Raw genomic sequence first — 59,236 nt, 5'->3', positions numbered from 1 at the left:
TTGGAATAAACAACACTTACATTTTAATACAATTACAAAAACTGGAATATTACATCACCTTCTGTTACTCGAACTTCCTTTCTTATTACGTTATATTGCAAGCCGTTCAGTTCATCATCAATATTTCCTCATTGGTTGCCCGCCACTCGTGACTCGCCGGCTCGCCACCTCGCTATCCTCATACAGTTTTCCTCTTCTTCCCTTTGCTTCACGAGATCGAAGCACCAAAACCCCATATTCATGATATTCTGTGGCTCAAACCTGTGGCGAGCAAGGTTCAAGTTCGCTCAGCGATCAAGTTTTTTGATTTGAATTTAATTTGAATTTAAAATTATGGGTGCGTTAGCACTAAGGCTATTTTGCACCCGTCACATTATACGGGGTCCAGCCCCTTATCGTTACAAATAACAACTCTATCGTTGCAACTAAAATCATAAAATATTAAAATGTTCTGACTTTCGTTAAAAGCTGAGGCTGTAAAGGGGCACTCAGCACACATAAGGACAAAAAAACAGGACAATACAAACAAAATTATACTGACCATGGGGCCAGTCGCCAGAGCCTCGTTAGTCTTCAGTCCAGGGTGTACTAACGTGGAAGTGAGGTTGACATTTGGGTGTACTACGTGGAAGATCACCCCTTACACCCCTCAGCGATGAAGTGAGCAGCGCTCGCGGAAGGAACGCCTATTTGGCTACAATTTGTGCTACAATTGGATCCAGAAGCGCGTAGACACAATATTGAAGTGTTTTTTTTTTAATTTTTAAAATACAACTTCTTATGTAATTTTTCACAAGCATACCCAACTTGATAAAATATTTTTTTGGTGGAGGCCCTTCTCAGTTGCCCATAGGTTAATCCGGCCCTGTCTCTCTGCCTCCAGGGTCCAAGTTCATCGATTCAGGCACAAATTATTTACATAAATGTGAACTGAGAAGTTCTGGGGTCTGAACGCCTGTTACACCTAGTTACGGCTATTGCACAAAAAAAAACTGTTAATATCTTTGTTTATTGATGATTTATTACTTCATTTTAGAGTGGGGTCACCGAGAAGGAGCAAGATGTGAGTTTCCACTGAATCAGAGCTGTACTACTTTCACCCATGGATTGGGAGGGGGCTTGTGAAACTAACAATAAATCGTCGCTTAATATTAGAGTAAATAACGATCATCCTCTTTTTCTTGACGTCTCGAATATACAGATTGCCTTGCCCCCCCCCCCCCTTCCCGACCCCGTCATCACCGACATGTAGCCAGAGAATCTAATCCAATCACCCATACCAGCACCCCTCACGATCATTTATTGTGGGCTCCCATCAAGTATTGAGCACAGGACCACTCGCACCTAGGGCGGGAGTAAATATAAGGTACATGACAACAAGAATAGAGAAAAAGCAGAATGAAATATGTAAGGCGGAAGTCACTACTGAGCACGATTTATAAAGCAATCAAAGACAAGGCTCATGCCAAAGAATGTCACGTTTAAGTAACTGCTGACGGAAGCTACGCAGAACACTGAAGCTACAATCTACAAAACAAACAACCTGCTGACATAGTGCCCTGATATCGTACTCAACGATGCAAACTGTATGTTGAAATCAAGTAGCTTGGTTAAAAGAAAAGAACAAGACCAGATCCTTCGAGATAATAATTGATTTGGAAAGAAGAAAAAAGAAACGAAGATTGATTTTCTGCGGAATTCCTCAGTGGCATGCGGGTATAATACCTTTAACAAGGTACATGTCTCAGGAGTAGACAAATACAGGGCCATGACACCTGACAATTTCCACCTGGCTCCTGATTTTTCGAATTCAGTTTTAACATTTATTTTGTAATAATTTGAGTTCGCTTATAGAAATTCCATTGCCTCTTTTTTTTTTTTAATATAACGAGTACAGCATGTGTGTTTTAATTCTTACATGGGCGTCCGAAAGGGGGGCAAGGGGGGCCGTGCCGCCCCTGGAAAACGGAAGTCAACCAAAAATTACATATTTCACACATATAATTTAATATCAGCCACAATAATGTGTGTTAATTATTGCACGAACATGATAAATTCAAATTTAAGCAATGTTTTTTGAGGGATGAACACTATTATTGGGGAAAGTATGCCATGTTGGCCCCCCTGGAAAAATACCTTTCTTGCCCCTCCCTGGAAAAAATCCTGCGGATGTCCATGAATGCTTATGTGTTTTCTGAATCACGAGTATCATTAAATAAGAATAATATACATGCCAATATAATTCTTTTCACTGTTGCTAGTCAAATTTTAAAATCTGCAAATCTGCAACGTGATCAAGAAAGTGTGGAGCTCTAAATCCACACCCTCTATATGGCGTGGTGCAAAGCACAGGGGAGCACTTTACTATACTTTTTTTTATCATTTCGCTCTTCCCATACAGCACAAATCTTCCAGGGATATCCATTGGTTATCCACAATGTCCAGATCAGATCCATGGATATCCATTGGACGTCTTAGGATATACAGAAATGGACATCTAAAACTCGACAAATTCTTGATATCTAATACACAGCCTAAACGTGTAGAACTGGTTGTAAGAAACATTGTCCAATCCAGAATATCCAATACGTCGCCAGATCTCTTCCAAAACTGAATATCCAAAACACATTCCATTTTGGATATCCAAAACATATCCAGATCTTGTCCAAAACTGGATATCCGAAATGCATACAATTCTGGATGTCTAATACATGTCTAGAACTGATCCAGAACTTGTTATCCAACAATGAACATAAATAGGATATGTTTCAAATATTAGAAATTTTTAGGGGTGTGCGGGATCCCGAAAAATCGTCCCAATTCCGGCTTCGCCAAAATGAATTCCCGACTTTTCGGCTTCCCGAGCAGTCGGGAAATACCGAATGGTCATTTTTAAAAGTAGTCAATTCTCGACGATTTCTGCATGGAACTTATCGAAAATTGTTCGTTTTTGTACCAGAAATGCGAGATGTAAAAATGACGTGTAGAATTGGAGATTTCCAGAGCTTCGGGAAATTTTGAACATTTCCCATCCAAAATTTTCTGGCTTTGTCGGGAAATTGCGAATGTTTCCCATCTAGAATGTCGGGATATAAAAAAATTCCCGTCTCGGCCCAAAACATTATGTCCCGTACACCCCTAGAAAATTATCATAGTATTCCCGTTGTGTATAGCTACTATTTTATACTTTATCTTGCAATAGAAACAATAATTGCATTGAAGCATTAGCGTTTCTAAACTCATTTACTTGTTATATTTAGTGATTAATATTTTTCTTTTAGAATCAGAAAATTTCGATTTAGTCTTACTAAACGTTAGAATTCAGTCGACACTAAAATCGAGTAAATCCTACTTAGCTCAACCGGGACAACCCGTTCCATATATATATATATATATATATATATATATATATATATATATATATATATAGCATAGACAGTAGATATAACATCATTTTCAGTTCGTGTGTTTTACACCTGAGGCCTGAGTGAATCAGAAGCTTGTGACTGTTTTCCTTGTTGGTGAGCGTCTTGTTATTTGCTACTTTCAGCGATTGAAACATTTTAAAATCTTAGAATCAGAAACGCTACAATACAATGCATACAAGGATCGGGCCAATGCTCGCTTATAGCATCACAAACCTCTAAGGCATATACCCAGATAGGACATAAGCTTGCGGAAAGCTTACGATAGCAAGCTTGAAGTAATTATGTGGTACTTAGCGTTGGTGGGTACATTTTAAAAAAATACAGGGTGTCCGGCTTAGACCTTTAACATTACAAAGAGCATAATTTTGCAGAGAAACCCAATTTTATTACCAAAATTTACATTTTGGTAGAAAAACTCATGCATTTTTTTGTCCCACCACCAGCACTTCACACAACCTCGATATGAGCCCCCCATCCCCTGTGGCACGGCAGATGTCGAACCAATATTCCAATTCCGTCCAGGTATTCACTAGCATTTGAGGGGTCACATTGTTAATCGCCTGACGAATTCTGTTACGCAGATCTTCCAAGTTCTCGACGGGCATACTGTAGACTTGGTCCTTGATGAACCCCCAAAAGAAAAAGTCTAGGGGGGAAATACGGTGAGCGCGGAGGCCAAGCAGGTGGTTTAGATTCTCTTCCTATCCATCTTCTGGGAAAATGCTCACCGAAAAATTCTCGTACAATGATAGCAAAATGTGCCGGGTCTCCGTGTTGTTGGAAAATGGTTTCTGGAGGCATTTGAGCACAGCGTAATGCTGAATCATGTCTAAATAATTTGTTCCTCTCACTGTTTCTTCAGCAAAGAAGAACGGCCTATTATCCTCTCTTTCATTAACCCACGCCATACATTAACTTTTGGAGAGTCTCTCATAATTTCACGAAACTAATGAGGATTGTCACTTCTCCAAATACGGCAATTTTGCTTGTTCACTTTGCCACACGTGTGGAATGCAGCTTCATCAGAAAAGCACACCTTGTCCAGAAAAGCATTGTTGTTGTCAATTTCGGTTAACATTTTGCCCGAAGACGTCTGTCTTTTAGGTTTATCATCAGGATAATTTCGTTGATCTAACTGGATCTTGTACGCCCGTAGACGTAACCTTTTGTGCTCAACGTCATGGATAGTAGATCGAGGAATGTTGAGCTCTAAACTTGCACGTCTTATTGATTTTCTTGGACTTCTTGTGAATGCAGTGCAAATCACTTGAATGTTTTCCTCTGATACCTTCCACTTCGCGTACTTCCCGCGCACCGACACAACACTTCCAGTTTCTGTTGTTTATCCCACTTAACAATACTCACATATAACTTGACAAGTTTAAAAACAAGACGCTGCAATCCATTGTTTGCGCACCTCGCATCACATTTCCCCACCCCATTGTCTGCGGCGACGTTCGTTCGCAGTGTTGCAAACCTAGAGGGAGCGGAATCGTCTGAGAATTTTCAACGAAATTTGAATGTGAAAGGCATGAATGAATTAGTATCCCCTCACCTACGCTACCTATTGATTACGCTAAATTCTAAATACATTTTGATATTTTCCCTTTAAACCTTAAATGAATTAAGTTATATTAGGGATATTTCTTACTAGCATAAGAAATGTAGGAAATAAAATGATAGAAAAATGAAAAATATATAAACGATAGAACTGAGCTCTCCTTCTAAATGTTTCCTTCTTCAGTTTCACTCTCCCACTCATCCGAATCTGTGTCTACCGATAAATCTGTGTCCGTGTCTGAATCGGCTTCACCAAGTCTAATTATCAGTTCATCTACACGCTCGTCCTTAAGTCCATCTCTTTCAAAGTAAGAACCTTCAATTTTTTTTCACGTGTTCACAACATTTAATCCATTTCTGTACAGAATAGCTATTCACTAAATAATTTTCCCAGCAATTCTTTCTTTGCGTCCAGTGAATCCGAAATGAATTCCCTTGCCTTACCCTTGATTTCCCCCCCACACAAGTTCAATGGGATATAAGTCTGCGTGGTAGGGCGGAAGTCGTATTATGGTGTGCCCCGCGTTTCTAAATTTCGTGTCAATCGCATACTGTTTCGCATAAGGTACACTTTGAATTTTTAAGTACAATTGCGTTTTGTTCATTGTCCACAATGCTTTCACTCTATTCTCCGCATCAATTTCAGTTTCGTTTGCAGGTTTGTCTGTCGCTGAGAGCCACTGTACCATGAAAATCGTTTGTCATATTTGTTTTAGCTTAATTTTGCTGAGTTGGCACCACTGGTACTATCAACGCCAGACCAGTGAGTAGAAGAGTGGTGGGGAGGATGACGTAATAGGAAGTGCTCGGCAGCGATCTGCGCATATCGGGACTTAACTTGTCAGGCTTAGGAAGGAACATTGTCGTGACGTTGAAGATTGAATTCACGCCGAAAAGCACGTTGAACAAGCTTCACAGATTTGTTTCCTGCCGGTGAAAGAAAGCAGAACACTTTCTGCTGAACCGTCCACTCCGCCATCTTGGCATTTTTGCGTTACACGCGCATGCGCGTCATGTCAACTCGAAGTATTGGTGATTCTCGCAAATGGCTACAGTTGCCCGTCCCATACAAACAATAAGTTTTATTTGAAGTTGAATGTAACTAAAGTTATACTGTTTTGTAATGTTAAAGGTCTAGGCCGGACACCCTGTATAACAATAGACACACCCATTTAATATAACAATAGAGATACTCATTAGACGTAAACAGTAATGACAAAATGAAATAAAAACCGAAATACAGTGTTATGAGGTGATATGTGGATACATTATGAATTTGATGATATCTGCAGCAACTAGGGTAGATGGCACTCGCAAAATGTATAATAGAAACTTAAGTTTTCGTAACACAAATAATGGTATATTTGATTATAAATATAATGAAAAATTGTATTTTAATACCCTTAGAAAGATGTGTGAACATTAAGCTACAAGGATGAACTTTCCAACCTGCTCATTATCAGTGCGCAGTTACAGATCGGTTAGTACATTGAACTATCCAACTTGACTAGTGCCCTATTTTAAGGAGGAGCAAGAACATTAACAACAAACATTGGTGGTTGACTGTTGATTGTATCCTTTCATATTGAAACAATATCCAAAGTACGTACAAAAAAGTCTCAATCAAAGCATAATGTCCAGATTACGTCCCCCTTGATGTCCAAAACCCGACACAAATATCCAAAAGATATCCAGTGGACATATTTTGGACATTTGTGTGCTGTCTTGTTTTGGTAAATGCACAATGAGCCGTTCGTTCGTTGCCGCCACAACGGGCTGCGGGAGGCGACCATTCACCGAACTTCACTGAGAGGTTGTACTGTTAGGGCTGGGGCGAGAGGGGGGGGGGTAGCCCCATCATTTACGGTGGTTAAGTAGGGCCCCACTTCCCGACCCACCTCCGACTCGAAACTACCTTAAGATTTTTACGTCTTCAGTTCGCCAAGGCAGCAAAAGGGGTCTCACACGATCCTTAAATCGCATCTTTAAAAGTGGCGGCAGCACAAATACGGTATACCACTTCGCAAGTTTAGATGCTAATAACTGCTGAAGATTTGGGAAAATAATGTTTTATCTTAAGAGAATAAGAGAATAGCATTGGCACTGTTGAAAAATTTAGCACATGTAACCCGTGGCAGTGAATGTGAGCATATACGAGGGTCACTATTTATATTTTGAGCCTAACAATGAAAAAACAGGAATTTGGCATTGAAAAATGCTTTATTGTTTTTCGAAGTATTCTCCTTTATGGTCAATACACTTTTGCATTCGTTCGAACCATTTGTCAAAGCAGCTTTTCCAATCTTCTTGAGACACCTCCATAATATGGTTTTTGAACGCATCAACGGCGTCTTCCGCCGACGAAAATCGTTGTCCACGCAATTACAGCGCCTAGAATAACGTAGTGTGGAAAACGGCATGCTTCTGCGCTCTCAGGCTGGTTCCACTCGAAAATGATCCGCTAGAGGCGCTGGTGTTGACCCCGGTGCTTGGTGTTCGACTGCTTATAACTGAAGTAAATGGAGTTTTCGCTGCAACGTCTGATTCTTTTACGTGAAGCATTTCTATGAATGTAATAATTGCTGTGATATTTGGTACAGTGGTCGCGAAGATATTAACGAACATTCTAGACAGTCGACCACGTCCTGTTATCGTCATACTTTCGTTAATAATACGGGAGAAAAAATACGCGTGGAATGTTCTTGGCAACTAAATTTTTGTGTATGAATTAGGTTCATTATTATTATCAGCATCATCATTTCTTTTAAAGATATACACACTGAAGCATTTGTATTTTTGATATTTACTGTCTCTTTTCTTCTGATTTAAACTAATCGCGGTGATGATGATAATGATGATTGCATGAAACGACAAGGGGAACCCCACAAAACTTTCTTAGTGCCATCGACATGAGTGTAAGGCAACTTTCAAACCAATGGGACAAGCAACACGGGATGTTCACACTGTCACACTAGTGACACACACTTCCAGACTTTAAAATAGCATTCATTGCATATGAGGGTCCAAACAGAAAAGGACACGTTCATATGGCGTATTCGCGTGCTACTTGTTACTTCGGTCGGAAAGCTCCTTAAAGGAAGGATGCTGAGACCGAAGCGACGCGCTACAGGGGGAGTTCCCAACTAAGTGACAAACGACATGGTGCCTTCAGTCTATTAGCAAGCGTTGCTTGCGAACAACAGATAGGCGACACGATAAACCTCACATTACAACAACAGATCTAGGGGACACGATAAGCCACACGTGTCGCTTTGTCGCTTCTGCATCGCTCAAACTGGGCCATTTCCTCAATAGCTTGCAACATGTTGCCGTGGTTTGTTGTTCGCGCATACGCGATGCAATGAGTGTCTTGCTTTAGTGAGATTGCGCACCAAAGCGACAAGCGGCACGCGACACTTATCGCTTGAGGATTTCACCAACCGAACGCTGGCCTGTGCTTCCCGTTATGCCGCTATGATGTGAAATGTTGCTCTTGATTGGCTCCTTTCCAAGCAACATGTGTCACTTCGGTATGAAAGTTGCCTTGGACCGAATGACCCGTGTTGCTTTGGTGTGAAATCCTCGTATCGTTTGTTGCGTGTCGCTTTGGTGTAAAATCTCCTTGAGGAAACGGTGAAGTCAGAGCTTTTGTCCCTACGGTTCGAAAGGCTGCATTGATTTCCGACTGCTCGCTTTCAAACGACATTTGTGGTTTGTCGCCTCGGTATGAAATATCTCTCAGGATACTATTTATATTCTAATAACATAGAAAAATAAACTCTAATACACAATCCAAGACCTGACGTCCGGAAACACATTGCGATGTTTCTTCTTGTGTTACGCATGCTATTTATTTATTAATTTTATTTTACTTTTCTTTCCAAATTAATGCCATTTCGTGACTGCAAATCACTCCACAAATATAACTGTTTCCATCAATTCACTTACCGCCTTTCTAGAGAAACAAATCTACACAATATATTCCAAAAACTAACTAAGCCGCATTACTTTCATAACAAAATTAGCACCTGGGTCGATCGTACTGCCATCTACTTGTCATCGTTTCGGGGAACCAGTTTCTTGGGTCGTTTTCCACACTACGTTATTCAAGGCGCTGTAACGCAATTTATTCTTGACATTCGGGAACAAAAAGAAGTCATTGGGTGCCAAATCAGGACTGCAAGGGATGACCCATCAATTCGATTATTTGACTGTTCATAAAGTCAGTTGTTAGACGAGATGTGTGACAGCTGGCATTGTCTTGATGAAGAATGATCCGACGGCGTTTGTTTGTTTTCCGTATTTGACCGAAGACCTCTGGCAAACAAATTGTTGTGTACCATTCAGAGTTGACCGTTCTACGTTCCTCTAAAGGCACAGTTGCCACATGACCAGTTTTCCCAAAAAAACAGGCGACCATTTGTTTCGATGTGCTTCGAGCGCGAACAACTTTTGTTGGATTGGGTTCATCTTGAAACACCCATACAGTCGACTGATGTTTACGTTGCGGCTCATATGCATATATCCATGTTTCGTCACCTGTTACAATCTTATATACGTCTTTTCAAGCACCACGATTGTATTTATTGAGCATTTGTTTGCACCAATTGACGCGAGCGTCTTTTTGAGTTTTTGTCAAATTGTGTGGGATCCAACGAGAACATACCTTTCTCACAGCTAAATGATCATGTAATATTTTATATATGCTGGTGGAACTAATGCCTATGGTTGCCTCAATCTCACAGTATGTCACATGACGATCTTGCAGTATTAGGTTTTGCACAGCATCAATGTTTTCTTGAACAACAACTGATTTTGGACGACCTTCGCGAATCTCGTCGGTGAGCGAATGGCGGCCATGATTAAATTCGTTATACCAGCGTTTCACAGTGGCAAAGGATGGAGCTTCATCGCCAAATGTGGAAGTAAGTTGATCGATGCACTCTTGTCTTGATAATCCACGTCGAAAATCGTAAAAAATCATCGCACGAAAATGTTCACGAGTTAATTCCATTTTATTGTTGTCGCGCAATCTCCAAGGCAACATAAACAATACAAATCAAGCTATTGACAAAACATTTGAAGTACGTTATGGTCAATAATGCCAGACGATTCCGTGCACACGTCAAATCGCGCCTAACTTCAATCAGTGTTGCCAAGGCTCAAAATATAAATAGTGACCCTCGTAACATATGTTGATATAGGCTACCACTTTACGGACACACTAGCGTAAAGTTGCATTATCCATATATTACGATAGAAGTTGTATATTCTAATGAAACCCTTCTCATACGGTTTTGAAATATATTCTCCAATACCAACTAGTCAATTACATTACACAAACTTCACAACATTCAAATCAAAGTATAAAAAATTGTGGTGTTTACATTAACATTAAGTTACCACATTATATTTATATTTCATTGAAAACTTCTTTGCTCCTAAATTACTTATTGTGAAATTTACTTTGAAGTCCATCAAGAACTAATTACAATTCATAACTTACATATGATTACAACACTAGCAGATTAATCTACTGCGATGCTACACACAGCACAGTCTCGTATTCGTTACAGCCAGCCAACAAACCAGAGAGTTTATAAGTATATACGTATGTGGCTGTTCAGTGTTTATTTTACTTCAAAATAAAATAGTATTCCCGTTCTCTTGTGAAAGTGAAATAACAGTAACTCAGTAGGAAATTTAGACATACGAACTATTTATTTAAAACAATAATAATTAGTAGACTCTTCACTCAACAAATAAAATATTCACCCCAATCATTAAGGCCGGCTTTAGACGAAAGCATTTCCTTTAGCATTTCCATTTTTGCTAGCATAAATGCTATGTAAAAGCTTCCAAAAAGCTTATAGCAGATAGTACTTTGCAAGCAAGCATTTCATGTAACTTTTCGGCTAGCTTTTGCGATTACAATGTATAACATATACAGCATGAAAGGCACGTCGAGTTACACCATCTATGTTGAGCAGGGGCGCCGACTTATCAAAATTATTGGGGGGGCTCTGATCACTGAAATAAATGAATAAATGACTCACTCCCTCTCTTTTAAAAAAATAAAAATTACGTCTTCGTATAGCAGTTTTTAAGCAGCTATTATATTCCTCATGCAAATGAAATGTAACATGAAAAACGTGTCTGCTCATTTGTTTTTTAGATAACAATTAACATTTTTATTTAAAAGTAGGCTATGTATTTACATTAAGAGACCAACACCATAGTTTTATGCCGGCCTCGGTAGTTGAGCGTGTTGGGTGGTCGGCTCAACTCGCTTTGATCCGGAGGTCTCGGGTTCGAGTCCCGGCGAGGGCATGGGTGTGTTTTAATGTCCGCAACAGACTTGTAAAGAAATGACATGTGATGGGGCAAAGAACCTTAGTGTTGACGTACCCATAAAATAGCGAATATTTAAATATTTAACAGTTTCATTTAATTATTTACATAAATGCTAACACAAATCGCAGGAAAATAGTTTTACTTTTTTGTTCTTGCTACAATATTTTACTTCTTAAATTTAATTTTGCAATAATAAATAAACACATAGCATGCCGTGCTTTAGCAATAATGCCTTTGATCATAGCCGTTCCCGCTTTCGCAATACAGTATTTTCATAGGCCTAAGCTTTCCTTGCGTAGTTTACTGAAAGCCAGTGTTAAATAAACTCAAAGACTTTAGAATTATTTTCCCGTTATTCTTTGGACTAGAGGAAGAGATTTCGAGGATAACTAAATATCGTACATATCAATATTGCCTGAAAGTCGTGTTTACGACCTCAAATTGTTCAAATTTCACTAAACAACATGCTGGTATAATTGTCATATCACCTGGTTATTTTGAAACTCTTTTTAGTAAAAATGTTAACAAAACTTATAATTATATACTTAGTATATTGTAATAAGTAGGGCTCGGAAGTTAAGGAAAAATCCTTTTTTTCCCCCTAGAGTCCGAAGATGAGACCCAACATAAAATATGTTCATTTTGGGTCATTGTAGGCCAGAAAAAGGTGGGTTTTATTTGTCCTTTTTTGGCTTTTTCGGCGTTTTTTGGCTTATTGGTCCTTTTTTAGCCTTTTTTTAGGTCTTAACGGCTTTTTTTTTTGCAACTTCACCTTCTTTCGAGTACGCTTTAACTGCCCATTCTCAATTTGAGTCATCATCAGTTCATCACCTCTTAAACATCTTTTCTGTAGTAAAGAAATAAGAAAAAATAAATAAATAAATATATTTGAACCATCCCTGAAACTAGAGATAAACATTTTTGGACGACTGAAGCAGGTACGGTACAAGGTCCTTTAACTGTAACTTGTCTGGAAGGTCGCGCGGTAATTGGCAACTTTCTCTTGTTTTGAAGCTTTCAGTTTTTTCGCACTGTGTGTTCCATACCGCCAGAATTTTTTTCCCATTAAATATGTAATTAAAACTGAAGATATTAATTAATTTGGATCACATTTATACATCTTTTTTCCATTTTTAGGTTTGTAACATAACCAATCAAAAGCGACCTCTAGATCACGAGTGCAGTTGTAATGGCGGCCGTGTGAGATGTAAACAATGTACCAGGTGGTTATAATTAAAGTGACGGTGTTCAGAGTGGTACAGCACGGGCTGTAATGAGAGTAGCAGTCTGAAACTTCGCAGATATGCTAATGAAGCAATGCGCTTGCGAATTATGCAACAAAAAAAATAGTTCCAATTCTCGCCATCAGGGTGAAAAATGGCGCTGTAAGCAGTCAAAACGTGGAATTTTCCGTAACTCTGACGTCAAAGCCGGTGACATTGCCTAACCATTGTGTGAGCTCCCTGGTTGTTGTTGGTGACGCTTGTTGCTTTTTCCTTTAGTAATGTTCATGTAATTCGAATAGTGAAATTGTAGCGATATTTTATTACAAATAGTATTGTTTTCTGTGATTTATAGTGTTTTTCCTGTAACTATACCAAGTTTTGACTGCTTACAGCGCCATTTTTTACCCTGGTGGCGAGAATTGGAACCATGTTGGTGTAGGACACCAAAATTTCCACCTTGTAGCCAAAGTCATATATATAATCTGACTGCTATGAGGTTACTACCCTTGCCTCAACTTCCTGTAGAAACCAGAGATTCAAACCTTTTGTTGCAAATGACCCTTCTCTTACACATGGAATCAAAGACTCCGCCGAAAGGTCAACAGTAGGGGAGGGAGGGGGTGTCGAGGGACACATGGAGTTCTCCAACAACTGATAATGTTCTGAGATTTAAAATTTCTTCCTGCTTCAGCTTCAGAGTTCTAGCAAGCACTTCGTCTCGGGTTGCTGCGGTCACTGTGCATATGTTGTCCTATTTTTGCGACAATTTTTACATAAGAATCAATTAACTTGGACCTGGCAAAAATAAATCATACTAAAGCCTATGATTTATTCGTGGATGCAGAAATCTCTAGCTGTGGCTCGTGATGCATACAAACGCACGCACGCGGCCACACACACACACGTGGTCTGCCCTCATCGATCAATTGGGGGATCGCCTGAAGATAAACTTCAAGTTACGCCTGAATGTATGTAGACTAATCTTGAAAATTTTGGGACGCAAAGAAGAAAATAGGGGTGAGTGTGGCAGAACCGGGAGATCGGGTCAAACCGGGTACCTTTCTTTTTGCTTGATTATCGCTGCTTGCTTGCTGGTGACGAAATATATACTTGCGGCCAAGTAGGTAAATACAGTGCGTCCATTTCGATCTTCAGCCGAGAGATCGGGAGAAGCGTGGCGGGCGGCGCTGACGGAGATGCCGACATTTGCGGCCTGTAATACCCGCTTATTTTTATGGACATATGCAGACATTTATATAAATATTGCAAAACGAGTACTAACCTGTGTTATAATTTATCATCTGTAATTCATTAAAGTTCTGCCCTTATATACACAAATAAATACGCTTTAGAAACGATGTTAAGAGCCACAGATAATAAAACATTTTAATCATAATTTTGACCAGTAACGTCCTGCTTAAGTTTATATCCTTGAAAGAGTTTTGTGGCGATGGGAATCGTTTGGAGGTTTCGAATGTGCAACACTATATCAAGATTACGCTGCAGACGAAACCGTTAAAAGTCAATGGTTTTCGTGAGCTTCCTTGCAATCCGAAATTTCCGAGCTCGAGTTTTTTTGTTCCTTCGCGACTAGATGAAGACAGAGCTGTGACTATAGTGGAGAGGAATGTAAACCAAGAGCGTGTTAATTTCGTACTGTGCGCAAGAGTGTTATTCTTGGTTACTTGCAGTTACTTGTTTGTGTTATTGCAGTGTGTATGTGTGTTGTGTCAGTGAGACGATTGGAATGCCAGCCGCAAGGTTCACGTTAGAACAAAGAATTTTTATGAATGACACTTACGTGAAAACAGACTCGTGTCGAGACGTGTGTAGGTAATTTGTTCAGAAATTCCCAGGCGTTTCACCTCCACATAGAGATACGGTTAGACATCTTGTCCTTAAATTACGAGAAACTGGATAGTTAAATTTTAAAACACCTAAGCAAAAACGACGGATTCTAACCGAAGCAAAACTCGATGATATTGGTGCAGCGTTAGAACGTTCTCCAAACAAACCTCTACGCCGTGTTTCAAAAGAGGTGGGCGTGTCAAAATCATCGGCACATACAGCTACTAAGCTACTAAAATTAAAACCGTAATCTTATAACGCAGGTTAGTGCTCGTTTTGCAATATTTATATAAATGTCTGCATATGTCCAGAAAAATAAGCGGGCATTACAGGCCGGAAATGTCGGCATCTCCGTCAGCGCCGCCCGCCACGCTTCTCTCGATCTCTCGGCTGAAGATCGAAATGGACGCACGGTACTTGTTCCATTTCCACATCAGAGGAGTGACATGTATGGAATTACGTCTTAAATTATATATAAACAGAAATGAGATTTTCTGGAGGCCTGAACCCACCCAGATACAGCCGTCTTTTACACATCCATCAATATAGAGTTTGTAAAGTAGTAACATGGAATGTAGTTTTTCTTTCCCCGAGTAGGCTTTCGCCCCCCCCTAATCAGAGAGGTGCGCAAGCCTAATCAGAACAAACCTGCAAACTGTGATATTGTGGTGCGAAGGGCTTATGAGATCCTCTAGCTTCGGGGGAGGGGAAATCTGACTGTATTACGGCGGACTACGAACACGTCACATACACTGCGGAATTTTTAGCTATTCTTGTTGCCACAGAACATTTCGTGATAGTGACAGATTGAAATGAAACAACGTTCTCACAGCTATGTAGTAGCTGACTGTCCTTGACAAGCTGTGCAGCAAACACGATTGTGTTTACGTGCAACAACATGAACGCTGCGAGATTGTGCATTTACTTTCCTTGCATTGCGACAAGGAGGATAGAATATAAGAGATGGAAAATGATAGAGAACTAATCAATAGAAAAGGAGTAGGTATCGCAGAACGTTGTCACTTCAACAAGTTGCTGAGACTCGCTTACCACGAAGTTTGCATCAACTTAGATAAAACGCTAACGAACTTATGGGTTCAGGTAAGATGCAAAGTTTGTCTGTTTGGATCTTTCGAAAAATAGTCCTTCCCCGATGGTGTAGCGTCGTCGCCTTGTGATCAAGGGGTTCTGGGTTTGATACCCGGTGCAGATGTTAAACGTAGCCACGTGGGTTAAAACGTAATTCTGTCTCCTCTGGCGCGGTCATTATAAATTACATTGTACACTGCAACTACAACTGAAAACTGTTTAGTGAAAAAAGCTAAAGCATTCCCCTGCACATTGCGACAAGTCACGAAAGTTCGAGGGAGGCAGGTGCCCCACACATTCATGATGGCGGTCATAGTGGAGGTGACGTCCCCCGTGGTAGGTCTATCGTAGGTTCGATTCCCACCACCTGCAAATATAAATTTGTTCCCCTGAATACGGGAGAAGATACCCTCTCTCAAACCTTAGTGTTATAATATGTATAGTTTAAAAAAAGCGCTTGACAATGGATAATGTTTAATTAACATTGCATGCTCAAAATAAAGAATTTCATGTCCGACTGTAAGATTCAGACAAATTGTAATAATACCTTGCGTTTTGCAGGAATGAAAAAGTGGAGAAGATGGCTGCCGTTATATTTATTAATTGGATCGGCTCAGTCCTGTGGACAAAGACCTAACATCATAGCAATCATTGCAGATGATCTGGTAAGTGTGTTTTCCAGCTTTGAGAGATGTTAGAAATGTATTTAAGCATCGGTCATATTCAATTGTAGCATTCACTCCACAAATGTAATAAATGCAAAAACGTTCAAATGGGTTTATTAATACAAGTTGAAATTTTCCACTGTTTGAATTTAAATTTAAATCATTTATTCCTTAGTCCGAAGTACAGGTGTCCTACAAAAGTCACAATATAAACATTGTTACAATTAATAAATAACTAATTTATATATTTCGTATTACTACCATAGAACAACAAGCATAGTTGAAGGTTAAAACCAAGAACTGTGTGAGGCTGATAAAAATTGCTTAATGCACTTCTTTTCATTCACATGTGTGACGTTCAGTATATTTAATTTAATTCATAAACTGGGTCTGTAACATCATCAATTTTAATCATAAACATTAACATTCATAATTATCTTTTGTTTATTATCCACTGAATTTTGACGCTGTAGTGAATTTACCCTGTTTCATACAAAATAATATTTTTCACTTCATGATTTCATTCTATAACTGCACGAATAGTACATATTCAGTGGCGGCGATTGGGGGTGGGGGGGCAGTTGCCCATCCCTACGTTTTGCCACTTTTGCCTCCCTAGTTTTGGAACCCTATCGCCGCCACTGTATATATATTATAATTTTTGGTTTTTATGTAGAATTTTGTTTAGAGTATGTTTTCAGATTTTTGGACATATTTAACTACGTCAAAACAATCCAAGACGTCAGGAAGAATCAGATTAGTTGCTTAATTGAAAGCAACGTGGTTCTATAAACACGTAAATAACCGTACGAAAATAATTATTTTAAACTATCCTGTCCTAATGCCTCGTCGTTGCTTGGAACTTTCATCATCCTCAAAATGCTTCATCTTTCTTAAAAGTGCATATTGTTTATTAACGGCAGTTAAAACCATATACTCCGAATTTCAAAGTGCAAATACTTCATTTAAGTGAGAAATTCCGTTACATGGACAACGTGCTTGAAATAACAAACGAATCATTATATTACAGGGGTTTAATGATGTCAGTTTTCATGGATCAGATCAAATACCAACGCCTAATATTGATGCCTTATGCTATCGAGGAATAATCTTGAATAGCCATTATTCTCAGCCTCTTTGTACTCCTTCCAGAGCGGCTTTTTTAACTGGGAAATATCCAATACGATATGGTACGTAGATCTATGTATTGCCGAATATTTGTTCACACACACACTTAACTTAATTAATGTTATAAATTAATGTTGTAAGTAATTTGTTTTAGATTTCCAGTTACAGTGATTTCAAACCAGTCCACAGTGGTCCAAAATGCCTCAAAACCTGGCCAAAAATAGAAAAATGCATCAAATATACAACTTTTGTCAAAAAAGTTCCAGGATTGAGCTCGTAAAAAATAATTTATTCAACTTAGGAACTAATGGTCCTAGGTCTTGTCAAAATAGTTCCCTCGGCTATCTATACACAGCTGCCACCGTTTCTGGAGGTCATGGAAGCAAGCAGAGAAAGCTTCATCCGAGACACTTCTCAGCACATCTGTCGCAAAACTGTTTGGATTGCTACAATATCTTCATGACACTTCCCTTTCAGCGGATTTTTCACATGGGGGAAACAAAACAAAAAAGAATCACACGGCGACAGTTCGGGTGAATATAGGGGATGTGGTAAAGCAGGGATACCATGCTTAGCCAGATTTTCCTGGACTGATAAAGCAATATGGGGCCTTGCATTGTCGTGCAATAAGAACCACTGCCAAGATGCCGACAAATCAATACGAAAGTTTTGATTTATCGTTTATCCTTTAGGCAGAGTTCATGGTCATTAAACCTTTAGAATAAAAGAATGTGATCAACATTGTCTTTGGATCGTATTGCACTGAATCTCTGCCCTCCCAAAACCTTTTGTGCCAATCAAAGACACGGCTTCTCGATAATTCGTTGTCACATATACTTGCTGTATCAAATTCCATGTTTCACTAGAGGTTTTCCTAGCTTAACAGAAAACTTAATGTTAACTCTCTGCTCAGAATCCACGTCCATCACGTCACTCGAGTAACTTTCAACTAAATGTACCAACAAGCCGAACAGTGGGTTGCAAAGCACAGCCCTGCCACCTAGTGAGTTTACATGGAAACACTTCCAAGGCCATGTTTATTCAGAACACATATCAGGTAGCTGAATATCACCCATTTCTTGTGTTTCAATATCATAGGTAAAGAATAAAAAATCAGTCCTGGAACTTTTCTGACAAAGGTTGTATGTTTTATTATTATCTAGAAAGATAAAATGAAATGAAGAATGTGCAGTTTGCATCAAAATTCAACATTCAAATCTCTAAATCAAAATCAGTGCTTGTATCATTATCGGTTTTATATTCAAGTTCTTCATCTACTCGTAGAAGTGCAACTACCCCAGATGGCAGCCTCGCTTTCTTCTATTTTGCGATGAACTTTTCTCGAAGAAAGTTTCAAGAAATCGATGGAATGTATCAGGGATTGTTGCTTCCTTATTTTCTTGGAGAGCGGAGGGTAAGGGATGACCTTTTCGGAAAGCACACAAATGTCAACTTCTCTTCCACCTAGCATATCCTGGACTGCATTTTACACACACACTAACGAGGCTCTGGCGCCTGGACACACGGCCAGTGTAATCATGTTGTGTTGTCCACATGTGTTTCTTGATTATATCCCCTACCATTTCATCACCATTCATTTTCATCTCCACGATTAGCCAACAGTGGCAGAAAAGCGAAGTAAAATAAATGCCACGTTCTATTTGACACGAGCCAGCTTAGCTCAGGGTAGAAACAAAATATACCTAGGGCTATTAGGATTGAGTAATAACGTTTTTACTTGAAAGAAAACACAAGGTTTACTCACTACAAAAGGTCTAAACCGAAAATATATTCTGGAAAAACATTTATACAATTTATATGCTGAATAGTATTCTTTTTATTAATAAGTTTATCCTTCCTTCTACGTTGTAATGATTCTATGTATTATGCTGCTTCTTCTCACATTCCACAGGCTTCTACTTTAGGATTTTTACGATTCTGAAAGGCTTCTTCTTCTTTCAATCAATCATTGGAAATTCTTCTTCTATTATGAAAGGCTTCTTCTCCTTTCAATCAATATTTGGAAATTTCTTCTTCTATTGTGAAAGGCTTCTTCTTCTTTCAATCAATCATTGGAAACTTCTTCTACTATTGTGAAAGGCTTGTTATTCTTTCAATCAATCATTGGAAACTTCTTCTTCTATTGTGGAAGGCTTCTTCTTCTTTCAATCAATCATTGGAAACTTCTTCTTCTATTGTGAAAGGCTTCTTCTTCTTTCAATCAATCATTGGAAACTTCTTCCTACAACATTGAAAGGCTTCTTCTTCTTTCAATCAATATTTGGAAACTTCTTATAAGCAATCATTGGAAACTTCTTCATCCAATATTGAAAGGTTTCTTCTTCTTTCAATCAATCATTGGAAACTTCTTCTTATAATCAATCATTGGAAACTACTTCTTCTTAATTTCTATTTACAATCAATCATTGGAAAATTTCTGTTATGGGCATATAACTTGCCATCATGTTATCTTTATATTATCTCCTAAAGATGAGTCTCTTATCTTTCTTTTCTTCTTGGGTCTTCATCATTGCTTCCTTTACTATTGTCATAAATGCCCTGTGCTGACGTCGATTCTTCTATAGCTACAAGCTTAACCCTCCTCCTCTCTCCTTGATATGCGATATTGGAGGCCTAGCGGATCTCGGCTAATGACAGGAGGTTGAATCGTCTGTCCGCCTTCTTGTCTTCGACGTTCCAAAATGAATTCACGTACTCTTTTGCCAGCTCTCTTCCCTCTTTTCTTTGGCGTAACGACCTAGTCAAAGAACTTTACTCGAAAAAGAAAATTTTAGGAGCGTCTGATCTTAGAACTAGCGCCGCATCCTAGGCCAAACCAAAGGGAATAGACCACGGATCGCTAACATGAAGCGCTCACACTGGCCCAGTGCTACTAACAGAAAGCGCAACCAGAAAGTGTCCCCTGATTTGGAGTCCTTGCGTCCATGCAATGTAGTTGTAGATGGAAAAGAAGAGATTTAAAATTCTCTGCCCCCGTCCCTCCTTTCCACCGGGGTACGCTGGGTTTATTGTTTCACACCGACCGCACCTGTACATAAAATACTTGGAAGGTTCAAAGAAAACTGGAAACGGAAGCAGCGAATTCCTACGGGGATAATTGCACGTTACTCTTGATTTGCCTGGACGTGGCTACGACTCTTATCTGCAAATCCTGTCACTTACTTCTTGCTGGTACCGAAAACTTGAGTCCATGTTCATATAACTAGTGCAAGAATATTTCTCCATTTTTTTTTCAAAACGAAACATAAGTTGGAAAAAATATAGCGCCCGGCCGGGGTGGGCAAAAATACTATCTTGCCCACCACCCCTATTTGATGAGTGAGGGGCACCTCCCTACCCCCCCCCCCCCCCTGTTCCGACGTCCCTGCCTCTGCAGGACACTAGAACAGACTGCCCCCCGAAATCCAACCTTCCTCCTCAATTGTAACATTCAAAAGACAATTAAAATCATACATGCTAAACAATTGGACCTAAAGTTCAAATCACCAACCCTGAGATCTTCTGTAAACAAAACCACGTGCATGCAGAAAGCATTGCAAACTCATAGAAGTAAAATAATCCACACGAAAATCCAGGGTTTTTACAGGATTCATTACCTAAGGTAAAACAACGGCCAATTTGTACGTATAGTATGGAATACGCTGCCGCAAATGACGTCTCACTTTAAACCCAATGCTCTTTCATTTGTACTTATTGCTTCACCTTTATGGTTAAGTCTTTGCACCAGTAATCATTTCTCATAAATTTGGCTTCTTTCTTGCATGCGAATTGAATATATTTTACTTGCATTTTTTAAGACAAAATGATATAACATGGTAATGTATATTTCTAAGGTTTGATATAGATACGAATGTATTTGAAATTTGTTTGTAGATTTTATGTAAATTGTATCTTATGTAAATAAATATATAATGGGCATAAACAACCATATTTAATGCTGTAAGTCCAATAAATATATTGATGATGATGATCAAAACAGGACAAAGAAAGTTCGTAAATTTATTGCGGTTGGAAACTTTGACAAGCATCCTAATAACGATATTTGTTCCACCAAATATAGCGCACTTCGTAAAATAACTTGGTGACATGGCAAGGCAAGATATGTGTGAACATTTTGTAGAAATATGCATTGTAACTTTCAATGAGCTTAGAGATTTGTGTACATAATGATATTTTATAACATTGGTTATTTTCTAAAAATAATCATATGAACAGCAAGGAAGTAGTGCAACTTTCAACATGGCGAGTTCTATGCGGTAGTCGGCGGTCATGAAACAGCTGACGCGGAGTGATACATCGAATCGGTGAGACGGTTTGTTTACAGGTCTCAGGGTTGGTGATTTACACTTTAGATTAAATTCCCAGAAAGCAATGCGTTATATAGAAACTGTAGTCCTTTTGGTAAATTTTAATTTTCAGTTATTTTTTCATTGTGTTAGTAAAAATAATGGGCAATGTAATTAATGGTTAATTCACGACTTGACTGCTCGTATTCAAACTATTTTGTTTTCATTTTATTTTCATTCTATTTTCATTACTTTATTTTACTTTTATTACTTTATTTTTTCATTTTTCAATTGTATACAATTAACTGTAAAGAAACAATTGACACCTGTAATTAATGGTTAAGTGGAAGAGAGGACATTAGTGCCTTAAGTTCGCCATGTAAACAAAGTCGTTAATAAATATATAAATATCTGTAACTCAGATACTTTGTAAATAAGTAATTTGTAACTGAATTACAGTTACACTTCTCAATTAACGAGTAACGAAATACTCTCTCTCTCTCTCTCTCTCTTCCTCCCCTTCTTCTCCTCTTTTCACCCGGACCCCATGGCGGAGTGGTTAGCACATCGCGCTATGACGCTAAGGGTCCCGGGTTCGAGTCCCGGCATGGATGTTTGTGAGTGTCCATTCATCAAGTCATCACTCATTCTCATCTACGCAAATTAACCAAAAGTGGCACAAAAGGCGAAGTAAAATAAAGCAAATCACTCCTCTTTTCGCTAATATATTTCCTCCGTTTACACTCTTTTACTCCCCCTCTCTCTTTTCCTCTCTCTCTCTCTCTCTCTCTCTCTCTCTCTCTCTCTCAGTTTGTCTTTTATCTCTCGCTTCCTTTTTCTCTCTATATTCTTCTCTTCCTCTTGTGTGTTATTTTACTTTCTCTCTATCTCTCTATTTTACCTTTATTGCTTTTCTCATCCTCACGATTCAAACAATAAAAGAACGACTTATTTTTCCACAAGAAACGTTCATAATTTCTTACCTCTAACATTCTTTACAATTCACCTGAGTAATTATTTAACAAATTAAATACTTTTCTTTTCTCGATTGTAGGTCTCCAGCACAGCGTTATACAAAACTCTGAGCCACATGGCCTTCCTCTTGATGAAGTATTGCTGCCTCAGTACCTGAATCAACTTAACTATGCCTCTCACATTGTGGGGAAATGGCATCTAGGTTTTTATGAATATGCCTACACTCCCCTGTTTAGAGGCTTCTTAACACACTTTGGATACTACAATGGCATGCAAGATTATTACAATCACACTGCGCAGGCACCAGTAAGTGAACCTTTCGTTCTTTCATTGTTGCCACAAGTGTTCGAATTGAAAAGGGGGAGGGAACAGGGAATGCCTCCATTCTGGATTTTGTTTCCCTCCTTACCTCTACACATGTAAATTCGGGGGTGGGTCTCCCCTCAGACAACAGATGTTCGTTTTTGATTATCAGCAAATTTCAGTATACTTAATTTTGAAATTGTTCTACTATTGGCATGTCAAATCTTTGTGAAAGCAGCTAAAATTCTAGAATTGTAAGTTATACTTATAAAAAAAACTTTTTAAAATTAAAAAAAATAGGCTTTCAGGAGATCAAGATCCCGCCACCCAAAGTACCTCAAGGGGAGGCAAGCGATTCAAACTAAAGAAATAAGTAAACGAAGATTTTTTTTTACAAAATTTATGGATTTATACTGTTAGTATCTGGATATTTTGGAATCCACAGTTATGCTTTAATGTTTTGCACATGTACACTATATAACCTCGTTATTTACATGACACAAAAATAATTTAAGAAAAACTGTTGTGTATCCAAAATATTCAATGCGTAATACATAAATTTTATGAGAAATAGAGCTTTGTGAACCATCTTTTTAAAATTGCAACGTTGAAACATGTTTTTTTTGCTAACACAGAAGTGGCTTGAAAGGTTTTGAACGTTGGAGATTTTACAAATATGCACCTGTATACAGTTGCTATATACATAAAAATTCGGTTCTGGTAATAAGTACAACTTTTATTTTAATGCGGTAATATATTATGTAATTGAATTCTAAAGATGCAATTAACTTAGGTTTGCCAGAGATAGGTACATTCACTTGTCACTTGTTGGGGAGGAATCCTCTTCTTCCTCTGGCAAAAATACAAGTATTAGTTTTTTCTTATACTGTACTTCTCGAAATGAAGGAGTGACATCCGTCAGTTAAGAAAGTTTTCATAAGGCATCCTCCAGCTGGGATAAATTGCATGATCATCACCCTCCTATTTTTCATTATCTCCTTTTTGATCCATTCCCCACCTATATCCTGGGCAGTGGCGAAGCATGACATTTTTACGTAGTCATCGCAAGACTTGTAAAAGTCAGGGTCGATCTTTCCAACCTGAAAGAGGGGGGGGCACAATTTCTCCGCAGTAAACGCCAAGGTCATTGCCTATTCGACGTAATAGCTCACTGCAGTACCATAGACCTTACGACTACAAAAAGCAAATTATGCTATTCATACGATGATAATTTAGCCCGACCCTGTGGCCGAGTGGTTAGCACATCGCGCTGCGACGCCAAGGGTCCCGGGTTCGAATCCCGGTCGGGCTTGGTTGTTTGTGAATGTCCATTCATCAATTTCATCACTCATCCTCATGTTCGCAAATTAGCCAAGAGGCACAAAACGCGAAGTAAAATAAACTAAATCAAATCAAAAAATCAAATCAAAATAATTTAGCAGTGTAATTTATGCTATTACTGGGACACAAAAAGTATGACCCCCCCCCCCTCAGACTGGTTTTGGCTACACTTAAAACTAGGTCAAGATGCTTATATAAGCTTATTGCCTACAGTGTCTAATCCAAGACTTTAGTAAAAAGCCCTTGGGGATTGCCTGTAAAAAGTATGACCCCCCTCAGATAGGTTTGGCTACACTTACAAAAGCTGCATCTGCCAGATTGTTGTCCATAGGATCGTAAAAAATATGCCCCTCTTGGCATTGGTTTGGCTACACTTAAAACTAAGCCAAGATGCTCATATGAGCTTATTGCCTTTAGTGTAATACTCTGTCAAGTGTGCTTAAATACTTGACAGTCAGTTCAGAGTATTAATATGTTAACCCGAATATTTTATTTGGGCACCAGGCTCAACTTGTTTATCTAGTACTACGACAATGCATTATGCAGAAGCTTTCTAGAATTGCTCTGTGACTCTTTCGTTTCTTATATCATAAACATATGATTTCGGACCTATAAGAATAACACTGCATATGGTGTCGGCAGGTGGTGTATCATGGAATTCACAGATTATTTTAATGTTTGTCCTGTCATTAACTACAACCTGCTTGCGTTTTGAGGTGTTGATTACAAACATCGGTCTCTGTGATTTGAATTCATCGGGTGAGTAATACATGTCAGTATTGCCAGTAGTGACTCTTTTGTATTCTGTGTAGGCCTCGTATAATTTAAGAAAATCACCCTTGGACATGTCTAAATTATAATTTTCTCTAGGAAACACCTCGTTTCTGCCGTTTTTAAGATATATGTTCTTGATATTTCAGTTGTCGAACTTACTTGAATTTTGTTGCTGGTTGTTGTCTCGACCAGTCTGAAACAGCACCACCACAAAATCTGGCATGTCATATTGTATACTAGAAAATGAATGCGTAGCATCGAATTCGTAATAGCTACCAGTGGCAGGCTTCTGGACGCATTGATATGTATAAAATTGTAAAGGCACCTGTGGATTTTTTAGTATATCTGATTTGTATTTAAGAGCATAACTGGATTCGTATTCAACAACCGGGATTCTTAGCTCCATAGTCTGAATAAGACATTTGCCTTCGTCAGGTAGGGTATTACGTAGAGCTGCCCCAGTAGAATTTAATGTACTGTACCTCATCAAAGCATTATTATCATTGGCGGCTCTTCGAAATGTGATTCTTAAACCACCCTTCCACATAATGTCTTTGTAATCTGAGAAGAATCCTGGTAACAGGCGCATCGGAAACAGTACAGTGTGGCTCTTGGTTAATATTTTATCGCCAGCCTTAAATCCACCGATTTTGTAGTACGAGGCCTCGGTCTTGGATAAATTCAGTGTGGCCAAAGCTGTAGAGGTAATACCAGGATAGTCTACTCTGTTTATGACAACACCATGCTTTCGGATCTCGATTTGAGAAAACAGATGCGGTACGAAATTGTCTACCAGTCTTATATTTGAGTTAACCGGATACTCTGTGTCGTCGAGCTTGACAACATCAAATTTGATATATAGGTCTGCTCTGTGGGGGTGTATAAAGCCATCCCCTACGTCAAGGTCAACCTCAATCTCTGTGTTGGGTTGATTCAAATTGGCAAATGTCCTACGGATAGAACGACTGTAGCTCGTAGCTTTCGATATGCTCCATTTTTTAGTATGTATTTTATTTATATATTAATCTCTATGATGGCGGTTGTTGTGGCTCCGGCAAAATCAGCTAATTCTTCTTTTTCGTTAGTGACCACCAACTCAATGTAGTCGATTCTATTATGGCACACTGGAAAATATAATGTTGGTGATGAAGTGTAGATGATTGGCTCCATAAATTCAGAGTTAGGTTTGAATGTTGCGATGATGCCAGTTTGTTTGTGAGTGCCTATGCCATCTGATTTGGTGATCATACCCTCGGCCACATTACAATGAATATTCAGAGTCTCTATGGCCAAGAATTTAGGTATATTAACAGCAGTGTGTTTAATGGCTGGTTCAGGTTTTGTGTTGTTCTGGAAGCCTAATAGCTCTGCTATAGTACCCAGATCCACTGTCTCTGTAGCAGACACAATCTCTACTCTGTGAGTGACAGAATTTTGAGTTAAGACAACACCACTAGGTAACTGAGCATTTAAAGTAGATATATTATACTGCCCTGGAGTGATGACAATTTTTTGATCCCCAACTGTGATTGTGTTGTTATGGTGTGTAATATTAGGGATCAAGTACATGCCATAGAATGCTCTAAGAGCTCTTGATTTCGGATACATAATATCATCATGTAGTTTGAGTTTTAAGATTGAATTCTGGCTGGTCAGATCGAATATGCCCATGATGTTTTAGATACCACAGGGTCTTTTGATAATCTTCAATTGATAGTTTATTTTTTTGGGACAGATATCTAAGAACAGATAAACACAGATGTCCACGATTAATATCTTCAAAATTTTGAATACGATCGTCATTGTAATACAGATTATGAGATTTTAGATATTTTACTACATTATTAGGAGGAATCCCCCCAAACCAATCGAATACAAACGCCTCGTTGTTTGAATATTTAAGATAGCAGATCCAGTGTATGCCTTGATTTTTGTAGCTATCCAAATTGACTATGCCACACTCTTTTTTGAGCGGTTGTTCTGGTAAAGAATCATGTACACACCTCTAAAATTTTTGATGCTCAGTGGTTCGATTAAAGCTTCAATATCTTGGTTGGTAAGCGGCGCTTGTTTTTTTAAACTTATTTATGACTCTTTTAAGACCTTTGCCTTGTTTTTCTATGGCCAGATTATGGCGCTTTTGTTCAGCTAATTCGGCCTTATTCTTCTCGGCATCTATTACGGTTTTTGCTATGGCAGCCGATCCCCCTGCTAAGCTACCAACTGCACCGAATGCTGCTAAGATAGCCGGAATACTAAATATAAAGCCACCTACATGTGATTTTTTTCTGGATTGCTGTATTTTTTTTTAATTGGGGGGTACTATGTAACAACTTCATACCATGGCCTTTGGCAAGACAAGAGCTTTTCTTTTTGGGCTGCTTTCTGGTTAGAAGACTATCGATAGTACCAAGAGATTTAAGACCTGCATAAGGTATCTGATACATATCACCCTTGGCCTTCATCGTCGGTTTATTATATACATATTCTGGGATTACATAGCTTAATTAAGTGGTTTAAATTTAAGTCGTAACACTTATTGCTGGGCCAGTTTATTTAATCTGTTACAACCCCCACCCTAGTTTTTGTTTGGTGTTCATAGCTATGGTGGTCCCTAATGCTGCTATTTTTTCACCCAAAGAAGCATCTCTGTTTACTAATCTACCGAATGCAGCATCTTCTAATTTTCTGTCTGCCACATGTCGCTTGTCAAGATCGGTATGCGTGTTGTATGCTATGTCATGGTCTCTACAAGCAGCGTCTAGGGGATTAACACCAGGGTCCCCTCTGTTTAGTCTATGGTCTTGTTTGGTACCGGGACCACAATACTGATAGCCTGGTATGTGTAGCTCAAATGGCAGCTTGTTTATGATGTCATTAACCAGCCCCCGACCCTCAGAGATATTCCAAAATTTAGGCGGTAGAGTATTAATAATTTTTATAAGATAACCAATCCCCTTAGTGTCGTTGACTATAAAATTAGACAATTTGGTGGGTATCATATCCATAATTCCGACTTTTTCGTTGTAAAAGTTGTGGTTACCGGCATTTTATTCGCCAGCTATGACCAGCAGCCTATCTACTAGTTTTCTTACATCGTCAACCCAGACAAATTCTTTAGGGAAGGTGCTGTACTGTTTGATTCCGCTACCTGTCTTAATTTGTGTCCATATGGGCTTGATTAAGTTATTGTATTTTGCTCCACTGCTAGACTTGACTCTTTTTTGTGTAGGGTCATTGTTTTGGTACAGGGCATCCGATTTTATTAGTATTTCTTTGTAGTACTCATAATCTTGATCTGTATAGTTGTCAGGCCGTTTACAAGTCATCAGTTCCCACAATCCAGGTGTTCCAGGATACGTAACAAAAGCCCCTCTTTCTCCAAGATTTGATTCTGAATATGCAATCAGATCATCACCCATAAACGTAACTCTAAAATTGCCAATTTTATGTATGATGCCACCGTCAAGCTCTGTGTCAGCGTATAAACCGAAGACCTCGTCTTTGTTGTCTTTAGGTGTGCTTAAATATTTTTGAGCAAGAAGGCCCAATTCAATAGGATCCTGACTAGCTTCGATTCTTTGAGGACGAACAGGACTAGGTGTATGAATACTAGAAAGGGGGGTGATTGGATAATCTAATATGTTCCGAGCAGCTACAGGCACAACCTCTGTGATCAAATTTTGGTTCTGCTCTGTAACAGTTTTGATATTTTTACCCAGTTCACTAATAGCATCAATAATAGGCTGTTCTGTGCGCTTGTGTTGTTCATAAAAACCTCGGTTCTCTGATTTCCATCCCTTGAATCGTTTTACAAGATAGTCTCTTAATTTAAGATCGTCAACGATTGGTCGTTTCATGCCTGTTTATATACGTCTCTACGTCTAGAAAATCATTGATTTTACTCCTATATTTACCACTATTGGGCTTCCTTGTCATATCGATTGTGACAAACCCGTAGTTGTCCAGGTTCCAGCACCTACCACAAAACTTAGAAAAATCGTTGTAGCTTAAGTCTGCACCTACATACTCGTCATGTATGTGTTTGAGGTTAGTATAATCTTGACGAAACGCACATATGAAATTGCAGTTGTCTCGTAGCAGCTGTTTCGGTATTTTAGAAAAGGTCTGCGCCAGGTAGAAGCAATCTATCTCTTTGTGCCGCCCCTGTGTAAAAAAATTTCGAACCTCGTTTTGATTATCTAATATAATGTCATCAAACACAACAACAGAGTTATCGAGACAGTCATCGAGTGGCTTAACATCTGATTCAAAAGTGGCTATATTCAGTCCATCGTATAGCTTCATCAGCTGCTGATATTTTAATTGTTCTAAGCTCTTAGAAAAGACGTACAAGTGCCTGTCTTTCCAGTCTAACCAGTTAGGTGCCAGTAAAAAATTATCAACCAGTAGCGTAGTCTTACCGCAACCCGACGGCCCAACAATAAGACAACGAATATTATCAGGTAGCAGATTGCCATTTTTCTTAGTCTGCTGTTCGGGCTCTGGTAGTCGCTTTATAACATCCCAGGTGTTCATAGTATCACTTTGTCTGCTTTGATCCAGCTGTTTTCTGGATGACCTAGCCATTTGACCAGTAGCTTGTTGCCTTTTTTGCGGATGACGTTTTCTATGAGGTATGTGTCGGGCTGTTTAGTTTTGCTGAGTTCTTCTTCATAGAATCGGCCTTTGAGTATTTCGTTGTGATGGTCTTTTATTATATATGTGTTACGGGGGTCCCAGGTATAACTTGAACCACTGTAAATAATTCAGTGCTCCAGTTTCTAGTAAAGCCTCTTTCGAATATTGTTTATATTTACTAATCCTTACTTGATCACCTACCTTGTATTTAGGACTTCTGGTTGTTGGCTGATATCTCGGATAGTAAACAGTGTTGATCAATTGCTGCTCGTCAGATTTGGTTACGTCAGATGGCTTTTTATTAATTATGGTGTGGACCGAGTTGTTATACTGATCTAGAAGTTCTGGTATCATAGCAACCCATTTATAGTTACCTTGAAGCATAAATTGCTCATACATATGACTTTTTAGGGTCCTGTTGAATCTTTCTACAATAGAGGCTTTGAGATCGCTGTAACTTGAGTAATGTCGTATTGACTGGCTCTTAACAAATTGTTGAAAAAACTAATTATAGAATTCTTTACCGTTATCTGTTTGTAGATAGCGCGGAAATCTGCCACTCTGATTGATGATTGTCCTAAAAGCTTCTGTAACACTTGCTCCAGCCTTGGATTTGAGTGACACAGCCCAGGCATATTTCGAAAATGTATCTATGACAGTAAGTAGATACTTGTAGCCCTTGTTGATCTTGTGTACTTGATCTGTCCACTTGCCATCTCAACCAAGTCAGCCTGCCACAGATCGTCTATGCCTTTTGTGACCACTGGCAGTCGCTTATAGTTAGGTCTGGCTGGTTTGTGTAGCTCGTCAACTATGGTTTGTCTAGACATAGTACGTAAACAAGAAAATTGCAACTATGGGGTGTTCAGCAGCTGATACTACAGGATTTTCGAAATACAGCTTATCCCCTATTTGTATGTCAAACTCCAAAGAACCATCATCTTCAGCATAGGCTGTTTCTAGTATATCGGTGTCTGTAAAATCCTCCAACTCCACACTGGTGATTTTTGGTATGTTGTCAGCATTTGCTACTGATAAGGTAGGGTAGTGGTGTGCCTGTGGTTGTAACCAGTATTTGATCTTCACCGGTTTAAGTGTGCCCGTTACGAAGAACTGGTAATAAAATTGTGCAGGGGACAACATATACAGTTTGCCACCTGGTGTAAACGGTGATTCGTATTCTTTGTTGGGGACACTGTACAATTCAAGGATTACTGTGTGCTTAAGATTCTCGATTAGGCCAGTTATTTCTTTTTCTGCTGTAAGCAATCTACTTATTACAGATTCAAGATGCTCGTTGATAGTCCTAACAATCTCGTCGTGGCCTGGTTTGATTCGTATGTCCACAGCAAGTTTCTTGTATTGTTGCACAATCTCTTGAAGCTGCGTGACAAAAACAGACAGAGCATTTGCTTGGTTGGATTCCATGGCCCCTAGCTGTTGCTTGATGTTGGCTACAATTTCCTGTAGATTTTCAACAGCCGATTTTGAACTTTGGGCTGTAAGATCATGGACTTGGGTTCTGATATCCTCAAACAGGGCATGCAGTTCGTTAATATGCTGATTGGTTGGAAGAGTAGCCACTGTCTGAGTAAGCTGTTTGATCTCTTTCTGAATATTCTTGATGTCTTCAGATTTCAATATGCGATGTACGGCTCTTTTAAATTTTTAAGTTCCTGTGATATAGGCAGATTGGCCACCGTATTCTGCAGAGACTGAAGGGCCAATTTTACATCATTTAATTCACTAGCGTCAGCCACACTATGCATAGCACTAGAGCATCCGAAGATGGTAGGTTGTTCATAAAATTTTCTAGTGTCTCAATTTTTCTTTGACCTCGGCTATGGCATTGTTTAAGGGGTCCAGATTAGGTATCTGTAGTGATTGAATCTGTTCTTTTAAAGTAGAAATCACTAGATCAAAATCATCTTGGGACTTTATGCTTTTGACAATTGTTTGGAGCTGTGTCTGGACACTACCAATCTGCTCTTCTAGTTGCTGTTTTAGTTGCTCAGAGTTGGTAGCGTGAGTCTTAAATTTGGCTTAAAGAGCTGCTATGGCCTCCTCTAAACTCTAAAAAGTATCTAGTGTAGCCAAGTCAGTGTATTTCTGAAGCAGCAATTTAAGTTCTGAGTCGATTTTAAGAAGAGGGTCCATGCATTGTGATTGTAAATTGGTAATCTCGAGTTGAAAACTTGTAGAGCTTGTAAATCGCTTCTTAATTTTTTGACTCTGACGTCAAGCATCAGAATCTCGTCGCTGTGATCTTCGCGCCTTGTATGGCCAAATATATCGTTAGCGGTTATTTATTATAGAGTATCTGATTCTTAATTCTATAAAAAGAGGTATAAGCTTGTCGTAGTGTCCCAGGACCTCAATATATAAACAGTCACCGGCAGAGACGGTATATACAGTGCCAGAAACCATGTTTGAGTGCTTAATTCTGTAAATATTTCTGTCTACTGAAACCTTGACTTTGCCCTCGGGGGTTGTAATAAATTGTAATTGACCACCTACAGGTAACTGGTAGTGGTTTAAGTTATTGTTAAATATGTACAATGTTTTACCTGTATTAACATCAACATCTGTAAGTTTAGATAGCATAGATTGTATATCAGGAGAGGATGCTGGTGTTGTCAGGTCCATAATAGCCTGTTTTTTGAACCTAAATAAGTTCATTGGCATGATTATTTAATGCAAACCATGCTCTGCGATTGGGCATTGACTGCCACTTATCAAGTCACAATGACCCCATGGTAGAGTATGTATGCCACATGATAAAACACATCTCTTATCGTCACGTGGGTCTAGAGCAACCTTTCTTACAATATTTGTGGTCAACAAGTGATCCGTACTCTGGATTCTGCATTCTGATGTTCTGATTGTGCTACATGATTTGAGACAATCTTCGTAATCTTCAAATCTGAGCTCTTTGTCCACAGTTACTCTACCAACGCCCTTGTTTTTTTTAACAGCACCACTGCATGTTTCAAAGCTGTACATCTTGGCCCTTAACCCAGCAAATGCTACAATAACATCGCCAAGTGTCTCGTCTTTTAACTTGCCAGGCACCTTTTTGTTGTGTGGTTGAATATTCAGATGGCCAGGCAATTCGCTAGTATCGAAATATTCAAGCAATGCAGGCTGTGCTATATCTTTATAAACATCATCTGTCTGAATATCAAGGATAAAGCTATCCGTGTCCATATACATCAGTTTTACACGATCACCATAAAAAGGCTTCAGCACATCGTAATATAGCTCCAGCATGTGTAATTTGGTCAATTCTAATATTACAGCCACTACATAAATAGGCTTATCAAACTTGATCTTTGTTTTATTCATGTTAAAAAGCGCCAGATTATCGTCATAAATTCTTCTGTAATTGAAGTTGGGCTTTGATACCAATTTTTTGCTCTGGCTGGAGCCAGTAACCAATATGACATCCGTATGTTTTCTGACATTTTCTATGGTCTTACCATTCACCGAATTGACCATCAATTTGAACAAGGTCTTATCAAATTGGGTTACTGCACGTGTTCGAAGCTCGGTGTTTGTATCAATGTATTGCTTCAACCACCTTGAGTGCTTGAACCTTAAGGCTTTGCCAACCTTGGTCACTTGAACACCATGACGCATCAGGAACTGGAGGTTCTTGTAGTATATGCCATAACCCTGTTTTGGCTCTAGAGTCATCAGCTTCTTCTGTTTAGAGCCAGGCGAACACTCGACTCAGCAATTGGCGGCAGATCAGAAAACTGGCTGTGCAAATTATCAGGAATTGCCAGATCGACCTCTAAGAACAGGCCATAATCACTGTCATCAAAGTCTTGAAGATCCTCAAAGTTGAAATCTTCGACCCACTCAAGCCCTGCATATGGCAGTTTTTTCATCATGGCATAACCATATACGCTGTTGGCATCCACATAAAATATATAGTTTGATGCTCGCACAGAATCATAATCGGGAACATACTTGTTATTGGCTCTGGCATATCTTTGAGAACATTGTACTATGCCCCCTCGTATACATTGTTCGATGAACAGATACATGTCCTGGTCCTGGATCAGATCCAATTTTATTTTAGTTTTCAGAAACATAGCAGACCATGCTAGGCCTAGAGCACTGTAAAAATAGACCGGGTCAAGGTAATGATTTTGTATTGAGGATGCTCTAAATGCCTCAAGTACATCGGCCAAGAGCGTCACATCGAGTGTCAAATAGTATTTATGATAATTACGAAGATTCTGACAATTTAATTTGGTCCACATCAACTTATCAACTGGGCATGGCAATAATCATCATCACTAATTCCTGATGCTCTGAGCTTGCTGTAGAACGCTTCTTGCGGTGGCAGAGCACACTCGTCAAATTTAGAAGAATCAGTAACATAATCGTATGGATATACACCCTTACGCCTAAGCAATTTCAGGTCCAAATTTGGAAACGTGTCAGACGTAATTTTGAATTGGGCATCAGATAATTGACTGACCAGAGTGGCAAGGCTAGCCGACAGAAATCTATAAGAATCTAGAAATCTTAGGTATATGGGCCTGCCATTAACACTGATTATTTTGCTAATAGCTATATATTTTTCGTCATTTTCTGCTAAAATATTTAAATCCTGCTTGTCAAACCCTTCGTATCTGATCAGATGATGAAAATCATAATTAGATGCACCGTGGCAAAATATCGGGACAAATTTTGGTCTTTGGATCTTAATATTACAGCTACTACACAAAGCCTGTTCATATCGACCGTCCGTATGGCGATGATGACGCACCTTGATATTTGTATCCGAAAATTCAGAATTGCATACCGGGCATTTTTCTGTACTGTTGAAATATTCGATTTGATCTTTTGTTAAAGGTAGCATAGGTTCTGATGTTAATAATATATCATGGGCTATGCGACGGCACTCATTTTCTATTTTACGTGCAAATTTTTTAACAGCATCTGGTCCCATGTATGAGTGTGGTTTGCTAACAACACCATCCTGTACAACCGCACAACAAAAACTAGAAGGTTCGTGTAGCTGATACGGTGTACATCTTCGGGATCTGGGCTGCAGAAAGCAAACGGTTTGAGATTTGATTCAAAATCACAAACTATATACGCTGGGTGCTCCAACAAGGCTTCGAATTTTTTGAATTCGGAATTTTTGTTTGGTTTAGGCATAACCATATGAACAGGTATATGGTTGCCTCAGTATTTTTTATGTTCGACCAACTTATTTTGAGCAATTTCGATATTCTTTTTACGAACGCCATTTACCATTTTTTGACCATCAAACACAGTCAAACATCTTCAACACAACTTGTATATTCTATTGGATTTGCCTAGTTGTTTTCTGACTAAAGCCTGAAGATTGCGTATCAGAGTGTAGTGATATGTACCATCCCCCTCAATTAAGAGCATATCAATCGAGACAGCAGTCATCATCAAGGTCGCTGATTCTAAGAGGCTCTATTAAGCAATCGCCACGACTAGCAGAACAAATAAATACATTAATGCCATAAATACATAGCATGCCATTGCTATCTTTGGCCCCTTTTTCGAATTTATCAATATTCTTGATAGACATTGGATATTCTAAGTCATCCATAGCATCATCAAAATCATATTCGTGCTGTTTATAATGACTTATTCGCTCTGGATGATCTAAAACTGGAAACAAAGCAGCCAAAATAGACCACAAAAAGCATTTCTGGTCGGTATTTTCTACGTTAACCACGGCTTTTTTGTTTTTGATATTGTCAGTTAAAGGCAGATATGTAGAACCTTGTAGAGGTCTGAATTCAGAAATATTAACATAGAGCCTGTGTGGGAATCCGCAAAGACTCCAACCCGATTCCTTAGCAGCAAAGTCAAATGTTTGATAAGTAGAGCCCGGAAGTTCAGGCATTTATTTTCGTTAAAATAGGCAGGCAAGAAGACATTTATAAAGTGGAAAATAGGCACTAAAAATGAAAAAAGGCAAAATAAACCGAAAAAAAGGCACATTTGGAAGTCGCTTACTTTTATATATAATTTCTGGCAACATGTTAAAATCTACATTGGGAAGAGCATTTCAATTTTCTCCGTCTTGATTGCACATAACTACAAGGTGTTTTTTTAAGTTCTCAACATTCACTGATAGTCGTCTGTGAGAAAGAATGTTTTTCATAATAGAAAATGATTTTTCTACTTCGACAGAAGTTATTGGAGCATACATAAAACAAGCTAATGTAGCTGGACTCATTTTGGTAACAGCATTTTCACCTTTTAGAATATCACAAATTGTTTTCAATTGTTTGAAGTCATCATTTGCACTTTTCCGCAACAGCTGTCCCCCTTTTCTCCTGGCACTTCCATCATCTGCTGCATAAATTCCTCAAAGATTTTCATGGATGCTACAAGAGTCTCACCTCTTTTTTATAGCTTTGTAATTGTCTCTGGCAATGCACCATAATGTGCAAAAATAAACGACAGTTCATTCTTCAGTTCTGAATAGCACAGGAGTTCTTCACTCCACGAATTGAAGCCGCTTCATTTTCTGGAAGAGCATCGATCACCTCACTGATTTTTTCAAGGTTGTTAGCATAATATATAGCTGCTGATATCCAGGTTCCCCATCTTGTCAAGACTGGTTGCGGAGGTAAACTAAGCTCAGGCGCAACTTCCTGAAATGTTCGGGTTCGAGAGGGAGATTTCAGAAATATCTTCCTTGTGTTCGAAATCAACCTCTCCACTTCAGCAGTCAATCATGCACAAGGAAATGTTAACCGAAAGGTAATATCCGAACTCAACATGAACAATTTTTTCTCACACTTTTCTCCTTCAGCAATGTTGAAACATGCGTGAGTTCAATATTACTTAAATAAGGCGAAAATTATTCACATAATAAACAGAAGAAAAATAAATGCCAACATATTTTTTTTAAAAAAAGGTCAAATTTCATTGAAAAGGGCAAAAAAAAGCATTATAATTAAAAATAGGCAGTGGGGTCCCGAATAGGCAAAATAGGCAAAATGAAAAGGCTTCTAAAACATTCGAAACAACATAAAAAACGTATATCCGGAAAATTTTTATCAATATATGCAGTAGATAAAAAGAGGCATTTTGCCAAACTTCCGGGCTATATTGATAAGCAATTGGTCTATCAACCTGCTTAGTATCTCGTCTAAGTTTGTATTTGAGTATATGGCTACAGTTTCTGTTATGTGGAGGGGGGGGGGTGCAAATTTTGTGCCGTTTGGTTTCTTATATTCAGTATACAATTTAAGAGATAGCTTATAAGAGCCGTTTTGTGCATTTAGAATAGCTAGCATATCAGGATTTTTACTGTTCAAAAAATTCTTAATATCACATCTTGGCGCTGATACGAAACGGTAATCCCTTAGTTGACTGTCAAAACTACTATGAATGGGTGCATTGCGTGGTCGCTTTGCCGGTCTAGTATTATCGGATATAACAAGCTTTCTTTTTAGACCAGATGTAGATGGCTGTGGGGGCAATGTTGATGCCTGTGCAGAACAAGAGCCTATATGTCTATTGATGTAAGCCTTGCAAAATTTTCTATGGCATTTTGGACATATTTTAGTGAGCATTTTGCGTTTCTCAGGATCACAATTACGTTGGTGTTTAGCCCAATTAGGGCTAGATATATTATTTTCGCATTGATTACAATATTTTTGATTTGGCATTTTTGGTTTTCGTATTTATATATAATTTTTTGGGGCTCAAATCAAAACGATATCCTTAAAAAACTATGACAGGTCATATAGCTAATAGCCTACTAGCACAAAGGTAGAATAAGTATTGATCTACAGAAGCACTGAACTACCACAAATGCGTGTCTGCACAGGCATGTCGTGGTGTACATAGAAAGGCAACGACCTAATACCGTGTGTCATGCATTGATCTGGCCCCAGGTAAATAGATCATCCATATAGAAGGCGAAGTTATCACTTTGCATTCCGCTACAAGCCAATTGAAGTGTTCGATTCATCGCTGCTGGCGAGGTAATATGACCTTGACTTAAAACATTAAATTCAAAATGACCTAGGTTGGGAATAGAGAAGGCTGTGTACTGTTTACTGTCTTCTGTGAGTGGTATTTGAAAAAATCCTGAACGTAAATCGCAACTAGAATAGTACTGATTTCCCCCCATATCGTGCAAGATAGACTGAATGGAAGGCATGGCCATCGCATCGAACACAGAGCGTTTATTCAAAAAGCGACCGTCTTGAATAAAACGGTAACTTCCGTCACGCTTTTTCACAAGAATAACTGGTGAGTTATAAGGACTTGTACTATCCCGGATTATTCCCTGTTTTTTCAAATTCTCAATTTGTTTCTTTATCTCTGTTCGCAAATGTACCGGGATCGGATATTGCTGCTTATGGAACGGCGTAGGATCAGAAAGCTTTATCCTATGTTTGTAATTGGTGGCAAGGCCCATGTCATTCTCGGACCAACTGAAAACATTTTTGTATTTTAACAAAAGCTCTAAAAGTTGATTTTTCTCATGTTCCTCCAATTGAGGATTAATGTCAAATTTGGATATATCCACTTGTGGGATATCGTCGTTTTCTAATTCTTCCTTTGTTAAATTAACTGTTACAGAACTGTTTTCCTGATCCACCGTTGCCAACTCACAAGATTCTGCGCCACCGATCCGAGTACCTTTGCGAATTACAATTCTATAATTCAAAGGGTTGGATACCCAAACAAGTTGTGTAGCAGGGTTGAGTATCGACCTTGGTACCATTATGCCAGATTTAGCCTGAAAATTTGCATCCGGCTCAAGTAAAGTTAAATTTTGATTTGCTGTATTGACTAATTTTAAAGGGATGCACAAATGTGATCTTGGTTTCACAACAATTCGTTTAGAAGCCACATATTCAGGTTCAACAGTATGTACCAGCAAACCTGCCAATTTAACGGAAACATCAAAAGCTTTCTTCGATTCAAACCGAATGCGGTTGCGTGGGGGAGTGCCAAATCTGCTCAAAGCCAATTTATTGCTTTCAAAATCTAAAGTTGCATTTTGGGCTTTTAGAAAATCATTACCAACGATGGTATTATGACCAAAATCTTGTATCACCCTGAAGGGGTGCCTAAATGTAAATCCATTTAGAGAAAAATCTAAAAGTACAATTTCTTTAATTGTTAAACAATTATTCGTGACACCTTTAACTAGAGTGTTGATTTTAAACCTCTTAGCATGGGCAGGAATACCCTTATCACTTGTTACACTTATTTGGCTCCCACAATCGACAATAAACTTTTGACGTTCCCCATTTACGTTAGCATGTACATAAATGAGGTCTTCAGACGGGAAAGTAGAGACTAAAATCTTTTTACTGCCCGCAGGTATGTCTCCATTACTTGCGGTTAATTGGCGTTTAAATCGTCTGGATTCTGAAGACAAAATTCTTGGTGGTGATTAGGAAAACCACATTTATAACAAAGTTGTTGACCACGCCGGTCACCTTGATCGGGACGACAGCGGGAGGCTGGTGAACCTCGCCCCCGACCACGCTGAAAATTGGAGCGATTCTGAAACCGGCCGTTGTTTGAACGGTAGCCTCCACTTCCCCTGCCCTGAAAGCCTCGTCTGTTGTTTGAACCACGATTGTGATTAAAATTACCCCTTTGATAATTTTGGCCTACAGTTTGAAAATTTTCGTGATCGTGTGACTGTATAACTTCCTCGACTTTTAACGCTAGGTTGCTAACCTGCTTAGCCAAAGCTTCTACAGCGGACGGTTCTGAAGTTGGGAGAGACGTTTGTTGTCTTTTGACAAGGTCCAATTCAGCTTGCAAGGCTTGCAGCTGATTAGGCATGTCTTGATTAGCCCGAGGTGCTGATTCCGGAGCAACCGCCGTAGTGCTAACTACGGGGTTCTGGTGAGGAATGCGCAACTCAGCAGGAGACGGAAAAAGAGTTTCCTTTTGAGATGAATGCAAGAGCTCTTGCACCGTTCTACGGCGCATAAGGAACTTTGCTTTTTCATATTCCTTGAGGTCTTTCAAAAGCTCCGGAACTGAATTATATTGTTTTTTGTATATCTCCCTGATAAATTCCGGTTGAAGACCTGCGTTTATGTATTTAAGCTGCTTATTAACAGCCATGTTAGGGTCCATCTTAAACAAGAGGGTTTGCTTGTCCCTAACATAAGAGGATACCGGTTCATCGTCCCTGTGGAACCGATATCTGATCTGCTCCTCGATCTGCAGCTGATCAAGGGAGCCTGTGAATTCTTCAATAAGTTTTTCTTGACGTCCTCATAGCTGACTAAATTGACGCCTGGTTGCTGGCTAATTGCATTAAACCAGCGGAGGGCTGGGCCACATAACAACGCCGGGAAAAGTTGCCGTTTTTTCGTCTCGTCCCAATTGTTCAGAATCGCCGCACTTTCGAAACGGTCTATGAATTTAGAAACATCCTCCCCCGAGGCACCCTGAAACTGGATGCTCTCAAACATGAAGGGATGAACAAAAGGTATTTGAGCCATGGTGGGTGGGTCCACAAGAACTGTGGGACGATTATCAATTTGAAAGTGAGCCTGCGCGCGTGCGCGGCTTCTAGTTAATGGAGGACTTCTGATTGGGGTGGATGAGGCACAAGGTAGGCCCTCCACATCAAAAGATGGACCAACAGCATTATTGGCGAGAATGATGAGCCTATCCAATGTGGTATCAAGCTCGTCCTCCAACTCTATAAATGACATAAGGCATTACTAACAATGGTGACGTACCTTATTTAAAAAAAAAAATAACCCCCCGTTAGTAAAAATTCCACGAAGAAACAAGTCTAACATGATATTAATGCATTTCGATTTGCATTTATTTCAGAGTGAAATAAATGAAAAATTCCGCAGCCTACCCTTTCAATTTTCATGTCTGTTTAGGAAAACAAGGCATGACGCTTTCATTTCCCAAAAGAAAATGAAAAGGCCCGCATCAATCCACCACGTAGCATTCCTCTGAACGCGGGATCTTAAATAGGGATGTAGCTATTAGTACTAGTTGATGGTAGAGACAGCCCTGAACGGGCAGGTACAAATATCTAACTATTCATTCAAATAGACTCATGATTCGTTTCTAGACTGAAGTGAGCAATGCAAATGGCAGAATGGGTGTAGACTAGCTTACCCTGTTCGGTTTAGAAATAAGACCAGTAGCTCCTGCTTCTCCGATGATTCCAGATTAAAAGACCTCGTGTCGCTCTCATGCGCACGTATTTAAACACTCCCTTGGCCTCTCGTCACCTCTTACCAAAGCCAGTGTTCTTACCATTTCCTGTAGAATGCTTATTCTACACATTCTGAGCAGGAGCTGACAAGGTCTGCCAGGGTCAATATTTCTTAATCGAACGGGGTATGGTACGGTATAACAAAGTGGGGCAGATATAAATTAGTGTATCTGCCTGACTCTAAATATGAGTGGATTATGACAAACAAGCTGGATGTGTCAAATATCGGACTATTTTATACAAAATATAAGCCTTTCGTTCAGGATAACAGAAATACATTTAATATAAATAATAAAATTTTTTGTATATCAAACCAAACAGACCTGTAGTCCAGTCTATACGAGTCTGATCTAAATCAACTCAGAGGGGGTTCAAGAATATGGCCATAAGCATGTAGGCCGAGATAGTTAGCAACACGTCCGTACTCTTCAACCACTCTCACAATACTAACTAATCTGTCATCATCATTCTGCATGGGTTAGAGGTGGTGTAATACCGTCCTGTAGGACTCTGCTTTTCTTGTAATGCGAAAACTCTTTAAATAGCCTAAGCGCGGACCGCGTTGAAAACATCCGAAACAGTAAGCCAATCAGAAGACACCACATCATCGCATTACGTCATAACCAACCAATCAGAAGACACCACATCATCGCATTACGTCATAAGCAACCAATCAGAAGACAGCGCATTAGATGTAGGTCATAGGCAATCAATCAGAAGACGGCACATTAGATGTAGGTCATCAGCAACCAATCAGAAGACAGCGCATTAGATGTAGGTGATCAGCAACCCATCAGAAGACAGCGCATTAGATGTAGGTCATCATAATACTGTCTAATAATAGAAGTAGACCAGAAGTAAACTTTTGTATGTGTGTGTGTGTGTGTGTGTGTGTGTGTGTGTGTGTGTAGCTAATAAGATTACATTTTACAGAGTATTACACTAAAGGCAATAAGCTCATATGAGCATCTTGGCTTAGTTTTAAGTGTAGACAAACCAATGCCAAGAGGGGCATATGTTTTACGATCCTATGGACAACAATCTGACAGATGCAGCTTTTGTAAGTGTAGCCAAACCTATCTGAGGGGGTCATACTATTTACAGGCAATCCCCAAGGGCTTTTTACTAAAATCTTGGATTAGACAGGTAGCACACTGTAGGCAATAAGCTTATATAAGCATCTTGACCTAGTTTTAAGTGTAGCCAAAACCAGTCTGAGGGGGTCATACTTTTTGTGTCCCAGTAATAGCATACATTATACTACTTAATTTTGAAATCTGATTAATGTATCTTCCTGTAAAACGTCTCATCTTGCTTGGGCATAAACTCTAGCCTCCTTATTTTTCGTGGCAGATTTATGAATCACTGTGTAGAATTCTTTAGAATTCTTTCTGAGAGTATTTCTCGATGCAGGGTCAAAGTGTACATCGCTCTTCTCCTTGCGTTGATCATATGAAAGTATGAATTATACTGACAGCATCCCTTCAACTGATGCTATCAAAAATGCTACCAATTTACAGGGGGTTTATTGGGGATCTAAAAGTTCATAAAATAGCAAATTCTACAGCGATGAAAAACGCCCAGTTGTATGACACAAAAGGTTGTCAATAACGGCAAATTAAAGACTTCTGTACCTTCGTTCAGGCGATAAACCATGGTTGGCTTCCTTTTGTTTCCTTTTTCTTTAACTGGGAGATGGGGATATGTCTACCACAGACACATTTTTTCCCACATTATTCACACTTGTATTCTTCCGAAATAGTTTATTTTTTGCCAAGTTGTTTTTACAATATTCGCAGTGACAATAACCATTCCTATTGCACTTTAATTCCTGTTCAAAATCTCTGATCGCAATTAAACAATTCTGTTTGTAGGACGTTAAAAATAACATCAGTGTGAGCAAACAAAGGAGAAAATATATCTTGAAGCTTTCCTGGCGACGAATGATGAAAATATTCTCTCGGGCTATCGGCCAGGTGAGTTGTGGAAAAGATTCCAAGCTATCGAGAGCTAAGGTCACTCTCACTTCTACCATGAAGATGAGTGACGTTAGATCTCGAAAGCTAAGAATCTTTTCCACAACTCGCCGGCCGATAACCCGAGAGAATCTTTTCATCAAAGGAGATAATGTCTTAAGTAAAATATTGTTTGAAAGCATTGCAAAAAGTAAACACCTGGGCTGTTCACACCTGCACGGTCCATTTCAGTTGTCATCAAATATTAGGGGAAAAAAGTCAATTATTGGCTGCCTGTACTGTTCAATGGACATTTCCACTTTGACATGAAAAACATTTTAAATCCATTCATTTTACAGATAATGACACAAACATGAGATGTGCAAAATATCTCGGCGATATTTGTTTTGGTTCTCGAGAAACACGCTTTCAAACACCGCTGAAATTCACCTCCTACGTCACGGATTTGAAAAAAATCTTCTCCACAGACACGAGGTCCTCTGACGTCATCACTTAGAAATGCGTCCAGGCAGGGCTTCTGCTCGTCGCGTCAACTTAGCATGAGCCGTGGAAGCGACAGTAAAGTCACTTGTTACTGTGTAAAACAAGTATCTTGTAACTTCCAGTGCATAAATTTGTACTCCATTTCTTGGAGATGAATTATGCCCTAGCAGTATAGACGGTGTTAAAGGCGGAGCTACTGCGGAGCATGCGCACTCGTCTGGCCCCCCTCAAACATCCGGTTACGCTTACGATGCTATGGACGTTGATATGCAAGGGCAAAGTGGATATTCTTTTACAAGGAAATAGGGTGTCAGCTGTCTAACATATGGTTGCTCAGTTCAATCGGGAACAAATTTATTGAGTCACGTATCACTTCGTAGGTTTGCGAAGGACGTAGAGAGATGAAACAATTTGATACAAGCAGAACGAGAAAGGATTTTTACCCGGAAAGGATTTGTACGACTTGCATTTTGTTACAAGCATGTTGATCGTTTATCTGCGTATTGTGCTGTGGTGAAAAGCACGCCTCTTAGTGAGGTTTCAAACCGAAGCGACACGCGACAGCAGTAGTTCGTACCGAAGTGACAAGCGACACAGGTCCATTTAGTCTATAAATAAGCATTTACCGGTCATGGGAAATCAAGTGTCAGGGGGCACAATACACGCCATTGGGAATCTGAGTGACACGTGCAGCTTGTCGTGTCGCTTCTGTTCGAAAAAATTCATGATCACTGAGGATTCACTTTATTTTAAGTGGCACGGAGATTACACACCGAAGCGACAAGCAACAGTCCCTTTACTCTAAAGGAAACAATTCACCTTGCATACGAGTACAGCAGAGCGAGGGGACACATGGTACAGTACTGAGAAAACAACAGTCTAGTCCAAGCGACACGTGCATTTTCTCGTGGTGAATTGGTTCGAAAGGAAGCTTTCAGACTGCAGCGATACGTCTCTCTTGGAAACCAACATTAAAAAATAAACAACACCTTCCGAACCACAAATTGCAGGTGTCGCTTGTCGCTCGGACTGGGCCATTTTATCAATACCGTGCATTGTATTGCCCCGACACGTTATTTACGCAAGCGTGACTGGTGAATGGTTTGCTTAAGATCGAATGCTTCTGTGCGAAATCCCGATATCGCTTGTCGCTTCAGTCTGAAAACTCCCTTGTTGCTTGAAGTAAATTCGTGCAAGTGAAAGTGGCATGTAATATCATAGGTTTTCCCTAAATCCCTCAGGCGGAAAGGCGACGTTGAAAGCACATATATTTACTAGCATTTGTTATGTGTCATTACTTCTGCAGATTTGTTGGCAAAGATTCACTTAAGCATACTTTATTATATAATAATATCACTAGTTTTATAGAATTATCTTTCCCTCACTTTTCCATTTACAAAATAATTGAATATATCTAAACGTTCGTCGTTCGTGTACATAATAATAATAATAATAATAATAATTCTTTTATTTAGCGGGCGAGGTTCAGCCGTAGGCTGCTCTGCCACCTAACGTGTATGGTACGTAGTGCGCTATACAACTGGTGGCCACAAAGAGACGTCATATTTTAATAATCTGCTCTGCAGTTGATCATCCGACGGATTCTAGACGTCCACTCCTTCATAGTAGAACTTTAACAAATACCTTTCTTAACTATAGTCGCACAACAGATGAAAACAAGCGCTCATTTCTTACTTCGTATGCCGGTGAATCTGCACTGGTCACAACGGGGACTGGCCTAAACCGGAAGTTCCGGGGGGACCGGGCAAGACCTCACCAATGTTTATGTTTACATTTTTAACACGGTCTATAGCAGTATTTACTATAATTCAGCCACTCGGTAGAGGGTTTTCCCATTAGGGTGACAAAGCAAAACTTGTAACAGTCAATGGCTGAACACGTGAACAGCCTTGTTCATTGCGAATATATAGGTTGGTTCTGACTGGCAAGAACTTAATGTTATAGGAATGCTTTTTCTGAAATTAGAATTATTTTCGTCATAATATTTTCAAATTTTTCTCAAATTTTAAGATAATATGTTTAGAACACTCTGGTTTACACGCCAATTTCTGCAATATAAGAGGTGATATGGTATAAAAAGGTATCGGAAGTTTTTAAATTCCCTGCAGAAAATGACAGTTTTCTTCAGTTAATATATATATATATATATATATATTGCAAATTTTTGTATTTAGCCTACATTTACGTCGCTTTTCCGTCACTTCGTTTAACCGCAACGATGAGAACGCATGGTTAATTTAGTATGTATCTTCTCTAACATCACAATTCTTCCCACTTTTGGCTAATCGCTACAATGAAGATGAATGACTACAAGCAGTATTCGAAGTCGGGGTGCAGGAGTACACCCCCCCCCCCACACACACACACTACCACCAACTGCACAATCTAAGTATCACCCAACCTGCCACGATAAGAGACGAACTTTTTCTTCTGTCCCATCTCATTTCGAAATCATTCACTTGTCCCATCTCCTCGTCTCGTGAACAACACTAACATTAACAATAGAAGCATCCCCCTAGCTGTCCCCAAAGTCTCGAGCAAACATCCTCCCATGTAACAATTTCCAGTTCAATGAAATGTCACTCACAAGGAAACAGTCATGCCCAGGTCGAGTCAAATCTGGAAGATGCGACTTCCTCAGATAAATCATGAATTTTGAGTATAATAATTACAACGCCAATTCATTCCTGGCAATTTTGAATCTGCGGTTTGCTTTGCATATATATATAAGCAGGATAATATTCAGTTTTCGAGGGCTCGTACCGTCGAAACGAGGAGTCAAAAAAATAATATATATATACATATACATACACACACACACACACACACACACATATATATATATATATATATATATACACATATATATATACACACATATATAGAACGGTTTTTTTGTATTTATAATGATAAGCCTTTGCATACGTTGTTAATTCTATATTTTTCGAGACTTGAGACGAGAACGAGAATTGCCCTCCAAAACCGAGACGAGACTGTCAATGAGACATTTACAAATAAACACGAGACAGACATTTACAACTCTCAACGAGAACGAGACTAAGGCTGCCATGTCTCGTCTCGATAGAATCCTTAGTGGTGAAGTTGTGAACCAACCAATTAATGCGTTCGGGGTAACGAGATGAGGCGGCTTTTTTCCCAGTACAAAATCCAAAATATATCGTACCATTTCAGTATGGGATATTGTTATACACATGGGCGTATATATAGTTCACGTGGGGGGGGGGGGGTATGGATCAACCATAGGGTTGCTTTATTTCGTAAGTGAAAATCCAGGACACTGCTGGCCGGAAGCTTGTTGGGGAGCAGGGGGTGCTGGACCCGACAAAGTTGTGTGTATGTAATCACGAAGTCACGCTAGTATTGATACTTTTCTGTTCATCCTGTGTCACTGCGTTTTTAAAAATCAAATATCTTTAAGATGACTCGAGGGGGAAAAAATAACTGATTTGACAGTCTCAATGCAGTTTCTTATCGCAGAAATTCCAAAACTATCAGGAAATTGCAGACATTTGGTCTGCAGTCCCATCTGGTGTGTGAAATTATGTAATTTCCTTCCCATCCGTATCCCGTCCTACGTCTCTAATTTAAGAGATTAAAATAAGTCGGAAGAAATTTTTATGAACAAGCGGGTAGAACGGGTAACTGGTAATTTTACTGAACTAAAGGGAGGTGGACCCGTTGAACCCCCCTTAAATACACCCTTGGTTATACACATTATTTCCTTGTAATAATTATACATAAACTAAGTATTAATATGTACTGTGCAACTGATGCAATCATCTCAGTGTATTTTCTCTTAATTGCCCAAAAATATTTGATCATAACTTGCGCAACAGAAATGAAACACAAACTGAAATTGCTTTATGGGAAATAAAGTAAAATAGGCTTTATAAATAAAGTGAATAATGTGAAAATTCTTATTTTGCACTACATAGGTTACGGTAAATTTCGATAAATATAATTTTAAAATATATGTATTTTTGAAAGTTTGGTCAGCAACCAATTTTACAAGCAATATTTTACGCATGACCTGAGAACACGCACGCATCAGAACCCTTTAATTTATCTTGCACGTGAGCAGCAGGGATATTTCATGGACGAATGATAATTACAAAGCATAGCTTTCCTTTCCACTATCGCTCCATCTTCCATTATTTAAATCTGTACAGATTTGTAAAACTGCTACATATGATCGCTCACCGTGGGCTACCGCAGTAAACTGGACGCTCGAAGCAGACGACAAACGAGTTCTCTCTAAGGCGTGACGTATTAACATGGCGGGGATTGTTTTCAGCGCAACGCTAGCCTCGCAACTTTGGAAGTCTCGTTTCTGCCTTAAACTGGACGCAGAGAAACGCGAGAACTTGCAGGGGTCATTTTCCCAGGGTGTAGTTTTTAAAATAATTGTAAAAAAAATTGAGTGGAAATGTCCAGCGTGATTTTTAACACCACCTGGGTTGTGAAAAGGATGGGATGGTTTTCTTTTAACGTTCTTGTGTAGCAAAGTGGATAAGAATACATGATATTTCATTCATTCCCTGGGACAGCACTAAATCTATACTTGAGCTTAGCAATGGGTAAATAACGCCTTTTGGTACTCGTTCTGGACCTTCTTTTGCAAATCCTCTAAATGTCTCGACATAACTGCCGACCCGTCATAAGTTTCAGCAATAAAATTTTCCTCCAGTTTCTACTTATTGACAAGTTTTACATGAACAAATAACCCGTCCAGATATACAATCGGTACTCACATCAGTAAAATCAATAAATCGTTCCTTATCACAACCCTCCTCCTTACGCACAGATCTCAAGACAGTTGACAATTGGGACCTACTGTTAACATTAAATCGTTCGTCTAACATAATTGAAAGAAAGTCTGATTTTTCAGTTTATTTAAAAATTGTTGCACTCACGACATCGCTAATTAAGTGTATTAATCATATCATTGCATTGCATGCTTTAGCTCTACCTAGGTACAATGATGGAAATAGCACTCTGAAAAATTGTAATCATGACGACGTCAGAGAAACCCTGCCGTAAACATGGGAGCTGAAAAGGAAAGGCCTTTTATGGCCAGACCTTCAAGCGGTCGTTCGGTGTCTTCCGAGCAGGTAGAGAGATTCGCACATTTTCTGCGATGACCTGGGCCGGCGATAGTACTGGGCTCTCACTCGGATGCGCTAAACGTAGCTAATCCCTTGTGTATTTCTAGCTGTTTCATGGTGTCGCATGGCTTATTTCGAATAAATATGAGAATATTCTGACTTATTTTTTTACTTCTTCACTAAAATATTTAAAATGCAGTATATTTATTATTTTGCTAAGTCATCGCCGCATCTGCCGATGACCGGACACCTCGCCTCTTATCCTGGGTCATGACTGAATTCTATCCCGTTGCTTTCGTGTGCCATCGAAATCGTCCGAATCTACGTGAAGCCTTGCAGTATGGTTGCCACTTTTCCCGCCAGGTGTCAGCTCGAACGTCATCCACCGCGCCCTGGGCGCAGGCGCACAGTACAGAAGCAGAAGGCTGAAATAACAACCAAACATCACAATGATTTCCACCTATTTACTACTCACCTTACAAATGTGGCACGTGATTTATTATTTTACAATTTTTCTACATACAGTGTTATCGACAAAATGCCCAAGTAGCACTGAGTTTCAGATCGTCTATTCAGTAAACGTTGCCTCTGCAAAGTGAAAGTTGCAATATAGCTGCCAAGCGCATGGCTACAACGAGTTGAAGCGTGCACTTTTCGCGCATTCCATCTCTCTTATCCAACTCTACCTATGCCGCGAATTCGGACAATGTCGGTACAGGCGGATTCCACGGGTACAACGGTGCTCCAGGCGACATCAGTTGCCGATTCGAACGCGGTCCAAACTCGACCAAGCTTGGAATTTCCACTTCGAGCATCACAGATGCTATGAAGCTCATTAAATAAATGCGTCTGCTGAAGTTGTTTCATGTGCATTCTTTGTTCCAGAAAACTAATTTCGAGGGGCTCGACATGCGACGAGACTTACAATCAGATTGGAGTACAATAGGCAAGTACAGCACGGATCTGTACACCAAGGAAGCTGTGAACATAATTATGAACCACAACTGCGCGCAGTCGTTGTTCCTTTATTTTGCTCATGCTGCAGTGCATGCTGGGAGCGTTTACAACGGTTACCAGGCTCCTGTGGAAGCTGTTAATAAATTCCCCTACATTAAAGATGAAAACAGGAGAACTTACGCAGGTAAGAGATCGATAATAATAATATATACAGTCATGGCCGTAGGCAGGAAAAAATTTCGGGGGGGGTTAATTCATAATTATTCCCAGGGCGTCGCCAGAAATTTGAATAATAGAAATAATAATAATAATTGTACAATAATAATTAAAATTTCATAATAATAAAACAATTTTATTCCATAATAATAATAATTATTATTATTATATTATTGTTATATCCTTGAGGGGGCTTACTCAATCCAGCAGATGAGTGAATATCCAGCATAAGTTTCTTTCTTTCTTTTTTTTTTACGTTTCATACAGTGTGTACTGTAATGCACAATTATTTTACTTCGTCATTAAACTTTAGATACCTTCAAGAAAATACTTTAAAAGTTAGATGGAAATTTTAGTCATAAAGTTTTTGTTGTTTGACTTTAAAATTAAATTTTTGGAATTTTGAAAAGTGTAGAACCAGTTATTCTCTTTAAAAGCTTAGCCTGGTGCATGGATTGTATCCTCAATCGCGAACGTAATGCGCTACGAAACTGGAGGCACTAGGTTTGAACTCCTATCAAGGGGGGATTTATTTTCGACTTTATCGGACGGGGAATTTAAAAGCTGGAAAGGGAATTTTGGGACAATCATAAGGGAATCTTCAGTCTATATTCCTTGTGACGCAGGAGCAACACTGGAAAGATGACAGCAGAAGTGATAATGGAGGGGCCGCGGGTGGGCTGCGATTCCGAGAATAAATCCTGTTTCACTCAACTTTCAGAATTTCAAATGTATGAAAAATTCGTTTCAACATTGTCTCCTTGTATTTTTGTGATGCTTCGAAAGAAAAATTGAAAATTTGTTACAGATTTTGGTTTCTGAACATCCATTAATGCAACATGTCAGAAGTTTCGGGGGGGGTTGAACCCTAGAACCCCCCCTCTAAATACGGCCATGTATACAGTAGTCTATATACGCGTACTGATTGTATGGACGTCCGCAGAATTTTTCCAGGGAAGCATATTTCCCCCAATATTTTTGCCCCCTTCGAAAAATACTCCTTCAGGCAGAAGTTATGTTTCTGCAACATAATTGACTGTGACTGAAATAACCTGTATGTGTGAAATATATAATTTTATATTGACATTCATCTTTCAGTAGCCAGGGTGGTATTTGTAGGGGGATGGGGGATTTCTTCCCCTCTGGGTACTTGTGTCCTACTTCTGCTTGCTAAATTTTATCCATAGGCATGTTATATGAAGTCATTATCTCATGCTGTCCCTGGACAGTCAGTAGAATCCCCCCCCCCCCGCCTGGGAATTTCTTAAATACCACACATAGGACCAATGGCGGCGATTGGGTTCCAAAACTGGGGTGGGGGCAAGGACAGTTTACTTCCTTTGTAGATAAGGTTTAGCATAGTGCGGGGGAACAGTGCACCCCACGCCTCCTAATCACCGCCACTGAGTGGGACCGTGCCTCACTCTCCGCCCCCTTGTCCCCTTCCAGATGTCTACGACTGTAACAAAGATACCGTTTGTAACAAATTATTGTCAAGGTGTGTAGTTTTCCGCGTTTCGCCAAATTTGTTTAACGTAAAACATACGATGATTGTAGGATCAGCACTCATTGACTCTTCTGCACATTGAGTATTTTTGTTGTGTGTGTTTATGTTTTAGTATATTTTTTAGTTTCCTTAAAATGTATGTGCGTTTTTTCTTGTGTTCTTATTTTTTCTACAGTTTTTATTTAAATGTTATTATGTATTATACTCAATTTGTAAAATCTAAAGTAAAGGTAACACTGTTAAGCCTTGTTTCCATATTAATAAAACATTATAATGCTGACCAAGGCAAACTTTCATAGTATAAAAAATGTACATAAAAAAGTTTCGTCTGAAGAAGACCCTATAGAAGGTGGAAACCGAAGGTGGTTAAGTTGAAGGAAAATCATTCGCCATTCAAAACAATAAATAAATAACGACATTTGAGGGTTGGAAGACGTAAATAAATATTGAACGCGTTTATATTTACTGTTCGTGCACGTCTTGTTACAAAAATTACATTCATGTTTAAAAACTCATGTACAAGTGTATGTAATAATGCTTATTCAAGTATGTGATTTTTAACCATAAATTTGTATAGTTTCAAAAAATCGCAAACATACAAAAATATATTCGTAAACTATCACTTTTTAGTAAACTAAAGCGTGCAGCTGCTAATTAAATTCTAAGAATTGATATTTATTTTACTATCACATTAATTGCGAGATATGATAAAGTAATCATATCTAAACATAGCCTCATTTGCGAGTGACGGTTTGCCCACACTGTGTTTTAGCTTCAGTACGTCCCCAACCTTCTATAACTGATCAGACTTCATTATTAACAATATTTACTCAGGAACGAACATTGTATATCTATCTCCTCCGCAGGAATGGTTAGCAAACTGGACGATTCATTAGGAGCTGTGATGCAGGCCTTACGGAAGAAAGGAATGCTGCAGAATTGTGTTATCGTATTTTTGTCAGACAATGGAGCACCTACCACTGGCTTCTTGTCCAACAGCGGGTCCAACTGGCCTTTGAGATCGGTAAGAACAAATACTTCACGGTCAACGAAATTATCACCAATATTACGAGTGTTATCATACAGACTCACTCTGTCCAGGGAATCTCTGGGGCAAGCGAGCGAAAACAAGTCCTCTGCGCAAGTAGGTCTCGAAAGGGTTCGACCATTGTACGCGTGAGAGGTGAAAACGCGGCAGCAGCTAGCAATCGTTTATTGCAGCGCGCACAGATACCTTCACTTGCTTCTTTCCCTTCTCTAGTGTTATGTGCGACCTTGCTCCACAGATTCCCAAAACAGAGTGTAAGTCTACCTCTAAATGTGTTGTCCACGTTGTCTTACCATACAGAGTGTTTCAAAGTTCGCGCAACCCAAACTTCGATTCTCATAGCATAACTGGGATTTAAATTTAGTTGTTTCTGCATTATTAAGCCTCATCCAGCATTGTTGGATACCAATTTACTATACACACGAAATTCTAGAAAATAATTAATGACTCACGTGTCAGAGTGATTCTCCATACTGTGGTAATTTCGGTGCGTGAGATCATAATTCAAAGTTTTGTGTTTAGCACTATGCTATTCTGTGATTTGCGTGCCACTTAATGGATTGAAGAATGTGATTTTATGGTCAAAGTTAAAAACGTGACATTTTAATGGTTTAATTCTTGGTTGGCAACATTAGCAGTCCAGAATTTTGTCAACAGACACAGGCTTAATGTACCAAAATATTGACCATGAAAAATCGCAAATAGTTTTGTTTGGGCCACCCTGTACTATATAATGATAAGTTGGTAATAAAATACTTTTTTATTATAATTAGTTTATAATAAATGTTATTGGATGATTGTTATTTTTATTATTCAATTGTGATGACTCCCATGGTTATAACCCCTACCGCCTCCGAGACTTCATTAACGCAGTGTTCATATCTTACTTTCTCTTCTTCTGCAGAAAAAGGGTACCCTATGGGAAGGCGGCGTAAGGACACCGGCATGTGTCTGGAGCCCACAGCTTCAGCAGGTGGGAAGAGTGTCAGACCAGCTAATGCACATCAGTGATTGGGCCCCTACTCTTTACTCAGCAGCTGGTAAGTGAATCAGGTAGATAGCTGGACATCTAAAAGAGCAAGTTGATTTATTTTTTCTCGTGAGTAATGAAACCAGAAGTTGAACATTCCTGATGGCGCTGTCACATTGTAATCAAGGGGTCCCGCACACGGAGGCATCCTTTAAAAAAATATATAGAAACAATTTTGATCAACATATATACGAGGCGACGTCAGTAAGCAGTTCACAACCTGATGTGGGATGGCTGAAAATAGTAGTGAGTAGTTTCTAAAGGTGTTATTAGGTGACAGCACAATGCAGCTTGACGATATTCAGTTAGCATTCGCTAAATAGCAGATGCACGAGTGAGCAGCTCAGTTTAAAAATGTCGACCGTGCTCGAGTAGTGTACATGAGAAGAGCAGCGTGCTGTTGTGCGTTTTTCGGGGGGAGGGGGGTGAGGGGGCGAGGAGGACTACCTGCAAAGGATATTCATAAGGAAATGTTTCCTGTTTATGGTGAGGAATGTTTTCGCATAAAGCGATGCACAACCAGTGATGTGCGTCTACGCGTAAACAACGATAGTCTACATTCTACACGTAGACTATTTTATACACGTAGACGACGTAATCTATGTAAACAACATGGCGAAAGGTGATAACTTAGCAAAGGGCGCCGTGGAATTAAAAGACAATTATACTGCGTATCAGTTGTTGATGTGTGAGGAGAACTTTTCATACTCGTTCTTCCTAATTCGAACAATTTCTCACCTAGGAAGAAATCTAATATAGGAAATATTCTAGTGTTTTATGGGGAAAAGACCACTCTTGCCTCACGACTGCCATCTATTGTTGTTTTTAGCATACTATTTATCTTCTTCCATAGTTGATAATAGAAAAGAAGAGAAATTTTGTTGTAAATAGGATTCTTTTCATTTTGTTAGGAACTAATATAGTTGAAAATGTCACTTTCCATTCATGAAACCCTTGAAAATTAATTTTAATTCACTTTAGATTGTCTACGTAGTCTTTGTAAATTACAACCCAATGTAATCTACGCGTAGATTACGTGTAGACAACGCATGTAGACGTAAACTTATAGTCTACTGCACATCACTGTGCACAACTGAACTCGGTCGATAAATTCTCGCAAAGATTGTCAAACGTTTCGGGAATAGAATAATGAAGATGAACGTGAGGTGCGATTGTAGCTGGGCCCAAAGACTTTTATGCAGCAGGTTTTGACAAACTGATAAAGCGATGCGATATGGTTATCAATGTTGGTGGGGATTATGTTGAAAATAAGAACGGCTTTCAGGTCGGTATCTCGCTTAGTATTTTTTTTAAAATTAATATTTGTAACCTACTTACTGGCTTACCCTCGTACATTTGTTGTGAACAATTGTTTTGCGTGACGTAATTTTTCACATATGAGAGTTTACTTCGAATAATCTAGCCTCTATATATAGTACACACATGAGGATAATTATAATTTAATTAATTTATGTTAATTTCACACGGCACAGTGGTCATCAACATAAAAATAACAGATCGGTTACAGTTTATGCTTGCAACACGTTCTACGAGTTATGTCTTATCTAGAAAAAGTAACAGTTAAGTTAAAAAGTATACAATTAAGTATAAAAGTAGTAATAAGTGTCTACATTAAAAAATGTAAATATATTTCTAACCCTACTAAAAACTGGTCTCTAACAGTCTGAAACACGAACACACGCAACCAATACTCGCAGCAGATATAAAGAAATCCATTCGCCACAATTTTACTCTGTCATAAGGGAAAATCCTCCCAATCTTAATCTGATGGATAACTATTCTGTACTACCTAGGTATATAAGCTGTAGGGCTTTAATAACGACAGCTTCATGTTGCAACTGCCTCTCTAAATTCCTTTTGCGGTTCATTTTAAAGAATGTTTAATTATTAAGACATATAATGGTCGCCTCAGCACTGTGGCTATTTGCACCTTTCTCCTAATGCGAGGACAAGCTCCCTGAACCGGAAGCTGACCAAAATCCAATCGATTCTTTCTGTTTCTGAACCCGCAAATGGCATCCTTCAAGACATATCCAGCGAAGAAACGGGTAACCATTTTCCTCTGACAATAAGCACTGAACTGTGTTGTTTTGTTTCAGGGGGGAAAGTTCTAAACATGGGAAAACTTGATGGCATTAACATGTGGCAAGCCCTGTCACGAAACACCCCGTCTCTACGCCAGGAACTACTCCACAACATAGACGAAGTGACTCCAAGCGCTGCTTTAAGATTTCGTGATTTGAAGTTGGTTATAGGTAAGTAACTTGTAAGTCATGGATAGTGTTGCCCACGAGACGAGACGGGACAGGCTTTTAAAAATTCGAGACGAGACGAGATTGATCATGTGTCCCGAGACAAACGAATATTTTCGAGACGAGACAGCATTTCACAGCATTTCCACGAGACGAGACAGGCCAAAGTCTCGTCTCGAGGGCAACACTAGTCATGGATTTTTCGAAGGGAGGAAAAAGTTACCTAAAATGAAAAAAAAAATGATTTAATCGAGTATAGACTTCTTTGTTGTAACTTTTTCTCGCAATTCCAGCGGTTAATGTAATATGTTCGAAAAGCCTAAAATTGGCCGCCAATATGGCGGCAAAAGCTCAACTTAGATTTGGGGATTGTTTTATTATGTTGCCCTATATGCTCTGCAAATCTCTGCAATGATACATCTTTGTTGTGGTCAATTTTATTTTTTCTGCTATCTGAAAAAAGAAAAAGAAAAGAGGTTTCATTTTCTTGTATGACTAAGCCTCGGTAGCTGATGGATTTTTCTTCAGGACATAATAATAGTTCGTATCCTTTCAGTTAGAAGTTTTCAATTTCCACGATGGATATTTTACGTCTCTTTTCTACATTTTAGGCAAATTGCAACGATGAGGATGAACGATGAACATATGAAATGGGTGATAGGCTAAACATAATGAAGCACGTATGGTTCGAACGCAGGTTTCAAGTAGATTAAGCATGAGAGTAACTTTTTGTGGCTTTCGGCCACCATCATGGACAATACCTGCCAATTTCGAATATTAAGCCTACTATTGGCTGTAACTCGTAATCGGAAGAAAGTAAAAACTAATTCTGAAAAAAATAAATGTTTAAAATAAACAATCCTTAGTCCGATTTTACTGTAGCTCTAAAGATTTTCGAAATATTTGTTCTTGCACATAATAAATGTGGAATACGTTTAACAAAATAGGAGAGCACTGCATTAGTAAATGTTTGTAGCACACTTGACACGTTGATGTGCGGTAGAGATATTGATCTCATTCAAAACATTTTTCTTTTTGTTGTAAACAATTCAACAATGAATACGGAGTAAAATTAGACAAAATAGAAATTGAGTATTCTAAGTATATTTGTTCAAGAAACATTCATTTAACAGTAAATAATTCTAAATAGCAGTCATTTTTTTCAAGATGGTAGCCGAAAGTCACCAAACAAATAGACTCCAGGGTAACATATATATTATTAGAATTTAAACTTTGAATTTTACGATAGTCTCAAGAAAGGTTCTTTGAAATTACGTACTGCTTGAAGTAATTCTAGACTCTTTAAATTTTCAGAATTTAAAAATATCAGCATGACTCTTCGAGAGTATTTTTTTTAAAAAAATAAAAATATCATAGTGAAGAGAGGCTCTAGTTTAACTAACCGCTAATGTACAGTGTACTTGCTTAATCGTACTCACACGTTTATACAGGTGAAGGAACTTCATATGATAATGAATGGTATGGACCACTGGAAAAAGGCAGCCCCCCATACCCAGTGTCTGCAGTGAAAACCAGTATGGCGGCGAAGGCTCTTGCAGCTATTGGTCATCCACTACCCAATGACATCGGTACTCTGCGGTCCCAGGCTACAGTCAAATGCAGTGGAAGAACGGACACGGAACAGTGCTCTCTGCCAAAAGGGCCTTGTCTGTTCGATATAGCAAAAGATCCTTGTGAATATCGTAACATTTTCTCAATCCACCCGCACAGTAGATTAATGGTAGCGAAATTATTTCTATATGCAGGCTATGTACCGGCTTCCAACCAGCCATCTGATCCACTTGCAAATCCAAAATATTGGAATAACACGTGGACATGTTGGAGAGATTATTTACAGTGGTACGGTTATCTTAACAGTTATGCAATATAATATTTGTTTCTTTAGTTATTTATTTTATACTATTCTTGGAATATTAATAATTTATTAAGCAACAGCACAATGACACACTAGAGGGAAAAGAGTCGTTATTTTACACTGGTGGTTCCCAAATGGAAATTATAAATGTTACAATGTTTTATATGTGCATACGTGTTTGTAGTATGCTTGTGAGTGTGTGTGAGCGTGTGTGTGTGTGTGTGTGACGCCGTCAGTGCCATTCTCAAGGGAGAAAGTACTGGTAAGCACTGGCGCACGCATACGGGCTAGAGCTCCTCCCTAAATTGAGAAAATAAAAATTTTCAAATGGAAATCCCTTAAGAACTCCGAAAAAACGAAAGGTGTAAATGCAAACCCGCTCTTAAAATGACCCCCGATTACCATCTTTGTCTTCAAGTACAATTTTAATAGAGTGAAAAGCTCCAAATGTACGAAATATTTTATTGTTCGTTGTCAGAACGAATATATGTATTTTCCACCTTTATAATTCCAGCTCCTTCCGAAAAGAAAAGAAATCCTGCGTACGCCAGTCTTTATAAATGACAGTTACTTTTTTGGAACGTGATAGTCGAACTTCCGTATAATACGTAGTATTGTTATGAATATTATACTTATGTACATCTCTCACTACAATGGTGTAATTTCCAAATAAAGAGTTTACCTGCCTGTACTGACTTCAAACAAATATTTCATTTTATATTATGTTAAAAAAAAAAAAAAGTAATAAACATTGTGACTTAGAGTAGCAAATAAACTTGTTTGAAATGTGGTTTGGAGAAACTAGATTTTTATAACATTTTTTAGTAAAATACATAGAAAGCCAAAGATTTTTTCCTCTTCACACATATTCAGTGTTATTTTATTCGCGACATCTGTAGAAAGGAGAGAGGTATTCTTCAGAGGAGAGAGATATTCTTCAAACTCCATATCTGCAAGGTGTTAAAATTGGTTCAAGGTGGCAATAAATGCAGCAGACTTGATTACAACTACTAAATTTTCCATTGCTGCATTTTTACGATTTGAATTCCAAGGTCTAATTGCTAATATTGAATTAGCGGATAAGTATGATTTATCAGTTTTGAATCCTCTGATACAGATAAATGGTTTTAAAGTTTTAGACACTTAGCCTACGTAAAGAATGATATGCACATGCAACTTGATTTATTTCCATTTTTATTTTGTATTGTCGTGTGATTATAAACTTATTAGAATTAAACTAATTTATTATTACATTGTATTTTACTCGTTCTTTTCTTATTTATTTTGTGACAGTAGTTACATGTTTCTTTTTAAAGGTCTATTTTTCATCATCGCCTACGTTTTTTAAAATAAATTTAACATGAGACGCCAAACACATCAAGTTTCTTTAGTTATTTAGCTGCATAATGATATGTAGAATCTATCGTCAATTACTAATGATGGTCGCCAACCTCCGTGGAGGGGTTGTTATCACAGCGTGGTACGAAGCTAGGGGTTCTGGATTCGAATCCCGGCCTGGGCATGGATGTTCTTTGTGACTGTTCTTCATCAATTTGAACATATCATCACTCATCCTCATCCTCGCGATTGACCAAAAGTGACATAAATGCGAAGTAAAATAAACCAAATCAATCAATCAGACTAATAATGATCAAAAACAGGCCCAAACCCAAGGAACTACGAAATACGTATTTTAATGTGAACCTACAAAAACCTACGTAAATAACATTGACAATTTTTCAGATTTTACAAAAATTGCGATTTTTGTCCTTGCATAAGTGAATGGGTTGTTTGTGGAGAGAGGCAGGCTCCAGTAGATCGCAGTTTGGAATATTTGATCAC

General features: G+C 38.9%; 1 protein-coding gene across 1 annotated transcript; it reads left to right on the top strand.

Annotated features, from left to right (window-relative positions):
• Positions 1 to 15,507: 15,507 nt before the first annotated feature.
• Positions 15,508 to 57,409, top strand: LOC145998344 (arylsulfatase B-like). Its single transcript, XM_083134750.1, has 9 exons — positions 15,508 to 15,517; positions 16,067 to 16,170; positions 17,201 to 17,360; positions 22,660 to 22,886; positions 49,373 to 49,628; positions 52,034 to 52,191; positions 53,120 to 53,255; positions 55,366 to 55,521; positions 56,970 to 57,409. The coding sequence occupies exons 1-9, from the start codon at positions 15,508 to 15,510 to the stop codon at positions 57,407 to 57,409; spliced, it is 1,647 nt and encodes a 548-aa protein (XP_082990876.1).
• Positions 57,410 to 59,236: the final 1,827 nt, after the last annotated feature.

Source organism: Lepisma saccharinum, chromosome 14 (genome assembly GCF_977018435.1).
Source record: "Lepisma saccharinum chromosome 14, izLepSacc3.1, whole genome shotgun sequence".
NCBI lineage: Eukaryota > Metazoa > Arthropoda > Insecta > Zygentoma > Lepismatidae > Lepisma > Lepisma saccharinum.
This window is presented reverse-complemented; position numbering and strand designations above follow the sequence as displayed.

Coding starts and splice junctions, on each gene's coding strand:
- LOC145998344 (XM_083134750.1), top strand. Junction 22,887..49,372: donor ATCACACTGCGCAGGCACCA/GTAAGTGAACCT, acceptor TCTTTGTTCCAG/AAAACTAATTTCGAGGGGCT. Junction 52,192..53,119: donor CCAACTGGCCTTTGAGATCG/GTAAGAACAAAT, acceptor CTTCTTCTGCAG/AAAAAGGGTACCCTATGGGA.